General features: G+C 49.2%; 1 protein-coding gene across 1 annotated transcript; it reads right to left on the bottom strand.

Annotated features, from left to right (window-relative positions):
* Nucleotides 1-34,196: 34,196 nt before the first annotated feature.
* On the bottom strand, nt 34,197-35,129 carry LOC134420475 (olfactory receptor 14C36-like). Its single transcript, XM_063160642.1, has one exon. The coding sequence runs from the start codon at nt 35,127-35,129 to the stop codon at nt 34,197-34,199; it is 933 nt and encodes a 310-aa protein (XP_063016712.1).
* Between the last annotated feature and the right edge of the window lie 36,464 nt (nt 35,130-71,593).

The following is a 71,593-nucleotide window of genomic DNA, read 5'->3' as shown; positions in this document are numbered from 1 at the left end:
GCACAAAATTCCTCCGCAAGAGTCACTCTGCTCCTGGCTGGACACTTCAGGCACAGCAAGGAAACAAAGCAACGACAAAACCAAACCAAATCCAGGCAATCAAACCAGAAATCATCCCTAGAGAACTGTCCCTATGTGTGTGTGTGTGTGTGAGACTTAAGGACAGCAAGGGCAAGGATAAAAGGAACACGGCCTGAAAGCTTAACAGAGCTCAAACTTAACAGGACTTTACTTATACATTAACCTTAATTGATACTTTCAACCTCACAATTTAGCAAAAGAGCAGAGCGTAACAGCATGTAACCTATGACTTCGCAATTTAACAGAGGAATAACACTTAACAATACTGAACTTAACATATAACTTATATTAAAGGTAACCACTTAGCAAAAGAAAAACTCTCAGCAGCATTTAATTTGAGATAGGCCTTGTGATTTAACCTTCCCTACAGGCCTGACTGACTCAGCTATCCAAGGCACTCCAACCCCTCAGAGAGCAGCATTTCTGCCACATTTCCCCAGCACAGGCACTCCTGTGTGCACACAGGCACCAAGAGTCAGCGCAAGGCACCTGTGAGCAATTCCCCTGAGGGCAGGAAATGCTCCCTGTGGATCCTTTGCCATCTCCCCAGAGGGCAAAGGGCCGAGCCTGGAGGAGTGTGGGGATCGGCCCAGGCTCCATCATTGTTCGGGATCCCCGAGTGCAGCAAACGGGAGAGTTCTCGGCTGGGAGAGGCCCCACTCAGAGGGAGTCGCTGGCCCAGGAGAGCTCCAAGGGCTCCTTTTGGAGCGCTGTTTGCAGGGCCCCAAGAGAGGGGCTGCAGTCCCAGAAATGGCTCATCCTGGCCGCACTTGGCACCAACAGCTTCCTTTGGCAGTGTGAGAACAGGGATCTTGTGCCACTGAGGGAACAATAACAGTTCCCAGGGATGCTGCCAAAGGAACCAGGAGCTGTTTGGGCAGCAGCAGTGCCTGGAGCAGACAGTGTTTGTGATGAGCTGCAGAGGGGCTGAGCCCAGGGGCTGCTGGCTAAGGCCGCGGCCCAAGGAGCATTTCTCAGCTGGCAGGGCGGCCTGAGAAGGGGAGGGGGGAATGCAGCAGCACAGGGCCATGGAACCAAGGGACCATTGTGACACAGTGTGGCCCTGTGAGACCAAGGGACCATTGTGACACTGTGAGGCCTTGTGACACCAAGGGACCATTGTGACACTGTGAGGCCTCATGGAGTCATGGAGAGAGCACTGTGACATTGCTGGGCCTCATGGAACCAAGGCGACTGTACTGACACTGTGTGGCTCCATGGAATGTAGAGATCATTGTGACACTGAGAGGCCCCATCGAACCAAGGGTCCATTGTGACACCACCGGGCCTCATGGAACCATGGAGACCATTATGACACTTTGTGGTGTCATGGAACCAGGTGGCCATTGTGACACTGAGTGACTCCATGGAACCAAAGGTTCATTGTGACATTGCAAGGCCTCATGGAACCATGAAAAGACAATTAAGACACTTTACAGCCTCATGGAACCAAAGGGCTATTGTGACACTGAGGGGCCCATGGAATCACAGAGACCATTGTGACACTCAGGGGACTCATGGAGACCATTGTGACACTATGAGTCCCCATGGAATAAGCAAAGCATTGTGAGACTGTGAAGCCTCATGGAACCAGTGAGACCATTGTGACCCAGGGAGGACCATTGTGATATTGTGCGGCCTCGTGAAACCAAACGTCCTTTGTGACAGTGCAGGGCTGCATGGAACCAAAGATCCATTGTGACACTGCAGGGGCTCATGTCATCCGTGGTCCATTGTGACGCTGGGCAACCAAAGGAGACCATTGTGACACTTCAGGGCTGCATGGAACCAAAGCTCCAGGGCTACACAGAGTGGCCTCCTGTCATCAATGGTCCATTGTGACACTGTGGAGCCAAAGGAGATCATTGTGACACTGCAAACCCCCAGGGTCCAAAGGCTTATTGTGACATTGCAGGGCTCATGGAACAGAGGAGTCATGGGACACTGTGGGGCCTGGGGAACCGCGGAGACCATTGTGACACTGCAAGGCCCCATGGAATTGTGGGGACCACTGTGACGCTGCAGGGCCTTCTGTTATCTAGGGCCCATTGTGGCATTGTTGGACCCCATGGAAACAAGTAACCATTGTGGCACTGTGGGGTTTCATGGATCTAAGGCACCATTGTGACACTATGGGGCACTACAAAACTAATGGAACATGGAATAGATTTGGCTGTTTTGGCCCCCCAGGGGCCATGTGACTGATCCAGCTGACCATGGCATGTTGAGGGTCTCTTCTCATCTGCTGCTGAAATACTGGGGCTCTGTACTTTCCTTGCTATGGAAAAGATCTGTCCTTCTCCTCCAGGCACCCATGGCCAGAATTGGGATTTCACCTCCAACATTGCCTTTTGTTAGAGGCTGGAGGAGATTGTTGGCTCAAAACATTTCATGTGTGGGGGAGGAAGGGACAGGTACAGCCCTGCCCTGCCCTGGAACCCCAAACCCCCTAGAGCCTCTCTCCCAGCCCAGCAGTGGCTGCCAGTCCCTGGCACAGCACAAGCAATGCTCCACAGCCACCTCTGCAGCCCCCAGCCCAGCTCCTGAGGGACCAAATGAGCCCAAGGCCCACCTGGGAGAAGGGCCCAGGAAGACCAAGGGGTATTTGAGGCTGACCACAAGGCAAGCACACATCTTGACCCTGCCTCCTCTTGGAATTTCCATCTGAATACTGCTGGAATCCAGGAGTTGGCAGCTGTGTGTGCTTCTCTGTATCTTTTTTGTCTTTCTTGCTTTCTATGTCTTTTTCTTCAGTTTTTATGCTACTGCAAATTTTGATTAACAATAAATTGAACAGGCATAGACTTTGTGAGGTTGAATGGGCCAAGTCAGCACTTTGAGAAGTGTTTTTTGTTGACTGTCTGTCATCGTTTGACATGAGAAGAATTTTAAAAAGTAATACAAAACTTTTTGTGTAACTGACAATCTATTAAACCACTAAGATACTGAACACGCCTCTGTGAAACACAAATGTTAAAGATGAAAAAGCCCTGGAACCTCCTCTTTCTTTTCCAGTCAACAAAGAAGCAGCAAGCTCCAGCCTCCATTTCAACCAAACCAAACCAAACCGAACCAAACCAAACCAAGCAACCCTGCCATGGACTGAGCCCCTTCCCTCCTCCCCAGGCTGCCCTGCTCCCCATCAGCTCCACTCTAACCAAACCAAACCCCAACAACTACCAAACAGGAAAACAAAAGAGGCTACAAAACCCCAACCAGAACAAACCCAGGCACAGCTATTAAAATCTTACCACCAAGTCCCCTCCCCCCAAAACAACTAAAACACAAACCCCTACAACCTACAACCTGTAAAAAATAACCCAACAACTAAAATTAAACACAAAAACCCCCAAAATTATCAATAAAACCAATTCTAACACAACCCAACCACAATTTCCACCAGAAGTTACTGGCAGGTCAGGTGTTAACCCTTTCTATACTTCAATCCTCTCTCAAGTAAAAGGAAAAGATAATACAAGCATTTCAAAAAGCAACATAAAATCATGAAAGTCAATAGAGGAGAAATGAACTTCCCAAATAAAAAAACAAAGAAAAAATACCTTAATCTTAAAACTAAAATCCTCTTATAAACTATAAGGAAAAAAATATTTTTCATTATAACACATAAAACTATTAAGATATAAAAAAATTGAAATTAATATAATACAAAACCCTCCATACTGAAATAAACAAATGTTAAAATAACTGTAATTTCATCGGAAGTTCATACAGAAATTAAAATGTAATCCAGTACTGCCAAGAGAAGGTCTCTATTCCCAGAGATTAAAAAAAATTAAAATTGTTTTAAAAATTTTTTACCTTTAAAGAATTAATCTTTAAAACAATACCCCATAAGTCAACATGGCCCATCAACTACCTGTAAAAAAGCTTCTGGCAATAAAAACAACTTCACAATGTTTTGTTAGCCCAATTATCCCATCGTAAAAAAACCAAACAATATTAACAGTAGTAGCAATTTTAATTGAATAGTTAAAATAAAAAAAAATAAAATTGGATACAATATAATTTGATTAAAATAAGGGGTAATTTGGTTCCAATAATAGCGCATAAGCAAAAGATAACCGTGGAGTACGGAGGGCAGGGTTTTGGGACCCTTGCCACATCATGTACAAGCTTGCCAAGTGGAAATCACCCCTTATATGCCATGTGTCAATGCCATCTTCTCCTATTTTCGGTTCGTCATATCTCTATCTCCGCCTTCATTACCACCTTTACCATGCATGCGCCGCCACTTGGTTTGGTGGTCACACAAGTCTTTGGGGTCGTCACTGATGAAGGCCCTTCAGTCTTCTTCGTTGTCCTTTAATTCACCTTTGGGTTACACATGCGCACCAAGCCAGTACAATGTAAGCCAAGACTAACATATCACTGCATCTACATATCAAGGTGATAAATCCCTTATAATTAGCATTTTCTGGGACCCAACTAGATTTTGCTTCCTTTCTGCTCATTTTTAGCAACTGTATCTTCAGCTTCTTTCCTCCTGTCCTTGTGAACATCTGCTGGGAGAGGGGGGTGGTGGGGCCCCTCCTCTCCCCTCTTCTTTGGCATTACTACTTTTAACTGTTTTAATATTCCCAGATATTAATTACTGTATCAATACTGATTACTGTTTCAGTTTTTATCAGCACGAATCATACCTATTTATCACAACAATAACAAAGTCCTCCAGACCACTGTTATCCATGACAAAATTAATAACCACAAAACCGCTATTTTTTCCTCTTGTAAAAGAATCTCCATAACCTTAAAGAGAAAAACTTCTCTCTCAAAGTAAACTAAAACAAGACTATTTCAAAAATAGTAAATAACTAGAAATTTTAGGTTTCGTTTCTTTACATTGCCAGTAAAAATAACGTTGTAAAAAACAGCTGTTCTAAGAGTTTATTTTAATTCTTACTACCTTTTTCCTTTTAGTTACTTTTAATAAAATTTTCTTCCTACCCTTTAAATGTTTTAAGCCTACTGTACCTTTCTCGCATTCCTATCTCACAAACATAAATAATTAATTGACAATAAAACCCACCACATTCATCAATACGTTAATTAAGAAATCTCAAGATTAGAAAAATCTTGAATTAACAAACCAAAACCACTACAGTGTCATAATAAACCTTTTGCCAAAGTTTCTCTGATTTTTCAAAGTTGCCAGCAAATTCTGTTTTGTTGTTTTGAGCTCCTGAGAATCTCTTGCTGGTATTTCTCCAGTGAGTCGAACTCAGAGTACACAAAAAATTGTAACTCCTTTTAAATGTCTCCTTGAGAGAGTTTTTTGGGGAATGGGAGTCAGGGCTTGTGTGTCCTGCTTGGCCCAGCCCAGGCAGGGCTTTCCCAGCCACATTCCACACTCCATTTCCCAGCTGGAGCTGCTGCTGCCTCTGAGTTGTGCTGCCCCAGCCCCAGGGACGCTCTCCTTGTCTGCCCATTCCCCCACGGTCTCTGGGCAGGGATGGCCTCAGTGGGGGCTGCTGACATCCTCAGCACCTTGGAGGCTGCTGCTGAATTTTCCTGCTGCAGAGGCTTGTTCAGCCTTTAGCTCTTCGGTGCAGCAATTCAGTGTCCCAGGGCTCATTAACATTCAGAACACCTAAACAAGCCAAGACTCTGGGGGTAAGTTGATTTAATTTTCAAATCTTTTGTGGTTAATTAGACGAATTCCAGTAGTGTATTCAAGTTGAATAGATTCTATTTAAAGAGACAGTGAGAAAAGATTTCCTAGGTCCAATTTAGGTTTCTTCTTCCTATTAATTTATTGATACTTGCAATCTCCAGCTGACACTGAATCCAAGTACCCCCTCATGCAGTTTGAATAGATATGAAAGTCAAGACCCTTCATGGCTGACAATCAATTTGACTCTGACCCTACTCCCACCCCACCATTTCCCCCATCCCAGCCCTGGCACTCAGAGCAGCCTTGTGCAAATCTGAGCTCCCTCCAGCCCAGGCTGCACCTGCAGCTTTCAGCTCCTTGGCTCCAACTCCCACCTGCTTTCCTTGGAGAAGGAGCTGCCTGAGACACAGAGGGATGTTCATTTCTTGTCAGCCAACAGAGCCAAAGGAAGGCACAGATCCATCAAATGCAAAAGTCATTCCTCTGCTGGATATTAAATCCACTTTCCACAGCAGACATTCTCAGAGCAATGGAAAACACTTTCTCTGTGCCCAGCACAGATCCCAAGGTCCCCCCAAACCCTCCCTGCCCCAATTCTGCCCAGATTTGCTATTTGCACCTAGGAGTCACAGGCTAAAGTCAGGAGCTTCCTCCATGCCCAGAGGGAGGAAAAGAGAGAAAGGGGATGAAGAGCTCTCCTGTGCAGAGCCAAGGTCCAAGTGCCCCTGCAGTGGGAACCACAACTCATCAGGTTTGTGTCCTTTGGCCTCAGGGCCTGGTGACACTCAGAGGCACAGGAAGATTCCTTGCCAACAAACACAAGTTGAACATTTGAACAGTTTAATAACCATCACAGCTCTTACTTTAGCTCTTTGTGATGTCCCAGCAGCATTTCACATGTCCACCATCCCCAGGGGATCTCTCTTCTGGAACAGTTTTAGACAGAGACATAAGAAAATGTAATTCTGTGATAGATATAATGACAATTAGGTTGTTGTCTAATGTGATATATATTTGAACATCAGAATGTCTGGACAACTCCCTGAAGTTCAAAGCATGAAGCCATTCAGTTGAGAGGCGCTTGAATGACCAGAGAGTATCTGAAGAAGGAAATCTGGGATCAATGGGAAGGTCATAGATCAGGCTGGTCGAGTGAAGAGATGTCCTTACACATGGCCATTTAAACATGAGAACTGGAAACACTGGAAGGAAGAGGATCATGAAATATTAGACTAAGTGTTGGTGACTAACATAGAGAAGAAGACTGATATTTTATCCTGGAATCAGTACAAGAATCCAGTAGATCCAGAAAATTCCTGTTCCTTGTGAAAAAATATGCCATCTCCTAAAAGTACTCAAGTGAGTCGGGTAATAAAGATTTGCTTGTATATTAGGAAAGTAATAGGTATTAAAACCTGTGCCCCTTTCCAGGCAGACATCAGCTGTGTGTCCATGAACACGCAGCGCCACTTGTGCCCTGAGGTGCCCAGCTGGGATTAGATCTCTCAGAGAGCACCTGAAGGAGAGCAGAGCACTTTGCAAGCTGCTGGTCCCTGACAGCCCCGCAGGGCTCCTGTCCCATCAACATCTGCTCTGCTCCAGTCTGAAACAGGGCCCAGCATGGTGCCGGGATCATCAGAGAGCTGAGGTGTGTGCTGGAATTCAATGTCCTCCCCATCGCGCAGCAGCCCTGCATTTCCCTGCTGCAGCCTTGGTCTCCAGCACAGCCATGGAGGCTCTTTGGGCTCTGGACTGTTGCTGCAGCCCCAAGGGCAGCTGAGCTCTGCCTTTGGCACAGTCAGGCCTGGCCAGCACAGGCCATGCTCAGCAATTGCTTGTGTGTGCCTGGCCCTGCTGTCAGCCCCGGCAGCGGCTGCGTGGCCCCTTTGTGGCCCTGTGTTGGCCCAGCCATGGTGGCCCAGCCCCTGTGCAGGCCCAGCCCAGGCCAGGAGCATTGCGGCTGGGAACGGCCCCTGTGCCGTGGTGCCCACAGCAGCCCTGGGGCTCTGTGCCCTATGGCCTCCCTGCTGGGCAGCCTCTGCCAGCTCCTGCAGAGCCCGTGGCACCTGTGGGGCTGCACAGACAGCCCTGCCCCGGGCTCTGCCGGCCTCTGGGCCAGCAGAGAGGCAGCCAGGGCTGGCCATGGCCAGGAACAGGCTCTGAGCCCTGCAGGAGGATGGAGCTGGGCCACAGCCAAACTCAGCCCAGGCCAAAGCTGGGCTCAGCAGCCAGGGCTGCCAAGGGCTGGGCACAGAGGTTTGTGCTGACAAATGTCCTGGGCCTCCTCCCTGCCCTGTCCATGCCACCAAGGGCACAGAGCAGCCTCCTCTTTGGGACACTTGCCTGTTTGCAATGCCTTGCACAGGCACTGGCCCTGCCCCACAAGGCCTGGCTTGAGTCTTGCCCCTGCACGCTCAGCCAGGTTGAGATGGACACTGATGGTTTCTGGGCCAGGCTCTCTGAGCCCGGCCCAGCTCCCTGCAAGCTCTGCCAGCTGCCCTGAGCTCTGGGCAGCACCAAGGGCCTCTCCCCAGCCCAGCCCATCCCAGCCGGCTCTGGCCTTACAGCTCTGCTCAGGCCAGGCTGCTCTGGGCACTGGCCCCATGGCCTCAGCCCCTGGCAAGGGCACAGCAGCAGCTGCAGCTGCCACAGGACTCAGCCCCACCATGGGGGAAGGTGCTTGGCCAAGGCCAAAGGAGGCTCCCTGGCTGCCCTGCTCCCCACGGGCTGAGGTGCTGAGAGCTCTGCAGCCCCTGCTGCCATCCCATCTGCCCAGGGCAGCACAAGAGTCCCGGCCTTGGGGCCCTCAAGAGCTGCTCCTGCTCCAGGCCCAGGGCCCATGCCAAAGCTGGGGCAGCCACAAAGCTGTGCCCATTTCTGTTCATTGCTGATCTGATGGGGATTGGTTCTCAGCCACTTGGTGTTTGATGATGAATTTTCCTCCTGCAGAGGCCTCTTCTTTCTTGAGCTCTTCAGTTCAGGAATTCATGGGAAAAGGCTCATAAACATTTGTTCAAAACACCTGAACAAGAAAAGCCACAGGGAATACTCCAGGTTTTCAATTCTTTCGTGGTTAATTAGACACATTTCTGAAGTGTATTCAAACTGAATATACTGTATTGAAAACAATGAAGAGAGAACTGATTTATCCTGTTAAGTTTTCTTTTCCTGTTTATAGAGTGATTTCAGCAATGTCCAATTGATATTGACCCCAGCACTTTCTAATGCAGTCTGAATAAATATTAAAATCAAGAGCTTTAAAGCTGACGATCAGTAACGCTTTGTCCCCACCACTTACCCACAATTTCCCTCATCCAAACCCTGAGAATCCTCTGGATCAGGAACAGGTAAGATACCATCCCTGGAAGTGTATAAGGAAAGACTGGATGTGGCACTCAGTGCCATGGTCTGGGTGACAAGGTGGTGTTGGGTTCCAGGTTGGACTTGATGCTCTCCAAGGTCTTTTGCAGCCTGGTTGATTCTCTGATGATTGTGACACTAAGCAAGGCCCTGGGGAAGCAAGGGGCCATTGTGACACTCAGCAAGGGGCCTGGTAGCACTAAGGGGACAATGGTGACACTGTGTGTGATATGGCAGCACAGAGCCAAGGGGCCACTGTGACACTGTGGGGCTGAATGGAAGGAAGGAGTCCATGGTGACAGTCTGGGTCCTGCTGGAACCACAGAGGCCACTGGGACACTGCAGGGCCTTGTGGAACCAAGGGGCCATTGTGCCACTGTGGAACCAAGGAGACCCTTGGGAGAGCGTGGGGACAATGAAATCAAGTGGGCAATGCAGCATTGCAAGGACTCTGGGAACTGAGGGAACAATTGTGATACTGTGGTGCGCCGTGGAACCAAAGGATCCCTGGTGACACGGCAGGATCTTGTGTCACCCGGGCTCCATTGTGACACTGAAGCACCAAGGAATTCATTGTGGCAATCTGAGGCCTCATGGAACCAAGAGGCCACTGTGACCCTGCAGGGCCTTGTGGAACCATGCAGAGCATTGTGACGGAGCTGGACCTGGTGTCATGATGGGGCCATTGTGACACTGCAGGGCCCCATGGAAGCAAGGGGCCAGTGCAGCTCCTCAGAGATTCCTGGAATGAAAGATACATATTTGACACCATGGTGGCCCTTGGGACCAAGAGACCATTGTGACACTGTGGAACCAAGGAGAGCATTGCTGCACTGCCGACCTCGTGGAACCAAGGATTCACTGTGACACTGCAGGGCCTTGGGGGACGACGGCACCATTGTGACACTGCAGGGCCCAAGGATCCAAGGGAGTTTGTGACACCAAGGGGTCCCATGGAACCAAAGGGACATTGTGACACTGGGAGGCCTCATGGAATCATGGAGACCATTGGGACACTCGGGGGCCCAATGGAACCGTGGTGACACCAAGTTGACTGGGAGTGTGGATCAGCTAGATGGTAGGAGGGCTCTGTAAAGGGCCCTGGACAGGCTGGATCCAGGGCCCAAATCCAACAACGTCACGTTTAACAAGACCAAGTGCTGGGTCCTGCACTTTGGCCACAACAACCCCTGCAGTGCTACAGGCTGGGGACAGAGTGGCTGGATGGCAGCCAGGCAGAAAGGGACCTGCAGGGACTGATGGACAGCAGGCTGGACATGAGCCAGCAGAGTGCCCAGGTGGCCAAGAAGGCCAATGGCTCCTGGCCTGGCTCAAGAATGGTGTGGCCAGGAGGAGCAGGGCAGTGATTCTTCACCTGTGCTGGGCACTGGCTGTGCAGCACCTCGAGTGCTGTGTCCAGTTCTGGGTCCCCCAATTTAGGAAGGACATGGAGGGGCTAGAGTGTGTCCAGAGAAGGGCAACAAGGTTGGGGAGGAGTCTGGAACACAAGTCCTGTGAGGAGTGGCTGAGGGAGCAGCTGGGGTTTTTTATCCTGGAGAAGAGGAGGCCCAGGGCAGACAAGGTGGTGTCAGGGCACAGGCTGGACTTGATGATCTCCAAAGACTTTTCCAACCTTGATGATTCTGGGATTCTCTGAAAGCACCCTTGGAGCAGTTGCAGGATGAGCCCTGGGCCTCCTCTGCAGAAGCTCCAGCAGCCCAGGTCCCTCAGCTTCTCCTGCCAGCCCCAAAGCCCATCCTATCAGTCCTGCAGAGCCTCTGCAGCTCCTCCTCACTGCCCAGAACAGGGAGCCCCAGAGGCAGACAGAGCAGCCCAGATGTGCCCCCCTGGCCTGGGGTACCTCTGGCAAGGGAGCAGCACCAGGCAGTGCAGGAGCCTGCAGACAATTCCTGCAGCACTTGTAGGATGATCCTGCTGCCCCAAAGGACATTCCCATGGTGCCAAGTAAGGAACTGCAATGGGAGTGGGGCCAGAGAGGGAAAGGCAAACAGGGATTGACTGTTTGCAGGGCAGGGAATAAGGCTGTGTTATAGGAAGAGATTTGTAGTAGGAAGAGTAAAGAAAGCAAAGGTGAAGGCAAGGAAATGCTGAGGGCAGTTTGGGGGTGGCTGCCAGGCTGCCCTGGCTCTGAGCAACAGCATCTGTAATGGGACAGGAAACTCCTAGCTCATGGGAACAAACTTTCTGGCTGACTGCAGAGGCCAGGACAAAGCTGAGTGGTTTCCCTGGTGTCCCCCAGCCCTTGCTGGCCCCAGGGGCTGATGGCATTTGTGCTCCCTCAGGTTCATGTCCCCACACCAACAGCGTGGGGGTTCTTCCCCTGCTGTGTACAATGCAAAGAGGGGCTGCTGAGCCAGTGCTGCCGTGTCTGTGCCTGCAAGGATGGGGCACGTGTGTGAGCTGGGGGAGAGGCCAGGGCGGCAGAGGGGGGATGTTGTTGGCAGCTCCATGAGGACACTCTCGGCCACTGCCCTGGGCTGTGCAGCGCACTGGGGATGGATCAGCCCCTGCTCTGCTGCTCCTTCCCGTCTGCCCCAGGGCCCTTGCAGAGCCCCAGCCATGCTGTTTGCCCCCAGCTGGCCCATGACCAGCCTGGGGCTTCTTGCATGTCTTTTCTGTGCTGAGCACTGGCCTGGGCATGTTCTTGAGAGAGCCTGGGCAAGGAGCCTGGAGCCCCCAGGCCCTGGGCTGAGGCGTCAGCACTGCCCCAGCAGTGCCCATGGCCTGTCCCTGCTGCAGCCTCGGCACTGACATCCCCAGGGCTGTGCCCAGCCCCGAGAGCACTCAGGCCCTGCAGCAACACCAGGGCCACCAGGGCAGCGGGGCAGGGCCACTGCAGAAGCACTGGCAACACCAAGTGCTTCTGCTGCTGGGCACAGCTGCTGGGCCAGCACTGATCTGCCCCAGCTCTGCACACAGACATTGCTGCTGCAGCTCCAGAGAAGGCAACAAAAGGGGGCATCTCCAGTGAAAACTTTGCTGAGAGATGCTTTACTTTGCTTAAGCCATCAAGAGCAGAGCTCCTCATTGACACAGTCAGGGGCCACTGCAAAATTTGAGAGAAACAAAATTAGAAACGGTAGAAACCATTGTATTTCTTTGTGGGCAATATTAAAAATGTAATACAAAGTGAAAGAAACTCTAAACTAAAACCAACTTAATGTATCAAGGATGACTTTTATTACAATTGATTTGCATAAATTTTCCAGCAGTTTACTGTTTCTGAAATTATCCAGCCATCAGTCTCCACACTGCAGCCTTGAGCTCCTGGTTCCTCAGGCTGTAGATGAGGGGGTTCAGGGCTGGAGGCACCACCGAATACAGAACTGACACTGCCAGATCGAAGGATGGGGAGGACATGGAGGGGGCCTTCAGGTAGGCAAATGTGGCTGTGCTGATAAACAAGGATAGCACACCCAGGTGAGGGAGGCAGGTGGAAAAGGCTTTGTGCCGTCCCTGCTCAGAGGGGATCCTCAGCACAGCCCTGAAGATCTGCACATAGGAGAAAGCAATGAACACAAAACAGCCAAAAGCTAAACAGACAGCAAGCGATGAAATCCAAATTTTTCTGAAGGTGGAGTGTGAGCAAGAAAGCTTGAGGATCTGGGGCACCTCACAGAAGAACTGGCCCAGGGCATTGCCATGGCACAGGGGCAGGGAAAATGTATTGGCTGTGTGCAGCAGAGCATTGAGAAAGGCACTGGCCCAGGCAGCTGCTGCCATGTGGGCACAAGCTCTGCTGCCCAGGAGGGTCCCATAGTGCAGGGGTTTGCAGATGGACACGTAGCGGTCATAGCACATGACGGTCAGGAAGAAATACTCTGCTGAGATGAAGAAAAGAAACAAAAAGAGCTGAGCAGCACATCCTGTGTAGGAGATGTTCCTGGTGTCCCAGAGGGAATTGTGCATGGCTTTGGGGACAGTGGTGAAGATGGAGCCCAGGTCGCTGAGGACCAGGTTGAGCAGGAAGAAGAACATGGGCGTGTGCAGGTGGTGGCCGCAGGCTATGGCGCTGATGATGAGGCCGTTGCCCAGGAGGGCAGCCAGGGAGATGCCCAGCAAGAGGCAGAAGTGCAGGAGCTGCAGCTGCCGCGTGTCTGCCAGTGCCAGCAGGAGGAAGTGCCTGATGGAGCTGCTGTTGGACATTTGCTGATCCTTGGCATGGGGACCTATTCATGGAGAAAAAGACATTGTAGAGATAGAGGAAACACCTGTAAGCAAAATCAAAGCAATTTCCCATACACTCTCCCCTGTAACAGACACAGGCCTCCTTTTGTGTTCAAGAGTTCTGCAGTTTTCTTTTTAAGCTCCCTCCATTCTGTCCTGGTATTCTTGTATATCATAAACCCTCAGTATTTTTGCTGTCCCCAGGGAAAATAGAGTGATTTCTCTGAGACAAAGTGATGAGTGGAGACTAAGGGGTGGTGGTCTGTCATTCTGATCTGTTCAGATTTTCTCAGGGGTTTAAACTTTAGCAGGTGGAGGGTGATCAACTTCCCATGTTTTTTCCCAAAAATGCCTTAAGTACTGCTGAGAGCAGATGGACCCCCCACAGCCCAGCTCCACATTTATGGCCAAGGGCTCTCTTTGCTCATTTCACAAACCCAGCAGCATTTTCAGTGTCACAACACCTCTGCCTTTCCCCACCAATCTTATAACTCAGAGATGCTCTAGGACAGGTTTGAGCCCTGGATTGGAGCTCCCAGCCTGGACTGAAATCTCAGGGACACTTGCAAGGGTCCTTATGCTGGCATTGGATTAAGGGAGATGCAGCTCCTTCCCTGGCTGCACTGACAGCATTGCCCAGAGCTGGGCACTGGGGACAGCGTCACCCTGAGCCAGCTGTGCCCCCTGCCAGAGCCCCCAGGGCCGGGCAGCTGCTCCCAACCATGCGCTCTGTAGAGGGAACTGGGCCTAGGGCTGCAGAGCTGCCCCACAGCTCTGCTGCAGCTCTGCCTGCACAGGAGGGGCTGCACGCCTTGGAGCCCTGGCCCTGAGGGCAGAGACTGGGCTGGGGCACAGGAGGGAGGGGGCTTGTTCAGAGGGAGGGGCTGCACAGGAGGGGATCCTGTGGACATCTCTAAACTCTCCCTGCCACAGCATCTCTGGGTATTGTTTTCTCTCATTGCCTGATCTTCTCTCTGCTTCCTGCAGATTTTCTTCCTGCAGGTGTTTCCCTGTGCCTGATCTCTCCCTGCCAACACTCACAGACCCCAAATATCTGTGCACTCTCCTTGGCCTGACAGAATCCTGCCTGTTTGCAGGGCACTGGCTGGGGCAGGTTCTATTTGCAGCTTGGAGAAAGGACAGCTCAGACTGAGCCTGATGGCTCCATCAAAGGTGGTGCTGGTGCTGTCCATGGGCAGAGTGGCTGCAAGCACATTAGGGATCTCCTGTGAACCTATTGATCACTAAAAGTAACACTTCAGATGTTTCTGGCATTTGTCAGAATTAATAGTAATTCATAAGCAAGCTTTAATATTTATCTCCTCTTGGCTACCATTCTCCAATAGTAGGAAACTGAATGCCTACTTAGTTATTGTATAAATCCTCATTTTTGTTAAATTCATTATTTTGGAAATATTCTATGACTGATCAGAACCCCTCAGCATGCCAGACCTTAATAAGCATTTCACCTCCCCTGCACCAGAAATGCTCAGAGTTGTACTCACAGAGTCTGTAGGCATTGGGTTGTAGCAGCTTCAGGAGATGGCTCCAGGAGCTGCAGCTGCATTGTCCTGCAGCCAGAGGTTCCTGTGCCAAGGGCTGGCAGTGATTCTGCCCCAAGCACTTCTCAGCACATTCCCAGCCCGAACTGATTGAAGCTCTCTGTGCCTCTGTGCTGTGCCCCGGGTGGCTTCAGGCAGTGCCGCAGCCCTGCTGGGCTGGCAGAAGAGCTGCTCATCAAGAGAAATGTGCTTTTGAAGCTCTTCTGGGTTACCAGGAGCTGCCTCTGTGCCAGGAGCCCAGCCCAGCTCAGCAGCACAGACTTAGCACAATGACTCTAATGAGCCTCTGGGGCTTTGTGCTCAGGCTCTGAACATCAGTCCCTGAGAGAGAGCTGAAGAAACGTCTCCAGAACTCCAAGTAAGAATCCAACTCCAAAGTTTCTTGGACTTTTAATGGGTCCCACTGAGGGACACGACTGAGAAAGTGTCCCCAGGCCCCAGGCAGAGCAGAGAATTGGAGGCAGTGCTGACAGGTGGGGACAAAGAGAAGCAAAGTCTTGGTGCCCTGGGGCACAGCAGGCTCTGTGCCAACAAGGGCTGTGAGGAGACACCTTGTGCTGAGGCCCTGGGGCCTCCTGGCACAGCCTCAGCCAGGCTGGGCACTGTCAGCCCCTTGTCCTGCCTTCAGTATCCCCCCCTAGCCCACATCCCAGTGGCCTCAAGGATCTGCTGGAAGGAGTCCCTGGGGAGCTTTGCTCAGGAATGGCCCTGGGGGCTCCTTCATGCTCCCTGCAGGGACTGCAGGTTTTTTAAAGGACTTTGGGTTTGGCTTTTGCCTTGGAGTCTCTGAGAGGTTTGTGCAATCATGGCCTCCAATTCTCTGCTGTAATTAGTCCCTGGAGAGGCTTTGTCAGTAACAACACTCAATGGGGCTCATTAATACTTCAGAGTACTTCATTTACTTTAAGGTACTTGGTGTTTCCCTTTTGATACAGACTCTGTGTGAAGTTTGTGCAATCATGGCCCCAATTATCTGCTTTAACGAGTCCCAGGAGAGCTTTGTACTGACACTCAGTGGGGCCCATTAATGGCTTTAGATACTTAAGGTTTTTAATTTACTTTATTGATTTAAGAATACTTTTAGGGACTTTTAAGGATTTCCTTGCCCACACTGAGTCTCTGAGAAGTTTTTGTGCCATCCTGTCCTCCGATTCTCTTGTCCAAGGAGTCCATGAGGAGCCTGTGTTGGGTATCTTTCCCCTTTCTGTTTTACAACAAAGATGGAACTGAAAGAATTTTGTAAGACTTTCTAAAAGCATTCAGACAATCAGGGGAAAATTAACAATACAAAAACAACCACTAAGAAAATTAGTAGTCCTGTTTTAGCTAGACATTATCCAACCCTTTAGCCCTTTAGTCCGTTGGACTGGAAAAGTTTATTGAACCAGTCTTTTTTTTCCTTGAAGCTTCTTGAACTCTTCATTCAGTACTTGAATGCTCTTGTGGATTGACTCGCTGTGGATGGAGAGGTTCATGCAACACATGCCCTCAGAGTCTACACAGCCATGCCCATGTGCCCAGAGTAAAAACTCTATCGCTGTTCTGGAAGGTGGCATATCTGATGGTCTCTATGTCTGAGAGCAGGCCGCTCAGTTTGAGGAAGGTAGCACTGGTTTGCTTACTTAACAGGCACCCAAGATGGTCTGATTGTCCTAAAGCTTTAGCTGCAGCCACCCAAGGATGTCCAAATTGGGGGTACTACAATGCGATACCTGGATTAAAGCTTTCAAAGCCATCTCTTTGATATCATCCAATACTTCTCTGGGGACACCTGCTGCTTGATCATCTGGTTGGCTTTGCTGTCCTTCTCCAGCTAGATGGTTGATTGTCAATTCCGCCCTTGCCTCATTATTAGCATAGTCTGCTATTAATTGATTTAGTAAACACTTCCATACCCCTTCCCACAGGTTGTATTCTGTAGGAGACAACAATATGGTCATAATACATTTTAAATCATAGGGAGTTATGATGTGCTGTAAACATGGCCTTCATTAGGCCATTAAAACAAAGTAAGTCCTTCCTATGGACTTTAGTTGCCCTACACAGATCCTTGATTTCCCCGTAAACCAATGGCTGATACCTGGGATTCTGCCTCCTTCTTTCATAACATACAGGTGCAATGAGGGGTTTCGAGACTCTTTGCCAGTCTTCTTCCTTAACTGCTTCCTTCCGAATCCTTTCCTAGGGACCTTCTGGGGTTGAGGGGAAAGGTGGCTCTGGGGAATCAAAACTGTCTTCTGGAGAGGAAGAATAACTTGGAGGAGAAACATTTGGATTAGAAATAGTGTGACAGTTGGGCTTAGTATCTGTGACCATGGGGTTATATTATTGCTGGAGGGTGAGGCAAAGGGCACTGCCATTTTGTCATGTGTTGGGGAGGAAGGGCCTAGATTTACGATGGCAGACTTCCAGGGAAGAGTTCTGGAGGCATTGCCCAGGGTGAAAGTGGAATGATTGACAGTAGGGACATGACCCACAGTTGTGGGGATGGAGTCTGGCGGTTTGTTCAGGGCAGAAGAGAAGGTTGTGGTAGCAGGAAGTGGAGGAGCCAAGATGGAGGGAGGATGATCCGGTTCCCAAGCCACATTCAGACTCCTTCCATCTTGAGTCTCCAGGGCATGATGCTCCAAGACCGTGTGGCCATTGCCATCTTGGACCATTGTGGAAGGTCTGAGAAAGGCATGTTTGAGGGGAGGTCCTGAGTTAGGAGTTACCAACGTATTGAGTTTTTGAGACATTGCTTGCTGGTGAAGGGTCTCAGGGATGGTGTGGAAGATGGGGAGCATGTGGGCTGCAATGGGCTCCCTTTTGATCGAAAGGTTGTACAGTTTAAATCCCACTGAGTCCTAAAATTCAGTGGTATGGATTTTGTCAGCAGAGGCATCTGGAAAATTTTTAATGATCCACCTCATGATTGATTTAATTTGTTCTTTGAAAATATTTTGTCATGATCTGTTAGAAATAACTTAAAGCATCCATATATGCTCCTTTCTACTTTGGACATCTAACTGCCCATTTTTCTCCTTCTCCACCTTAGGGGCAACAGCCATCATAGCACACCAAATCAATAATGGGACTTGGGTGCATATTGTGAAAACACAGTGGCAAAATGGGCAATAAATGTCTTGCATTTCCCCAAACCCACCTGCAATCCTATGCAGGTGAAACCGTTTTTGCCCCTACCGATCCCGGGCCGAGGTCCCTCGAAGCAACAATGAATCCACCAGGCCTGCAAATTCCAAAATCCTGGGGAGCACTGACCTGTCCATCAGCTAACCTCAGCTGACGTGACTGACACAGGGAGGCCTGAATGTCATGGTGCCTGTTCGGGTGCCAAATGTCACAATGAGGGTGGCTGCAACAAACCTCTCTGAGTCCCTGACTTCGGCAGGGTGAGGGTGGCAAAAATGAAAAGGAGTGGGTTCGATGGAGTTTCCCAAAAAGAACTTTAATTACAGGGTGAAAAACAATAAACATGGAGAAGTTGAGCACGGTATGAAGGGCAGTATCCTAAAACCTGAGACAAAGAGGAAGACACAACATAGACACTTGGGGGTAGAAAACTAGAACAATAACCATATAGAAGAAACAACTAACCAATAAACCAATACAGGAGTAGAACTTGGACAACTTAGCATAACAACAATAAAGGCTTATGGGAAAAGTCTCAAGCTCACCCTAAGTAAATGGAAAGATTCCTAGAACTTGAAACTCACGCCCAGATCTTCCAGGGTAAAATCTTTCTGACTCTGAGTTACAGCTGGGCTAACTCCCACACCGCTGCTTTGCACTGGCCCTTTGGGACCATGCGGCCAAACAGTGCCACAATGCTGTCCTTGGTTCCACAAGGCTCTGCAGTGTCACAATGGCCCCTTCCTTTCACAAGGCTCTCAAATGTCACATTGGTCTCCATAGGAAGGAAACCACAGAGCCCCCGTGTTTCAGGAGCTGATGAACGGAAGCCATCAGAGGCCAAGGTAAGCCAGACTGGTCTGTCCTGTCAGGTTTGCTTGGAGCAACCCTTGGATATTTTAAATTACGAATGCGGAGTCCTAATTTAGAACATTTGTGCCTGGAAAAGAGGGATTTTTTTTTCCATACAAAGAAAAGCACAGAGCCCTTTCCAGTGTTTGGAAAATAGATGAGTGCTGCCACTCAGGAGTCAATGACCAGCCAGACTTGTCTGTCCTGGCAACTTTAGTCTGGCAGCAATCCTTGAATACACAGATATTTGGAGGTGGAATCGGAATTTTGGCCATGGATGCCTGGAAAAAATGGACAGTTCTTTTCCATAAAAAGAAAAGCCCAGAGTCCCAATGTTTCAGGGGCAGATGGGAATGGCCTTCAGCATTCCAATGTCAGGCAGACCTGTCAGGTGACCCCTGGGAAGCCAAGGCAGCCAGGCCTATTTTATGTTCCCTTGGTTCCGCAGGGCCCTGCAGTGTCACAATGGCTCCTTGCTTCCATGAGGCCCTCAGGTGTCATAACAGTCACTTGATTACACAAGTCCTTAAGGATCTTAATGGTCTCCATGGTTCCACAAGGCCCCACAGTGCCATAATGGTCTATTGGTTCCATGAAGTCCCGCTGTGTCCAATGGCCCCTTGGTTCCATTGGGGCCCAGTAGTGCAACAATGATTCCCTTGGTTCCACAACTTCCCATAGTGTCACAATGGCCCCTTCCTTCCATGAGACCCTGCAGGGTCACAATGGTCTCCCTGATTCCATGGGGCCTTGCAATGCCACAATGCTCTCCATGGATCCACAGTGCCCTGCAGGATCACAATGGCCCTTTGGCTCAACAAGGCCCTGAAATGCAGCAATGGCCTCTTGGCTCCACAAAGCCCTGCTGCTTCACACTGGCCCCTTGGGACTGTGAGGCCCAACTGGGCACATGTTCTTGGTTCGAAGAGAATAGAAAAATATTCTTGGTTCCACCAGGCCCCAGAGTGTCACAGTGGCCCCTGGGATCCATGGTACCCTGCGGGGTCACAATGTTCCTCTTGGTTTCACAAGTCCCTAAGTGTCACCATGGCCCATTGGTTCCACAATGCTCCGCAGTTTCAAAATGGTCTCCATAGGAAGGACACAAGTGAGCCCCAGTTGTGCAGGGGCAGTCACCAGAGAAGCAGTCACCAGAGGTCAAGTTTAGCCCAACTTGTTTCATCCTGGTTTTTTAAGATTTTCTAAGCCTTCTGATATTGACATTCTTGTAGTGAACTTTATCACACACTTTCTGTAAGTAACTCATTGTTTCGCATTCCTTTATGGAGGAGGAGAGAGTTGAAGGGCTGTTGGTTTGATCAGTGTCATTGGAGAGGTGGCACTGTCACCCTCCAATCCGCTGTCACTTTTGGAAAACTATAAATGTTGGAGTCAGAAAATAAACTTCACATTTTTTCTTCACCTTGAGAACAGCCATGTGTGCTTCTGTTCTTTCCTGTCCTCTAGTGACATCAGGGGAGTGCCAAAGTGTACTGCAGCCTAGGCTGAGACAGAGTCCGGATTGACGGTGAGGTTTTATTGTCTCCCCTCTTTGGTGCTTTGCCTACTGTTCTTGGGGTAATGGCAACCACTGTGGGTTTCAAGGAGGATTCCCTCATTTTGGATCTCTGGAGGGGGGGCCCTGGAGTGGAAACAGGTTTCTATTTCCTGGAATGATTTTGAGCGATTGCTTCTGTGGGCCCGAGAGCGAGGGCTGTTTTCAGACTCTGCAAAGCCGTTCTCCAAGGATGAGTGGTCTCTTGTGGGGGTCTGCCTCATGGAGGCCCTCTTTGATGATTGCACCATAGACGTGGGATCACTGCTGGTGCAGTGGAAAAAGTGTGAGGATCTTTGGCGGGGGTCTGGTTCTTGTACCCCTCGGAGTTCCCAGTGGAACCTTTCTGTCTCGGACATGGACAAGGGGAAGTTTGAGTTTCTGTGCAATGTGGAGCTCTCTCCTCACCCTGGGACGGTGTGCTGAGGGACGGGTCCAACCCGGCGGATAGCGATGTTTCCCGCGGGGTGGATTTGGCTGTGCCAGGCTCCCTTGTGCTGCTCTGCAGTGATGCGGCTCCACAGGCTGCACCTCTCTCGGCACCCCTCACCTCCTCCATGTCGGGGACAGGGCCCCACGCTGGTCTCATCCTGTCACAGGCATCTTTTCATTAAAATCCTTCCATTAGGAGTTTTCCTCCCGAAGCTGAGACCTTTCAGCAACAAATTGTAAACAATGGTTATCTGCTGCTGTGGAATGCAACAGGTGGATCCGTGATTAGTCTCCTGTGGATGTTTGGATTTACTGACCACTCACGGCAGAGCTGCTCTTGTTCTCGGACGAGACACAGATCTTTGTTATTCATTCTTTTCGATTCTATTCTTAGCTTAGCCTTCCGAGAAACCTTTTCCTTTATATTACATTTTAGTACAGTTAAAATGTAGTATATATATAATAAAATAATAAATCAAACCTTCTGATCATGGAGTCAACATTCTTGTCTCTCTCTCATCCTGAAAACCCTTGTGACCACCATCACATCGTCCCAGTCCACACTGGGTTTGCAGGCCGTGCTGGCACCTGTGCCCTCCAAGGTGCCCCCTGCCAGGGCTGTGGCACGACAGGGCGCTGAGGTATTTACCTTTAGTGTGAATGCCAACACAGCTGGCGGGAGGCCGGTTGGTGCCCGTGGCCGTGGTGCTTCCTCACCGAATTTGTGGACACTTTCCTCGTGCCAGGTGACCGTGTGTCCGAGGAACCCCGAACGTTTCTGGCAAGAAGCCAAAACCAAGTCTGAGGAGATGTCTGAGCCTGCCTCCTCACAGCATCTGCAGGGTCATGGAGGGGGCTCCTCTGTCTGCAAGGGGTGCAGGGGCGAGTGGTGTTGAGCTGGCTCCCAGTCAATCATCTCCTCTTGTCCCTGTGGGGCCCAAGGGCTGGGACACGGCAGGTGCTGTGGCTTTGTCGGAAGGTCCCCAGGCTTTCCCTATGCTCAGGGGTGTTACTCATAACACCCATGAACTGCTTTTGTATAAGCTGGAGAGGGAAGTCCATGATGCGGTCGCTCAGCATGGTTTGGGGTCTGCTGAGGTTATGCAGACTCTCGGGAGGGTTGTTATGGATGTGCTGACACCTCATGACCTCTGTTGTGTAGCACATTCGCTTTTTGACTCTGTGTAGTTTGATGTTTTTGAGACCAAGTGGGCTCGTTTGGCGGCGCAAGCGGTGGTGCAGAATGCTGCATTGGCGCCACAGGACCCCAGGCGTGTGGATGTCACTGACATGCTGCTGGGCACAGGGCTTTATGAAAATGCTCACGGGCACGTTGGCTTCGATCCCCTTGTGCTTGACCAGTGCCCCACACTGGGCATGGCAGCGATTGTTCAGACCCTGAAAATGGCTGCTCCGAGGCAGCCGTTTGCGACCATTGTCCAGGGGGATGATGAGCCTTTCATGGCATTTGCGGCAAGGCTGACTGCGTCTGTGGAGAGGCAGGTTCCTGATCCTTTGGCAAAGAGGATTGTGATTGCAAACCATGTGAGGTGTAATTGGAATGATGCTTATAGAAGGGTCATAGTGGCTCTGCCTGGTTTTCCTACTGTCTCTCAGATGGCGGAGGCCTGTGCGGACATCATCCCCTCGGGTCAGAAGTTGGCTGCTGAGGCTGCCGCTGTGCAGCCAGTCTGGGCAGCATCGCAGGGCAGGCGGCCACAGCAGGGGACTGCGCAGGCTTGCAAGAAGCAGGGGAAGAAAGCACAGAAGGTCAAATTCCCCATGTTCTTATGAGGTTGGTGTGGTAGGTCGAATCACATGTCCAATATCTGCAAGGGGACTGTTCATGTTAATGGCCAGGCATTACCGTGCTCAGGAAACGTGAAGTGGAGCGCGCAGCAGGGACGTGCCCAGACACAAGCTTCTCTCCAGACCCCGGAGCCGATGGAGGTCTCCTTTGCCGGCTTGCAGCCAGCACCCGCGGATCAGCAGGTGTGGATGTCTGCACCACAGCAACAGTTGTCTTAGAATCTTGTAAAATACACAAGGTTCCCCTGGATTCCTTTGATCTCTTGGGTGGGGGCATGAGTGCTCTTCTGATGGGGAGATCTAGTGCCACCCTTCAGGGCATCATTGTGCCCCTGGGGCTCATTGATGCAGATTTCACAGGGCAGATTTGTGCCATGGTGACCACACCCACGCCCTCCCGTCACGATTCCGAAAGGGACGCGACTTGCTCAACTTGTGCCTTTTAAGTCTTCTGTTGGCAGGAGAGCTTACTGGTTGCTTTTAGCTGGTGGCTTTTGATCCACTGGGCTGCCTCAAGTTTGCTGGACTGCTGTCCTTACCAAGGACCGTCCTGAGATGCTGTGTACCCTGTCTGTTCCTGGTGCGATGCCATCGGAAATCCACCTCTGCCGGCTTCTCGACAGCGGTGCTGACGTCATGGTTCTCTCCCTTGCTGCCTGGCCCCCGGAGTGGCCCCTGGATCCGGTGGGGACGTCTGTCGCAGGTCTGGGAGGGACAGCGCAATGCTACTTGAGCCTGCGGCCCATACTGGTGGCAAACCCAGAGGGACAGACAGCCTGGGTTAGGCCTCATGTAACTTCAGCTCCTCCCAACCTCTGGGGGAGGGATCTTATTCTGTCTGGGGGTGCACATCGGGACGGATTTTTGATGGGGGCCACTGCAGTGAAGGGCACAGAGTGTCTTACGCCTCCTATTCAGTGTCTGGTGGACAAATCTGTCTGGGAGAAGGAGTGGCCCCTCTCTGAAGATAAATTGGTCACCCTTCAGAACCTGGTGCAGGAGTAGTTGGGCCAGGGTGAAGCCAGCAGGGGGGCTTTGTACAAACCACGAGCCAGACAGGGCTGCTGTAGAACGTGCCTCGAGCTGCTCTAATTTTCAGCATCAGTCTCATTACATGGTTATGACAATGGGAAGATGCCAGCAGCTCACATTCCAGGCAGCCGACCAGGAACTTAATGGTACAACTTACTTTATAAGTTTCTTGACCAATCACACAAAACAAAAGCACATTGACAGCAGTTCTACCCAATCACCATAAGCACACGTACCTTTGGTTAAAATAATGCTTTCTTATTTTGAATACAATACCTGCTTGTAAGCCTTAAAACACAATGCACAGAGCTCCATTATTAAGCTTTAATCTTCCTAATATCTTGCTAGATAAACTTTCTGTAGCTTACAGAGCTGTTCTAGACAAGTGTTAATACACAAACCATTGTTCTATTTGCCCTTGCTTTTCTACAGTTTAAATAATTTTTCTTCTGACCTATCCCATGGCTGCTGCATAACTCTGCTCACAGTTCTGCTGTGTCTGAGGCCTGCATCTTGAAGCTTTCCCAAAATCCTCTAATTTTGTTGATTCCCACACAGGGTCATCTGGAGCCTTCTACCAGTCTCTGGAACACTCCTGTCTTCTGCATCAAAAAGAAATCTGCGAAGTAGAGGTTGTTGCAAGACCTCTGAAAGGTTAATGCCGTGATGGAAAGCATGGGGACATTGCAGGCGGGCATGCCATCACCTACCGTGCTTCCCTGAGACAGAGTAAAGATCCATTCTGAATTAGGTGAAGTGTCTGGAAGAGGTGAGGGGTCTGTGAGGCCAGAGCTGAAGGAAAAGTCAGATGCCAGAGACAACAAGGAGACAGAGAAAGTAAAACAGAAATGACCACAAGGTCAATCTGCGCCGGACATAGGAATTCCTTTGATAAAGAAGAACTGGTGCTAAATGTCAGACGGAATGAATATGTATGAACCTATTGTGAAACTGTATGCATATGCATTTGGAAGGGGGATAAAAGAAGACCCGAGGTCTTCAGAGGCACGCATGCCTTGTTGGGGGACTTGCGTCTGGCGCGCGTCGTAATAAAAGCATACCGGGCTTTACAACTTTTACAAAGTTGTGAGGTTTCTTCTTTTCTCCACAAAACATTATGGTGAGCCAGCCAGGAGATCTCTTTATCCGCAGGGGCAGGGGGAATAGACGGACCTCCAAGGCGCGCCCTAGGATTTTCTACTGGTGGGGCTCCGCTCGTCTCACCTTGCCACCTGCGAGGACAGACAACGACCTGCTGGCCTGCGGAGGAAGATACGGTGTGTACTGAAGGGCCCCTGGGGGAGGGAAAGGAGAGCAAGGGAGTAAACCACCCAGAGACATCTGGGTTCAGCTGATAGAGCAGCTGTATTAGAGACAAGGTTCATCATTCTGATGGAGCAGACCGCAAGCGGTTCTGGGGGTGAGCCGGGTGAACCTGTGTATGTGTGTATTGGGGGTTCATTGTTCTGATAGAGCAGAACTGCTGAGCCCATGTGTGTTTTGTTTGTGTGTGTGTGTGTGTGTGTGTGTGTGTGATGTCCGGACACTGTGTTGCTGTATGGTTAATGTGTGCATTGTGTGGTCAGTGCACTGTGTTTTTAATTGTGCAAGTGATAAGTGTATGGTGTATAAAAGAGAGTAAATCTACAGATCTACAGTGCCCTACATTGCGGGGGGGGGTCAGTACTACACGTGTTTGAAGCAGCCGAGTGAGGCCTGAGGCGCCGGCTGCAGCAGGCTGCGGGGTCAGGGACAGAAGTGCCCCGCAGAGAAGCGAGTGGAAGAATGTCAGTGATGGTATTTATCGTGTTTAAATGTAGTGATTTGTGTAGATCTGGTACATTTTAACCATGAGTATGAGTATGAGCTCAGAGAGTTCCTTTGCCTCGGATGTTTGATTTTGATTGTGTCCAAGAAAATTGGTGTGAGTAAATGCTGAATTATGGTATGCTGTGTTGTGTTGAGAAAAGCAAGCACTTTGAGAGATATGCCCTTTCCCAGTGGTTTTGTGTGGTGATTTTCTTCTGCTGCATTGTGGTAATTTGATTCTCAGATTGTATAGTAGTGTTTGTGGAGATTTTAAGATTTTGTTGCAACAAGAGTGGCATTTTACATAGGAGAACTATAGTACGGTGATTTATGTTTAATTACGATAGAGTTAAAGGAATTCCAAGAATTCCCCCCCTCACAGCAATTCAAGCCTTGGCTCTAGCGAATTTGAGATAAAGGGGGGGGGTGCGGGTGCGAGTGTTTCTGTCTGAGGGCATATCAGAGTTTCGGCTGTGACTAGCACAGCCTTTTTGCAAAGCAGTAAAACAAGTAAAAGTAGACACAGGGCTTAATTAGATTGTGCAAGAAGAGAACTAGAAAAGACTGATATTTTGTTTGATCAGAATATAGTGTCTATATCACGTTTTTGATTAGCATGCTGTGTGAGGTGACAGTGGCTGTCCCCTGGGCACAGGGACAGCTCTGGCTGCCCCGTCTCCCCAGGGAACACGGGAATGGCCTGTGGGCAAAAGCTGGATGTGCAGTTATTATTGCAGTGCGGTGTTTATGAGAAACACTGGTATTGCTGTTCTAATAAGTGTCAGGGCACATGTAAATTAGAGGTTTCTGGTCAAGCGGATTCAGAACCCTAAGGTCTTAGAACTTGTGTGTGGGAACCACATCTGATACCTGCCACCTGGAGCTGTGTGTATAGGAGGAAAGTTGAGAAACAACTGTGAAGGTCTGTAAAAAGGTTTGAGTGGAAGCAAGATAGGGCAAGGAGGAATAAATAATGAGAACTGACCAGAGCAAAGAGGTTCCTAAATTAGCCCCTTTTGGGAGGGGCTCACTGGGAGAAGGCTGCCAGTAGGAGCAGCTCAGAAAATAAAAAGATTTATAATACTTCATTGCTGTTAGTACTGTTTTAAAATAGGAGGATAAATGGGATAGAGTTTTGTATGCTGAAATGTCTTTGTGTTTTAAGAAATCACCCAGATTTCTTGAAAAGGGAAAACAAGGCAAAGAGAAAGCAAATCAAACATGTCGTTCAGCATGCAGCATAAGATAGCAACGTATGAAATCAGGCAAGGATTATCGTGCTGAAATGCAAAGCAATCACAGTTCACAAAATGAGTACATATGATTTGCTAAAGGCTCCTCCCAAGGTAAGGGAGGAAGGGTAAAGATGACCTCCCCAAAAGGGAAGAATTTTTGTTGACACAAGGGCCATATATTCAGTTTTAAATAAAACTTTAGTACCTGTGGAGAATGTTTATGTTGCAGTGTGGGGAACAACTGAACAACTGGCCAGTCTGAGAAGGTATCCTGGCATCCTTGTGCAAACCTTTAAAGTAATATGTGTACTATGTGTACCTAAAAGCTTTTGTACAATTTGCTCAATTTGCTAAACATTCTCAAATGAGAAAGGTTACTCTGGAGGCAAATGATATAAAGATGTTAGGCTTAACATTAACAGACACTGAAATTAAGAAAGACATTAGTAAGGAGATATTAGAATAAGTAAACAAGTGTTTTCAAGGGTATGGGCCTCTGCTGTACCAGGGAGAGTGAAAGATGCTCCCCCATGAGCATCAAGCTTAAGGAAAGAACACAACTAGTGAGAGCTGAGTAGTACCCTCAAAAGGAAAATAAGGAAGGAATCAGCCCAATAACTGATAGTACTGGATTAAGGGCTGTCAATAAGATAACACAGAATTTATACCCTGTGGTAGCAAATCCATATACCTTACTGACTTGTTTAACACCTGAGCTAACCTGGTTCACTGTTTTAGGCCTAAGAGATGCCTTCTTTTGCCTCCCTATCCACGAAGCCAGCCAGGAAATTTTTGCATTCAAACTCAAGCTCACATAGTCCATGTGCCTGAAGGCTTCAAGATTCCCCACTCCGATTGGAGAACAGCTTGCAAAGACCCAGAGTCCCGGGAAGCTCCACAAGAGGAAAGGAGGCTGTTGCAGTACGTGGACGATCTTCTAGTAGCCACTCAGACGAGGGAAGCAAGAGAAGCCTGGACGGTAAGCCTTTTGAATTTCCTAGGACTCCAAGGATGCAGAGTCTCAAAGAAAAAGGCACAGGTAGTGAAACAGAAGGTAATCTACCTGGGGTAAGAAGTGAGTGCTGAGCAGCAGATTTTAAGGCAGGGAAGCCATATGCCAAACCTTGAAACTCCAGACAACGAAGGAACACTAACCTTCTTAGGCATGGCAGGGTAGTGCCAGCTGTGGGTTTATAATTATGGACTGTTCTCCAGACCCCTCTATGCTCTTATCGCCAATGGAAACTGAGATCTCCAGTGGACAAGAGACGCCACACGGGCCTTTCACCAGCTAGAGAGAGTGCCCTCATGTTGGCTCCAGCTTTGAAACTTCCAGATGTAAGTAAAGCATTCTTTCTATTTTTCCACGCAAGGAATTGCCCTGGGAATATTGGCTCAAGACTTGGGTCCATACCAGAGGGTAGTTGCTTACTTCTCTAAGCAACTAGATGCAACAGCCAAAGGATGGCCAGGTTGCCTCAGAGCTGTAGCAGCAGTCATGCTGAATATTCAAGAGGCATGCAAGTTTACCCTGGGACAAAAATGACTGTGCTAGTGTCCCACACAGTGTCCGCAGTACTGGAAGTAAAGGGTGGCCACTGGCTTTCACCACAGAGGTTTCTGAAATACCAGGCCATCATGGTAGAGCAAGACGATGTAGAGATAGTGGTGACTAATACTGTCAACCCAGCTTCCTTTCTCAGTGGAATCAAGGAGAAGCAGTACACCATGATTGCCTGGAGTCCATTGAAGCTACCTACTTCAGCCTCCAGCCACCCAGACTTAAAGGACACTCCTCCAGACGATGCAGAGACCTGGTTCACTGACAGGAGAGCGACGTTGCAAAGTTCACAGTGACTACCTGCAGAGAGGTAATAGAGTCTGGACCCTTACCAAGAGGTACCTCTGCGCAGAAGGCTGAGATAATTGCCCTGACCCGTGCCCTGGAAAGGGCAAAAGGGAGGAGAATAACCATCTACACAGACTCAAGGTATGCATTTGGAGTCATATATGCACATGGAGCCATCTGGAAGGAGAGGGGACTGCTGACCTCACAGGGAAAGAAGAGACAATCCAGATGCTGGAAGCAGTTCAGCTACCTGAAAAAGCATATTAAGGCACACCAGAGAGTGAGCTTAAAAATGGAGGAAAGAAATGAGCTGGCGGATGGAGAGGCAAAGAAAGCAGCAAAGGGTGAGGTACAGATTTTCCTCAAAGGTAAGCCATCATACAATAATACTAATCAAAAGAGACGTACAACTGCAAGGGGTGGGCTACCATTGAAAGAGAGCTAGTAATCCCTTCCCATTTTCATGGTTACTAGTGAAGGAAGGGCACTAGAAAACACAATAGGGCCTAACTACTTAGAAGCCTTTTATAGAGAGTGGCTCCTTTCTCAAAATGACCAAGGCTGCGAGTGAATCAGAGTGCATTGAAATGAAGTATTGACTTTGAAGTAGTAATTTCCACAGGCTTTCTAGAACACACATCTGATTGAAACAATCGTTGTATCGTTGTCAGGAATTTATATGCCACTATCACTAAGGTGAGCCAACAGTGTGATCCTTGCCTCCAGACTAACCCCAAAATACCCCCTGGCCAAAACTCGGTCAGACTGGGAGAGGCCATGGGCCTGTACAGCAGTGGCAAATCAACTTTTCAGAACTCCCAAGGAAAGGGGGGTATCAGTATTTACTGGTATTCATAGATACATTTTCAGGGTGGCCAGAAACATTCTCCATCAGAACTGTCAAAACTCAAGAGGTGACCAGATTATTTTTACAAGAAATAATACCATGCTTCAGAGTTCCAGCCATGATATCCTCAGATAAAGAATCACATTTCATTTCCAAAATAGTGCAACAGATTAGTAGCCATCTGGGCATAGATTAGGAACTTCACACCTCATACCACCCCCAATCAAGCGGCCAGGTGGAGAGAATGAATAAGACTGGGGCAAGAAGTTAATCTACCCTAGCCCAAGCTCTTCCACTAGCACTATTGCAAATTCAAACTAAACCTTGAGCTAAAGGAATGCTGAGTCCTTTTGGAATGCCTTATAGAAGACCATATAGAATACAAAGGGAATGTCCAGAATGTCCACCTACATGGTGGCATTAAGCAAGCAGCTCAGAGTACATGTGGCTGGAACTCGGAGCAGGGAGTTAGATAGCCTGGGGATGATGTATGTGTTAAGTCTCTTACAGAGACTTAAGACTTCGGAACCACAGTGGGAGAGACCACTGCAAGTACTTCTCACCACCTTCACTGCAATCAAAATCAAGGAGCAGGACGCCTGGATTCATCACTCTTGGGTGAAGAAGGCCCAGAAACCCCTTGAGGAGTGACGCCAGGAGACAATGAACTGAGACTAAAACTTACTCGGGGAAAATGAGTATATTGCGGTTGGGAGTAGCTCATATTTTAGTTTGTAGAATTGTTTTGTGTGTAATCATAACTGAAGTTTTAGAACTTGAGAGTAGCTCTATTCAAAGCAATGCTGAATGGCCTTGGTCCCTGGCATTTAATCAGTATACTGGATCCATAGGAAAACCTTCTGAGAGAAAAGATTTAAACATATCTACTGTAGTCATCCACGAGAATCAGGTATATGAGGAGCAAGAATGGCAGGAACAGGAACTGTGGACACTTCAAGGAATCAGAGGAGAAGAAATCAAAGTAGGGTGCCAGGTCATCAATAGGACAGCTTATGAGAGACCAGATGTAATTAGTGTCTGAACCTCCCCTGGTGTATATGAACACCAGGAAGTCTGTGATAACCTAAGTGAATCAGACTGTTGGTGTAATTTCACCTTGATACAGCCTGTAGAAGTGACCTGCCTTTGAGCTTGAATTACTATCAGACTTTCATTTGAATTCGAAGTGGACACTGCACTTTTTACCACAGCAGGGCCTTATACACCCCATACTAGTTCAGACTCTACCCAAACTCCAAACTAGAACCTAACGTAGTAAAGAATGTGACTGAACAACAGCTATTATTCAATCCAGAATGGTCTCTCAAATGTGTGGAGTTGATAATGCAAATTAGCATCTCAAAAATCCAACCAGCCTGCTCCTCCTCCCTAAAAACTTCCTTTGAGGGCTGGACAACATGGTTACAAAAACAGGCATATCTCAGGACAAGAAAGGAAGGAGCCAGCTCTCCTGGTGCCTAAAACCAGGAACACCAAGAAATCAGTTTCCCTAGGTCATTTTCCATGCTGGTTGGCTGAACACTCAGGCAATGGCTGGTAAAGGGTGCTGAACTGCAGGTGGTAAATTAACCCAAGCAAGGAAGGTGATTTTCTTTATTTATAGCTATCCCTTTTCCTACTGAGATCTGGATCAGTGATTGTCCCAGTCTGAGGCGGTTGGATTCTGCTTAAAAGAGGTAGAGAGAGACCCCCCCCCCTCAGAGCTCAGCAGCAGGCTGTAGGATTTTGAGCATCACTTTTGTGCTGAGTGTTTCAAGTAGCAGAAACCTGATCCCAGTTTCTTCTGAGGCACTGCAATGAATTTAGGCTCTTCTCTCAGACTTCCCCTTCATTATTTACTTGAGGCTTGGACCTGAAGCTAGGGGCAAGGTGGGTGAGGTTTTGTAGACCAGGAGAGACATTCCTGCTTGCCACACATCTGGGAAATCAGGTGCTTTGGAGGGGAAGGAGATTCCTTGAGGTCTCTACATTTCAGAACAAACATCTGCCTCAAGTATGACCTAAACCTCTGTCAGATACACTTGTGAAGTGTGTCTGAATTTGCAGTGTGAGCCCAGCACATCCCTCTGGCAGGGAGGGATGGTCATGGACAGAAAGCAGTTCCTGTTCCCCATAACAAACATCTAACTGGCATATTAGGGACAAGATTAGGAGTTTTAAATGGAATTGATTCAGAAATACTGGTGAATAAACTGGCCACTGCAACAGGTAGCCTAACAAAATTGAAGCAGCCTTTATAGTAATCTCTATTGGCATTAGGAACTAGCCAGTGACAGATTTCAAAAGTACTGCCAAAGTAAGGAAGTATGAAAAGGCCGGGGACCAAGACCACAAGTTGATAGCAGAAGCACTTAGTATAGTTCAAGATAATGTGTCTTTAGCTTTCAGTTGTATACAAGCACAGTTATGGATACAAGCAACAGCAGCTCTGATCAAATGGGAAAGGGGTGAAGGTAGTTTTCCAGCTGAAATTCAAGAAATTGTGTGGGATAATGCAATTGATATTGAAAGGAAGTTTCAATCCTGGTGGACTACGGTGAATTTCACCTATGATCCTGTTTCTAATGTGGCAACTGCCTTTGTGCTTACCGTACGTAATGCCACTGTTTATGTTATCCATCCCATCGTTGCTCTAGGATTAAACCATGAAAAAACAATACTCTATCCTCCAGAACATAGAGTGTGGGCACGAAAGATGAATGGAAAGTGGCAGACAGTAAACTTGGAATCCTGCATTACTAGAGAACAGATGGGATTAATTTGTGAAAGCAATACTATTAATGCTCAGGATGTGTGTTTGGACACTGAACAGAGTATTTGTCACTTTGAAATTCATCCAGTCACTGACCAGAGAACTGTGCTTGTATATACTGGAAAATGGTGTATGCTTGAGAACTGCTTGTGCTGCTGTACAAATTGATAGCAATGATGTTATTCTGTCTAGTAGAAACCATTCTAATCTCTGTATTTCTAATTTTGTTAAGATTATTGGGTGTGATTTTTCGTATTTGGTACCAGTAATATCCCACCAGCTGATTTAAGGCAATTACACAATGTATCACAGACTACCACCTACCCCTAGTGGGATGAACCTTACATTGGTAAAACCATTAATTAAGCACCAAGACCTATTGGAAGGCTTGAAAGGAATCCAAGGAAGAGGAAAGAAAACTTTAATTACTGTCCAACATGATACAAAGGAGATAACCAGAGTTCTACAAAGAATAAAACAAAATATGAATCGTCACTGGTGAGATGTGATCTTTGGGTGGTCACCAACTGCAAATGGAATCTTTAACTTGTGCCACCCCATTGTAGTTTTACTAATATTAGTTGGGATAAGATTAGGATTATCTATTATATTGTTAATTTGGAACTGGAGAATGCTACAACGAATGGCTGTACTAACCTCTGTGTCAAATGTACATGGTGAAGCACTAAAAGACACTTACTGTCATGAAGGTTTTCATTAAGTAAAAGAATTTACTTATTTCCTAGGAAAGGGGGGGAATGAGACAGAGTAAAGATCCATTCTGAATTAGGTGAAGTGTCTAAGAAAGGTGAAAAGTCTGTGAGGCCAAAGGTGAAGGAAAAACTCGCATGCCGAGACAGCAAGGAGACAGAGAAAGAAAAACAGAAAAGACCACAAGGTTGATTTGCCCCCGACTTAGAAATTCCTATGATAAAGAAGAACTGGTGCTAAATGTCACACGGAATGAATATGTATAAACTTATTGAGAAACTGTATTCATATGCATTTGGAAGGGGGATAAAAGAAGACCCGAAGTCTTCAGAGGTACACATGCCTTTTTGGGGGACTTGCGTCCGGCACCCGTCGTAATAAAAGCATTCCGGGCTTTACAACTTTTACAAAGTTGTGAGGTTTCTTCTTTTCTCTGCAAAACAACCATGGGGCCATTGTGACACTCTGGGGCCCCATGGAACCAAGGGGCCACTGTGATACTGTGGCACCAATGAGAACATTGTGACACTGTGAAGCCCCATGGAACCAAGGAGTCCACTGTCAAATATTGGGGCCCTATGGAACCCAGGAGACCAGTGTGACAGTGCAGGGCCTGGTGTAACAAGGAGGCCATTGTAACAATGAGAGGCCTCATGGAACCAAGGACATCTTTGCAGATGACACCAAGCTGAGTGTGAGTGTTGATTCTGTGGGAGCATAGGAGGGCTCTGCACAGGGACCTGGACAGGTGGATCTAGGGGGTGAATCCAACAAGGTGAGGTTTAGGAAGACCAAGTGCCGAGTCCTGCACTTTGGCCACAACAACACCTGCAGCACTACAGGCTGGGGACAGAATGGCTGGACAGCAGCCAGGCAGAAAGGGACCTGCAGGGACTGATGGACAGCAGGCTGGGCATGAGGCAGCAGAGTGCCCAGGTGGCCAAGAAGGCAAATGGCTCCTGGCCTGGATCAGGAATGGTGGGGCCAGCAGCAGCAGAGCTGCTGTGCCAACACTGATCTGCCCACAGCTCTGCACACAGACATTGCTGCTGCAGCTCCAGAGAAGGCAACAAAAGGCCATCTCTGCAAAACAACTTGGCTGGGAGATCCTTTAGTTCCTTTAAAGCCATAAGTCCGCGGCCCCTCATTGACACAGTCTCTGGCCACAGGGAAGTTGGAGAGAAACAAAATGAGAAATGGCAAAAACAATGACATTTCTTTGTGGACAATATGAAAAACTAATACAAAGGAAAAAAAAGAACAAACCACAACCAAAGCAACAAGAAGTATGAAAGATGTCTTTTAGTAGAAGTGATTGGCAGAAATTGGCCAGCGTTTTAATGTTCCTGAATACATCCAGCCATCAGTCTCCACACTGCAGCCTTGAGCTCCTGGTTCCTCAGGCTGTAGATGAGGGGGTTAAGGGCTGGAGGCACCACCGAGTACAGAAATGACAGGGCCAGATCCAGGGATGGAGACAAGACTGAGGGGGGCTTCAGGTGAGCAAAGACAATAGTGCTGAGGAACATGGAGATCACAGCCAGGTGAGGGAGGCAGGTGGAAAAGGCTTTGTGCCGTCCCTGCTCAGAGGGGATCCTCAGCACAACCCTGAAGATCTGCACATAGGAGAAAACAATGAACACAAAACAACCCAAACCTAAACAGGAACTACCAACAATGAGCCCCAGTTTCCTCAGTTTAGACTGTGAGCAGGAGAGCTTGAGGATCTGTGGGATTTCACAGAAGAACTGGCCCAGGGCATTGCCATGGCACAGGGGCAGGGAAAATGTATTGGCCATGAGTAGCAGAGCGTTGAGAAAGGCACTGGCCCAGGCAGCTGCTGCCATGTGGGCACAAGCTCTGCTGCCCAGGAGGGTCCCGTAGTGCAGGGGTTTGCAGATGGACACGTAGCGGTCATAGCACATGATGGTCAGGAGGAAAAACTCTGCTGAGATGAAGAACAGAAAAAAAAAGAGCTGTGCAGCACATCCAGTGTAGGAGATGTCCCTGGTGTCCCAGAGGGAATTATGCAGGGCTTTGGGGACAGTGGTGCAGATGCAGCCCAGGTCGCTGAGGGCCAGGTTGAGCAGGAAGAAGAACATGGGCGTGTGCAGGTGGTGGCCCCAGGCTACGGTGCTGATGATGAGGCCGTTGCCCAGGAGGGCAGCCAGGGAGATGCCCAGCAAGAGGCAGAAGTGCAGGAGCTGCAGCTGCCGCGTGTCTGCCAATGCCAGCAGGAGGAAAAGCCTGATGGAGCTGCTGTTCGACATTTTCTGGGGCTGCACATGGGGACCTGTTCATGGAGAAAGGACAGGGATAAGTCAGGAGAGGCTGCTTGGAGCCAAACCTGGGCCATTCCCTGCAGACTGTCCCACTCGGACTCACCCACCCTTGTTCCTGCTCTGGGAAATCCTTCACCCAGGTCCCTGCCTGGGCTCCAGTTGTGCTGGCTGAGTGTGCCAGGAGCAGCCAGGCTTGTGCATGGGGGCTTTTGAGGAGCCATCTCTGCCCTGCTGCCCTGGGTTTGTGGCCATGTGGCAGAGGGATAAGGATGGATATTCAGGATTAGTCAGGGGAATCACTCCTAATGTTGACAGGCTTGGTAGCATCTGCACTCCTACTTCTATAGGACATGGATGGCAGGAGCTGGTTTTAGGAATTATTTCCCTACCCACACATCTTTCCTGGCTCTCTGAGTAAGAAATCCCCAGCATTTCTGCTGCACTCTGAGTTTGCCACTGCGAGATGAGAGACAAAGGATTCCCTGTGGCTGTGGGTGAGGGACTGGATGGGCTTGTTCCCAGCTGCTCTGGCTTTGCACCTTTGGCTGCATTCGGAGCACAATCACATTCCTGGGTCTCCCTGGGATAAACCAGACCCTGCCCAGAGCAGAGGGATCCCTGAATGTCTCACCCTCTCTAAAGGTCTCTGGGCAAGGTCTCAGCACCCCCTTGTGCCAAGGACACTCACGGCTCCCTTGGCAAACCCAACAGCATTTCCTCAGCTCTGGCAGCTCTGCCCTTCCCCGTGGGACATTCAGGAAAATCCCAGAGGCTCTGGCACAGATTTGCACCCTTGAGGGCAGCTCAGAGCTTGGAAGGGCACAGCAAGGAGATCCCTGGCTGTGCCCATAATGGGATCTCAGGGAGGGGGCTCAGCTCATTCCCCTTTCCCATAGACTGCTTTGCCCACAGCCCCACAGGTGCCAGGGAAGCTTGGACACCCCATTCCCATGGACAGCCCTGCCTGGCAGGAATGCCAAGGGCAGTGCCTGACTCAGCTGCTGCAAATGCCAGAGCCTCCCTGAGAGCAGCAGATAACAGGGACAATATCAGGGCAGGGCAGAACCAAGAGAAGATGTTGTGGTGCTGTGCCTGAGAGGGCAGGGCAGAGACAGCCGGGCGCTCAGGACAGTGTTCCCATGCCCACCTGTGCCCAGTACCTCCCACACACCAACAGTGCCCTCATCCTGCCCCCAGCACTGCTCTCTTCAGCCCCCTCTCCTTCCCTGAGCATCTCCCTGGGCCTGGACATTCCCTCCTGAGAGGAGCCTTGTCCCTGCCAGCGCTCACAGAGCCCATCCCAGCCTGCGTGCCCTGGCCGGGGCCCTACAGAAAACTGCCTGTGTGCAGGGCCCTGGCTGGGGCAGGCTCTGTGTGCAGCTGGGCAAGGGCAGCTCAGGAGAGCCCTGCTGGGCCCTGCAGAGGTGATGCTGCTGCTGTCCAGGGCTGAGGAGTGGCTGAGGGCCTTTGGGAGGCTCCCAGCAGAGAGACTGACCAGCTTAAGTCACAGTTCTGGAGTCTGTGTAAATGTTCAAACATTCCTTTGATGATCCTCTGTGTCCCTTTCAACTCAGAATGTTCTGTGATTCTGGGATTACAATTCCTGTTCTGCTTCTCTCATCCCCCTGTTGTCTATAATCCAAAGAGAAAAAAAAAAAAAAAACCCTTGCAGCAGTGTTAGAACAGTAAAGTAAAGTAAAAGCCAGACACTTATTGGAAGCTTCCAGGTGTCCCAGTGGGAAAGGGCACACCAACCTCCCGATTTCAACAATTTATTAAGGTTGATAAATAGGATATTTAACAGGAGCATCCAAAAGGAGATTCAGTTTCCCTAGTTACACACCCCTGGGTCAGCCCATTGGAGTAGGTCCAAAGGCTTCTTTGCCTTCATTTTTTATAATGACTGCTCATATTCTGCTCATTCTCAAAACCCAAAATGCTCCTATATGTCCAGTTCCTAGAAGACTATATAGCATTTCAGGACTATATAAAAGAATAGGACTATACAGCATTTTAGGAATATATTTAGACAGTCAGGTTATTAAGAGAAAGGTAAGGAAACATACTAGATTTAATTCAGGATTAAAGCTATATGGGAATATAATAGTGGTTTAATACAGTTAAGAGTTTAATAGAGTTAAGTAAGGATTATAGTATTGTAACTATATAATAGTAATTTAGAGAGCTATGAATATATAAAAATGTAAAAAGCACAAAAAACTTTTTGTCACCACCCCAACATTCCCATCTTTCTCTAAGTAGGAAATTGAAACACTCTCAGGAAAGCTCCTGATCTTTACAGCAATCCCTGGCTTACCTTCTTTGGGAAGTGTCCTCCGGAGCTGCGCCCAGGCTGGTCTGGAGCTGGGAGCAGCCCTGCCCCACCCAGCCCCTCTCAGCAGCAGCCCCTGCCCAGCTCAGGGTGGCTCCTTCCCCCCACAGCTTACCCCCTGTGCCGGGAGCAGCTCCCCGGGCTGGCTGAGAGCTGTCCCTGGCAGGCAGCAGAGTCCCTGCCCCAGCACAGCGCCCTGGGCTGCAGGACCCTGCTCTGCAGGGCAGCCCTGGGCACCCCTGGCTGCAGCCCCGGCTGCTCAGCCCTGCAGCAGAGCCTGGCAACAGGAGCTGCCTTGGGCTGTGCCTGGGCTCGGGCAGCAGGGAAAGCCAGCCCTGCCTTAGGGCCACAGCCCTGCCCTGGAGCAGCTCTGAGAGTTCTCCTGAAAGGTCCTAAAAGCTGTGGGATGTGCCAGCTCCAGGAGATCCCTGCAGGAATGGCAGCTTCTCTTCCCAAAGCCAGGGAATGACTGTTTCAAAGCTGGGATGATTTTTGCTCTAGTGAGCCCTGAGTGAGCTCTGCTCGGTGCTCCCAGCCCAGGCTGAGTTTAACCCCTCTGTGCCCCTGTGCTGTGCCCGGCGTGGCTGCAGGCAGTGCCCCAGCCCTGCTGGGCTGTGCACAGGAGCTGCTCCTGGCCAGAGCTGTCTCTCTGCAGCGCTGCCCTTGCCAGGAGCTGCCTCTGTGCCAGGAGCCTCTGTGCAGGTTTTTCAAAGGACTTTGGGTTTGACTTTTGCCTTGGAGTCTCTGAGAGGTTTGTGCAATCATGGCCTCCAATTACTGCTGTACTTAGTCCCTGGAGAGGCTTTGTCAGTAACAACACTCAGTGGGGCTCATTAATGCTTCAGGGTGCTTGAGTTTTTTCAAAGTACTTGATGTTTCCCTTTTGATACAGACTCTGTGAGAGGTTTGTGCAATCATGGCCCCAATTATCTGCTTTAACAAGTCCCTTGAGAGCTTTGTACTGAAACTTAGCAGGCCTCATTAATGCTTTGAGATACTCAAGGTTTTTAAGGTACTTTATGGATTTAAGAGTACTTTTAGGTACTTTTAAGGATTTCCCTTCCCTCACTGAGTCTCTGAGAGGATTTTGTGCCATCCTGGCCTCCAATTCTCTCTTCCAAGGAGTCCGTGAGGAGCCTGTGTTGGGTATCTTCCTCCTTTCTGTTTTACAACAAAGATGAAACTGAAAGAATTTTGAAAGACTTTCTAAAAGCATTCCAACAAACATGGGACAATTAACAATACAACAACAACCACTAAGAAAATTAATAGTCCTGTTTCAGTAGACATCATCCAACCCTTTAGTCCCTTGGATTGGAAGAGTTTATTGAACCAGTCATTGTTTTCCACTTGAAGCTTCTTTAACCCTTCCTTCAGTACTTGAATGCTCTTGTGGATTGACTCGCTGTGGCTGGAGAGGTTCATGTACACATGCCCTCAGAGTCTACACAGCCATGCCCATGTGCCGAGAGTAAAAACGCCATTGCTGTTCTGCACGGTGGCATGTTTGATGGTCTCTGTCTCTGAGAGCAGGCCACTCAGTGTGAGGGAGGTAGCACTGGTTTGCTTACTTAACAGGCACTCAAGATGGTTTAATTGTCCTAAAGCTTTAGCTGCAGGCACCCAAGGTAGTCCGAACTGGGGGTGCTACCATCCAATACCTGGATTAAAGCTTTCAAAGCCATCTCTTTGATATCATCAAATACTTCTTTGGAGATAGCTGCTGCATGATCGTCTGGTAGGCTGTGTTGTCCTTCTCCAACTAGATGGTTGATTGTCAATTCTGTCCTTGCCTCATTATTAGCATAGTCTGCAATTAATTGATTTAGTAAACACTTCCATCCCCCTTCCCACAGGGTGTATTCTGTAGGTGACAACAACATGGTCATAATATATTTTAAATCATAGGGGGTTAAGACATGTAAACATGGCCCTCATTAGACCATTAAAACAAGATAAGTCCTTCCTATGATCTTTAGCTGCCCTGCACAGATCATTTTTTTCTCCGTAAACCAATGGCTGATACCTGGGATTCTGCTCCCTTCTTTCATAAGGGGGCAAAGAGGTGTTTCAAGGTTATTTGCCAGTCTCCTTCCTTAACTGGAGGCATGGCCCAGGGTGGAGAGGATGATTGACAGTTGGGGCATTACCCACAGTTGTAGGGGTGGAGTCTGGAGATTTTTTCGGGGTGTAAGAGGAGGTTGTGGTAGTAGGAAGTGGAGGACCCAAGATGGAGGGAGGATGATTGGGATCCTGAGCCACATTCAGGCTCCTTCCATCTTGAGTCTCCAGGGCAGGATGCTCCAAGACCGTGTTGCCATTGCCGTTCAGGACCATCGTGGAAGGTCTGAAAAAAGGCAGATTTGAGGGGAGATACCAAATTAGGAGTGACCAACAGATTGAGTTTTTGACACACTGCTTGCTGGTGAAGGATCTCAAGGATGGTGTGGAAGATGGGGAGCATGTGGGCTGCAATGGGCTCCCTTTTGATCAAAAGGTTGCACAATTTAAATCCCTCTGAGTCCCAAAATTCAGTGGTATGGATTTCACCAGCAGAGGCATCTGGAAAATTTTTAACAATCCATCACATGATTGATTTTAATTCATTCTTTGAAAATATTATGTCATGATCAGTGACAATTAAAGCATCCATTTATGCTCCTTTCTACTTTGGACATCTGGCTGCCCATTTTTCTCTTGTTTTGCCTGATGTGAGAGGGCCACTGGAACACCCCAAATCAATTATGGGATGTGGGGGCATATTGTAAAAACACAGTGGCAAAATAGGCAATAAATGTCTTGCATTTCCCCAAACCCACCTGCAATCCTATGCAGGTGAAACCGTTGTTGTCCCTGCTGATCCTGGGCAAGGTCCCTTGAAGAAATGATGAATCCGCCGGGCCCGGCACAATGCAAAATCCCAGGGAGCACTGGCCTATCCATCAGCTAACCCCAGCTGATGTGACTGACACAGGCAGCCCTTGATGTCATGGTCCCTGTTTGGGTGCTAAATGTCACAATGAAGGTGGCTGCAACAAACCTCTCTGGTTCCCTGACTTCAGGACGAGGGTGGCGAAAGTGTAAAGGATCAGGATCAACGGAGTTGTTTAAAAGGAACTTTAACAACAGAGTGAAAAACAATAAACACGGAGAAGTCGAGAACAGTATGAGGGGCAGGATCCAAAGACCTGAGACAAAGGAGAAGACACAACATGTACACTTGGGGGTAGAACACTCTAGAACAATAACCATATAGGGAAGCAAGCAACCAATAGGGGAATAGAACTTGGACAAGTTAGCACAGCAACACTAAAGGCTTATGGGAGAACTCTCAAGCTCACCCTAAGTTAAACAAATAATTCCCAGGGCTTGAAACTCACACCCAGTTCTTTTGGGGTAAAATCTGTCTGACTCTGAGTTACAGCCGGGCTAACTCTCAAAACGCTGCTTTGTACTGGTCCCTTGGGACCATGTGGCCCAACAGAGCTACAATGATGTCCTTGGTTCCATGAGGCTCTGCAGGGTCACAATGGTCCCTTGGATTGATGGTGCTCTGCAGTGTCACAATGGCCCCTTCATTTCACAAGGCTCCCAAATGTCACATCGGTCTCCATAGGAAGGAAGGCACAGACCCCCATGTTTCAGCAGCTGATGAACGGCAACCATCAGAGGCCAAGACAAGCCTGACCTGTCTGTCCGGGAAGGTTTGCTTGGACCAACCCTTGGATATCCAAAATTAGGAATGTGGAATCCAAAATGTCAGACATTTGTGCCTGGAGAAGGATGATTTTTTCCATACAAAGAAAAGCACAGAGCTGTTTCCAGTCCTTGGAAAACAGGTGAGTTCTGGCACTCAGGAGTTAAAGACCAGCCAGACCTGTCTCTCCTGGCAGCTTTTGTCTGGCAGCAATCCTTGGATATAGGAAATTTGGAGGTAGAATCCAAATTTTGTCCATGGCTATCTGGAAAAGATGGACAGTTCTTTTCCATACAAAGGAAAGCCCAGAGCCCCAATGTTTCAGGGGCAGATGGGAGTGGCCTTCCACATTCCAAGGCCAGCCAGACCTGTCAGATGACCACTGGGAGACCAAGGCAGCCACACCTATTTGGTGTTCCCTTGCTTCCACAGGGCCCTGCAGTGTCACAATGGCTCCTTGCTTCCATGAGGCCTTGCAGTGCCACAATGGTTCTCTTGCTTCCATGATGCCCTCAGGTGTCATAATGGATCCTTGGTTACACAAGTCATTAGGGATCTTAATGGTCTCCATGGTTCCACAAGGCCCCACAGTGTCACAATGGTCTATTGGTTCCATGAAGCCTTGCTGTGTCCAGTGGCCTCTTGGTTCCATTGGAGCCCAGTAGTGCAACAATGATCCCCTTGGTTCCACAAGTTCCCATAGTGTCACAATGGCCCCCTTGCTTCCATGAGGCCCTGCAGGGTCACAATGGCCCTTTGGTTCCGTGGGGCCCCACAGAGTCACAATGGTCTCCATGATTCCATGGGGCCTTGCAATGCCACAGTGCTCTCCATGGATCCATGGTGCCCTGCAGGATCGCAACGGCCCTTTGGCTCCACGGGGCCCTGAAATGCAGCAATGGCCTCTTGGTTCTACAAAGCCCTGCTGCTTCATACTGGCCCCTTGTGATCATGCGGCCCAACAGACCCACAAGCGTTTCCTTGGTTCCGTGAGGCCCCACAGTGTCACAGTGGCCCTTGGATCCATGATACCCTGCAGGGTCACAATGTTCCCCTTGGTTCCACAAGGGCCTGCAGTGTCACCATGGGCCATTGGTTCCACAATGCCCTGCAGTGTTAAATGGTCTCCATAGGAAGGAAACAAGTGAGCCCCAGTGGTGCAGAGGCAGATGAGAGGCAGCTGCCAGAGGCCAAGTCTAGCCAGACTTGACTGTATGGGCAGATTTTGTCTGGGAGTAACCCTTGGATATAGAGAATTTTAGATGCAGAATCCCAGTTTTTGCCATGGGTGCCTAGACAAGAAACACCGTTCTTTCCTATAGGAATAAAAGCACAGAGCCCCAGTGCTTCACAGTCAGATGGGAAGTAGCCCTTGACATGTCAAATTTAGTGGGACCTGTCAGACAGCCCCCAGGAGGCCAAACCAGGTCGACTTGTTCCATATTCCATTGACTTCATGGGTCCTCACACTGTCACAGTGGTCTCCTTGATTCTATGAGGTCTGGCAATGTCACAATGGCTTCTTGGTTTCATGAGCCCCAACAGAGTCACAAAGGTCCATTGGCCCCACTCAGCCCTGCTGTGAAACAATGGCTCCTTGTTTCTATTTTAAATTAATCACAATCAAACCACAGTTTGATCATTGATCCTTGCTTCCATAGGGCCCATGATTTGCACAATGGTCTCCTTGATTCCATGATTCCTAGATTTCACAGTCTCACCATAGTTTCCTTGGATCTCCATTGTCACAAATGACCCATGGTTCCATGAGGTTCTATACTGTCACCATGGCTGCTGTCAGAGGCTGGATGAGATCGATTTCCCAAGAAACCTTGGGATACTCAAATGCCGTGTAGGGCCAGGGCTGGGTCAGGCCTTGGTTTGTGGTGGATCAGAGCCCCGCCCCCCTGGCCTGGCAGAGCTGTCAATCACACATCAGGGGGTGATGTTAACCCAGCTCTGATTAGCCCAGCTGTTAATCAATCAATCAGACACCAGCAGCTGGTGCTACCCTAGATCTGATTGGACAAGCAACTGGCAGTCCCACCCCAGGGATGGGCTCATGAAGGCCCAGGGGGTTAAAGCCAGAGCACAAGGCCAGCCCAGGGTCTGGATCCTGCCTTCTCCTTGGGTTCCTCTGTTGGCGATTCTGGAACCCCAGCAATTGGTACCTATGTGTGTGTCTTTCTATGGATCTTCTTTCTGTTGTTCTCTATTTCTTCTCCTTCTAATCCTACTTACCTGGAACATTTTTGGCTAACTATACATGTTAAGGGTTAAAGGATTTTATGTTAAATGTGTGGGAATCCAAGGCACAGGGAATATTTCTCTGTCTGCTCTGAGGCATCCTGCCTCCCAGAGAAACACTGTCTTTCACATTTGCCCATGGAGAGGACTTCCAAGTCTTTGACTTAGATTACAATTTACCAAAGTGTGAAATAGATAATAAGAATGGTATAGTATTTCACTTGGGTGAGAAATTTAGGTTTTGTGATTTTTAGTATGGTGTAGATATGAAGCAAGATGGAGGAATTGGGGTGTAGTCCCTGTCTTCTTCATCTACTCCATTTTCTGCAGTGTTGGTGGCAGAGGGTGATTGGTCAAGGAAAGCACAGCGCACATGTTATATGGAGAGTCAAGGGATGAAGTATTGTTCGATAAGTAGAAATAACATAGGTTTTAAGAGTTAATTGGATGAGACAATTTTAAAAGAGCTTGAAACGGTACGTTTTGGGGCCATTTTGCAGTGCTTTTCCAGTGCACTGAGCCTGGTGTGGACAGCAATGCAAAACTTCATATAAGATGACAATAAACAAGAAGCTGAAGACTGAAAAAATCCCGTACATCTCTTTTTACTTGGCACGGAACTGCTACAGGAGGGTTTCCCCCATCCAGGGCGCCCCCAGAAAGCCCAACATAAAAGAAACATCAATAAATGGTGTTATCCGAGTGGATTTTTGAAGAAACACTTGGCTGACAACGTTTGGAATAAGTTGGCTTTTTTCCAAATAATTGTTTACTGAAAGGTGTTGTCTTAATTGGCCAATCATGTGAAATGTGTGGATTAAAGGACCAGTGAGGTCCACCTGTAGCAAAGCAAGGTATAAAAGAAGAGGATTGAAAAGGCAGCCCTTTAGCTGTTTTTTAGCCCTTAGCCTTTTGATCTGAGTCTATGTCATCTGTGATTCAACAGTGACATTTGGGGATCTCTGGGGGCTATTGGGAATCCCTTCTGCACCCTGTGACCCAACAGGAGATTCTGTAATAAATTGTGCCTGAAGGTCCCACTGTGCCCATGACAGGAACCTCTGTGAGTGTCTGGGACATCCCGGCTCTTTGGCAGCCTGGGGACTCCTGGGATGTCACCGTGGAGCCCCCGTGAGTGCCTGTGACAGATCGGTGCCTTTGCAGCCCAAGGTCCCCTGGGATGTCACCATGGGATGTCTGTGACTGCCTCTGACCACAGGGCTCTTTACCATCCCCAGAAAGCCCTGGGAAATCTCCATGGAGCCCCTGTCTCTGCCTGTGACATTCCAGCTCTGGAAGAGCCTGGAGACTCTTGGAAAGTCCCCAAGGAACCCCTCTGAGGGCCTGTGACAAATCTGACCCTTAGCGGGCAAGCATCACCAGGACCCTGTTGCTATGGTCAGTTTCCATGGCAACCCATGTTGCTATGGTCAATTTCCATGGCAACCATCACCAGTCCCCTGTTGCTATGGTCAGTCCCTTGGCAGCTCCATGGATACCCCATGCCAGGGATGGTTGCCATGGACACCAGCTCAGGTCTGCAGCCAGAGCCTGTTTCCACGGCAACCATTGGCAGCCCCATCCCCAGGCTCATGGGATCCCAGAACCACAGAATTGGCTGAGCTGGGAGGGACCCATCAGGATCCTCCAGTCCAACTGCTGGCCCTGCACAGGACACCCCAACAATGCCAGCCTGGGCCTGGCAGCACTGTCCAAACGCTGCTGCAGCTCAGAGAGCCCTGGAGCTGGGACCCTTCCCTGGGGAGCCTGGGCAGGGCCCCAGCAGCCTCTGGGCAAAAACCTTTTCCTGACATCCAACCTGAGCCTGCCCCGACTCAGCTGCAGCCGTTCCCTCCACTCCTGTCCCTGGGCACCAGAGGGAAGAGGTTCCCACAGCCCCAGCCAGGGATCTGCTCCCAAGGCTGTTGCCATGGCCACCAGGGCTGGGACCAGCTGGGATGCTCGGTTTCCACGGGCCGGGGTTCAGGAATGGGATTCCCCAATTTCCTGCTCCCGCTAAAACCACACTGCCCTCGCTGCCCTCCCACCTCTTGTGGAAAGAACAAAAGGCAAAGATCCCAGGCTGGGATAAGAACAATTTATTGGGAACACCAACGAGATAAGAAACATACAGAACAGAAACAATATTGATAACAGAAGGGATAAATAAAACTTTACAGGGAAAACTAAAACACAACTTATTGGGTCTCCCTGGCCACAATTTCCCCCTGCCTGGAAAGGGCACTCCTCTCCTCAGGGAAAGAGACATAGAGAGTTCCTTTCCTGCCCCTGGCAATAACCTGAGGTGGGAGTGAATGTAATGACAGGGCCATGGCCAGACCCTCATGTTCTTCAATCCCACATCATGTCAAGGGCAGGGGCAGGATGACAGGCAGGTGTCTTCCCAGCATGGATCACAGGGAAAATGGATCACAAGGGCTCTTCTCAATGTGGGTTCTCCTATGGGTGATGAAGATAGAGCAGTGCATGAAGCTGTTCCTGCAGCTGGGGCATTTGCAGGGCCTCCCTTACTGGTGGCTCTGTTGGTGTCTTGTCAAGTGAGAGCTCTGGGTGAAGCTCTTCCCACACTGGGGACACTCAAAGGGCCTCTCCCCAGTGTGGATGCGCCGGTGCCTGATAAGGGTGAAGTTGTGCTTGAAGCCCTTCCCACAGTCGGGACAGCAAAATGGCCTCTCATCAGTGTGAATCCGCTCATGCAGGAGGAGATGGGAGCTGGTGTGAAACCTCTTCCCACATGTGGCGCACTGGTAGGGCCTCTCCCCTGTGTGGATGCGCTGGTGCCTGATGAGGTGGGAGCTGTGGTTGAAGCCCTTCCCACAGTCAGGAAAGCAGAAGGGCCTCTCCTCCGAGTGAATCTGTGGGTGCTGGAGGAGCCTGGAGCTGGTGTGAAACCTCTTCTGACACTGGGGACACCCATAGGGTCTCTCCCCAGTGTGGATGCCTTGGTGGGTCACAAGGGTGGATCTGTAGCTGAAGCCCGTCCCACATTGCCCACACTCGTAGGCCCATTCCCCGGTGTGGATCATGTGGTGGCTGACCAGGTGCTTGCTCTGTTTGAAGCTCTTCCCACACTGCAAGCACCTGTGGGGTTCTCCCCATCATGAAGCTGCTCATGAACCACCATCTCTGAGCTCTGCCTAAAGCTCTGTCCCCCTTCCTGGCTCTGGGTGGTTCTTTCTTCATCAGAGAATCCTGGGCTGGCTTTGGAGCCCCTCCTCCTGTGGGATCTCTGTGGCATTTCCTCCATGTTGGATTCCTCTGCACTAGAGTTTCTCAAAATGGCCTCTTTCACAAGGTTCTGATGTGGAGATTTTTCCTCCCTGGTCTCCATCCTCAGCTCCTTACCTGGGGAAGGAAGGAGAAAGAGAGGATGGGATTTGCCTCCGTGCCAGAGGGAAGGCGAAGGAGATCCCCGCAGTGCATCACTGGCAGGATGGCATTGGCACCAGGGTTGTCCTGCAGCTGGGGGCCGACCTGGGCTGGAAGATGGAGCAGGAGACAGGGGGAAAGGAGCACTGACTTCCTCCTCACCTGCCTGGGTGTCCCAGGGCATCTTCCTCTTCCTCGCAGCTTTCTCCTCCATCAGGTGAAGGTTTGGGAATGGGAAATTTTATTTTGGGAGGAAAACAAGGGATGAGCACATTGAGTTTTGTACTGGTTTGACGGCAAACATGAGGGAAAGTCTATGTCAGAATTACAATTTAATAAGAAAATTAGGACCAAGACAATGATACAGAAACACTGCCTTAAACTGACAGAATCAGGATATAACCTGACACCCTGTTGGTCAGGGTGGTGGCAGCAGTCCCATTAAATGGTGGGTGCAGTCCTGTTGGAGTGATAAACGTGATTCTGTCAAAGCAGTGATCCTGTAGAAGGGTCTGGTCTTCCTCTGAAGGTCCAGTGCTGGTTATGGAGATCTTGTCCTCTGGGAATCCAGTAGGCAAGCAGCTCCTGGTCTTTCATACCTCAGCTTATATCCAGGTAGGAATGCTTGGATCCTCCCCCTGGGCGGAGCATCCCACAATGGGATGATGGAATTTTATCAGTCCTGCAGTGACACTCAATGGCCCATTCACAGAAGATATCTCCCCTGGAGAGCGTTATCAGGGGTGAGTCATGGAAGAGATAAAGAACACTGCCCCACCTGTTTATACCAGTTGATGAAGATGGGGATTGAAAACATGCATTTAGTTACATCTTACATTGCAACCTGAAGGAGTGGGGTAATCCCTGCTCAGGGGGTGAACACCACCCCCCTTACCCAAACTGGCTCAGCTGTAAACCCCCACCGTGGGATGGCAACACACACACAGGGGACAATGTCACACTTGCCCTGCTCCAGGGGAGGTCTCTGTCCCTGTCACTCCCTTGCTCTCCCCTCCTTTTCCCTTTTTTCGATATCTCTCTCTACCTCACATTTACTGTTTAATAAAATCTACTTTGGATTTGGTCTCGTTAGTACCTTAATTGGGGCAGAGGCATCTCTCTACCAGTATTCTTAACCATATTGCAACAATATTTTGGCACAGTGAGTTCAGGCACTGTTCTTTGACCCCAAGTGCCTTTGACAACAGCATGGTTCCTTCCTCTGAGGAGATTGTGGTTCTTTCTGGAAGAACTCTTGGAAACTTGGACACAGTCCCTCCTTCATCCTGGGGAACTTATGGGAGAACTTATGAGGAAAATGGCTTTTGTGGATGGCCAGGGAAAAAGAAAATATTTTCTTGTCCTTCCTTGAAAAGTTTGTTAAAATCACTGGAGGAAAGGGAGCAAATGATACCAGCAAGACTGACAAGGTTCATTCACTCCAAGGTGAGGAACACAAGGCTGCTGAAAGTCCCAGAAGAAGCCCAGCTCAAGTAGCTAAATTTCCAAATAACTCCAGCTAGGGGTCTCCAGGAGGATTTTTTTGGTGAGTGTTCAGAGCCAGCAGAACCCGGACTCGAGCCCCAGATATCTCCAGGCTCCCTAAGAGGAGCTTTTCTGGGGCGAGAGGAGCCACGATCACCCCTCAGGAAGGTCCTGGCGGGTCCACGTGGGGATGGCCCGGTACAAACGGGGCGGGACATTGGTTTTGGGGATCCCCTTGAGAGCCGAGGCTGTGGAACGGGGGACCCCTGGGGCGGGGAGAGGGGAAGAGGCGATACTGGAGCTGGGGGACACCCGGCAGCCCGGAGATGAGGAGGGGACGGAACCCCCTGACCCTGACAGGGGCGTGTCCTGGGGTGGATTCATGATGCTCATACCTCATCAGTCAGTTTTGCCCAGAAATGAGTTCTGCACCTTGAAGGCTGGCTCTGAGAGTGAAGGGCAGGAGGAAGAAGCTGCAGTTTGTTTTCATACACTGCACTCACTCCTCCACATTCCGGCTCCTGGAGTGTTGTGATGCCTTAAGGAGCTGGAATAGAGGCCAGACGGAGTTAAGTGGAGTAAATTAGATATTTATTGTAGTGCCTTCAAAGGTCACACCCTGGGAGTACTGGAGGCACAGATGTGGCTCTGCCTGGATGGCTCTGAGATGGGAGCAAAAGAGGGCTTGGGTCACGAGATCTCACATTTTTGTAAATTTTAGTACATTTATATATAGGAGTTAACTGCCCAATTAATAGCTTCAATAGCTTCAAATTATGAAGTTTTGTCTTCCTTGCTTGCTTGCCTGTTTTCCTCTTTTCGTGTTGTTTATGCTTTGGGCCTGAAGTTTGAAGAGATTGTCCTTGAGTCTCCAGCTAGAACAGGATTGTTTTGTCTTCACCACTCTGTGAAAAGATATTAGTAACACTTAATATACAGCTAAAATCTGCACACCAAGACACAATAGAAAAACTTAAAACCTAAGGTATCAATTGTCTGCTGACAGACAGACAGCAGGAAAGAGCTCTCCTTTGCTTTTAGTTAGTTTTTAGATCACTTGAGGCAGAGAAGTTCCCTGGACTGTGGTTTTTCTTTTTCTTTGGAGTTGTTTAAACCTGCTCTGCACTGAACACCCCGACCGCACCAGCAGCTTGCACCTGCGGCCCACTAGGCTGAGCCTGGGCTGTGGCATTTCCAGCACTGGAGGGACTGATAAGAGACTGATAAGAGACTGAGTGAGCTGAGCTACTGCCCACAGAATGACTTTCTGAGTTTGTCATCTCTTTTGTAGCGGCAAGAGGTTTTATTGTTTAATATTGTTCATTTTTTGTGCTGGTGAATGCTTTGCCTGTTAAATAAACAGGTTTTTTTTTCCCGTTTTCTCCGAGGAAATCTTTTCCTGGTCTGGTTGGGGGAGTGGCTGCTTGAATTTGCTTTTTAGAGAAAACCCTTTTGGAGGTTTTCTCCCAAATTTGCCCAAATCCAGGACAGGGTGGTGGGAAGACAGAGGACCCCCAAGTGGCTGGAGTGGGGGGACGCTGGAGAGGGGGACCCTGAAATTCCCCCAGCATCCCTAAGCAGGACCCTGGAGAGAGGGATCCCCAGGACCCATGGGATTACCAGCATCCCTGAGGAGGGGAACCACCAGAAACCCAGAGGGATGAGACTGGAAATGGGACACTCCTGGTGGCTTTTTTTTTTCTTGATTTTTGGAAGTTTTTATGGACACCAAATGACTTCTGGAGATGGATTTGGTTGGGAGGAATTCCCAATCCAAGGGATTCACACCTTGTTTTTCCCAAACCAGGATTTCCCATTCCCAAACCTTGGCTGAATGGAGGAGGAGAAGGCTACAAGGAAGAGGAAGATGCCCTGGGACACCCAGGCAGGTGAGGAGGAAGTCAGTGCCCCTTTCCCCCTCTCTCCTGCTCCATCTCCCAGCCCAACATAGCCCCCGGCTGCAGGACAACCCTGCTGCCAACGCCGTCCTGCTGGGGATGCACTGGGGGGATCTCCTTCGCCTTCCCTGTGGCATGGAGGCAAATCCATTCCTCTCCTTGTCCTTCCTACCCCAGAGAAGGAGCTGAGGATGGAGACCAGGGAGGGCAAATCCCTGCACCAGAACCTCGTGGAAGAGGCTGTTTTGAGCAGTGCCACAGTGCAGAATTCCAATGGGGAGGAAAAGTTCCAGAGATCCCACAGGAGGATGGGCTCCAAACCCAGCCCAGGGTTCTCTGGGAAGGAAAGACCCACCCTGAGCCAGGAAGGTGGACAGAGCTTCAGCCAGAGCTCAGAGCTGGTGGCCCATGAGCAGCTTCAAAATGGGGAGAAGCCCTACAAGTGCTTGGAGTGTGGGAAGAGCTTCATGCAGAGCAACCACCTCATCAGCCACCAGATGATCCACACCAGGGAATGGCCCTACAGGTTTGGGGAGTGTGGGAAGGGCTTCAGCTGCAGCTCTGTCCTCATCACCCACCAACGCACCCACACTGGAGAGAGGCCCTATGAGTGTCCCTAGTGTCAGAAGAGGTTTCAAACCAGCTCCAATCTCCTCCTGCACCAGCGCATTCACACAGAGGAGAGGCCTTTCCACTGCCCTGACTGCAGGAAGGGCTTCAAGCACAACTTTACCCTCATCAGGAACCAGCGCATCCACAACAGGGAGAGGCCCTACGAGTGTCCCCAGTGTGGGAAGAGCTTCTCAGACCGCTCGTTCTTTACCTGACACCAACAGAGTCACCAGTAAGGGCAGCCCTGTGAGTGCCCCAACTGCAGGAGGAGCTTCATGCACTGCTCCAGCTTCATCCCCCATGGGAGGACCCACAATGGTCAGAACCCTGGCGATCCACATTCCCTGTGATCCATGTTGGGAAGACACTGGGCTGGTTATTCTTTTATTTTGGCCCTAATTTTCTTTGGATTCATCTTCATCCCTTTAAACCAGAGGAAATTGGGGTAAAAATCAATAAATTCATCAAAGGCATCTAAAGCCTCACTTTTTACTTGTGTTTCAGGGGAATCTGAGATTCAGGGAAATAATTGGGAGAATTTGGGGTTTTGGGGGGTATTTGGTGTACTCGTTTCCCTTTTATTGGCACTCAAATAGACAAGAGGGGATGTTGGGAATTTAGCTGCTAGAAACTGGAACAGTACAAAGCCGTGGTTAATTCAAAGTCCTGACCTGTGAGATAGCGTGTCCTTGGGCCTAGCTGTAGTATAATAACAAATAGTGAAAGAGACATGAGAAAAGACAGATGTAACCCCTAAGAAATGAGGAAGAGTTCATGGTATAGTTTAACCAATAGATTGCTTGGCTTGCAGAATATTCATAAGTTTATTATTTGATGTATAAGTGTTTGATGCTTTCTTCAATAAATGGGACCTGTGATGAACCACCTGGTGTCCGGGTCCCCTTCCTTCGACAATCTGTTCAATCTGTCACCTCAATGCCACTGAAAACTACTCAATCCCACCCCAAAATTCCTTGATTCCACTGCTCTTTGGTGTGGAATGGGGTTGGAAGGGGATTGAGCAAAGATGGCTTCAAATCAGGAGGGTTGAGATGGGCATTGGGTGGGGCAGGATGGGTGGGATGGGGTTTGGGAGGTGGAAAATGGGGCAAATATGGCTTGGGAAGGGGGTGTTGATGTCCAGGAGTGGTGGGATGAGTTGGGGTTGGGATTGGGGAGGTGGGTTGGGGTCTGAAATGAGACAGCCAAAGTTTGGGTATGATGAAGGGATGGGGAGCCCATTACTGAGTGAGTTTTTTAATAATCCACATTCCTGAAGAGATTTTGAGGTATCTCACATTTCTGAGGCAGTTTTGGGGCACTCCCCAGCTTATGGGAGTTTTCTGAGAGCAGCTCCACGGACCCCCATTGCCAGGGGTGGTTGCCTTGGGCACGAGCTCAGAGTTGTAGCCAGAGTCCGTTGCCTTGGTGCTGGAGAGCAGAGAAATGATGAATGGCCCCAGACATCTCCAGTCTGTGTTTGGGGCAGGGAGAGTTCTGCAAAGATGGGGTGGTCACTGCCCCACCCCAGCCACTGCAGTCTCTGGCCCAGCCCCAAAGTGGCTGCCAAGCCCCTGGCACCCCGAAAACCCCACCTGGAAGAGGGACAAGAGCAGGTCAGGCTGTGACAGGGGTGTGACACTGACATGTCCCACGGCCCCAGAGCTCACAGCAGCTGAGATCCAAGGCTGACTGTGGATCTTTCTCTCCCTCTCTCTCTTCTCCTGACTTCCTCTTCTCAAAATCTGGTTAACTTGCAATTGGACAGGTTAGAGTTTGCTAAGTCAGTGCTATATGAAGTGCTTTACTATAATTCAATGCTGTTTAAGATTTCCCAAGTACCTCATTCTCTGAAGTTTGCAACTACAAGTTTGTTCTCCACCTTCCTGAGAAGTTTGTTGTTTTCTCCCCTTGGCCATCTGTCCTGCAGGCTGTGCCCCCTGGGCGTGCTGCTCCTCTGCCCTGGCTGGCTGCACTCGCCCATCTCTCTGTGCCCCAGCATTTCTCACCCAGCGTTTCTGTGCCCTCCCTGGACTCCCTGCACCCAGCACTGCCGGCTCCTGGCACACAGAGCCAGGGCAGGAGCCCACCCTGCCAAGGGGCTCTGGGGCAGGGCGGGGGCTGCGATGGCTTCTGAGCTCAGCAGCTGCTCCTGGCATGGTTCCATGGAGACCGAGCACAGCAACGCTGCTGAGCATTGTCCCTGCTGAGGGTCACACACTGCCGGGGCACATTCCCTGCCTGCAGGATTGCTGAGCACTGTCCCTGCTGAGGGTCACACACTGCCGGGGCACATTCCCTGCCTGCAGGATTGCTGAGCATTGTCCCTGCTGAGGGTCACACACTGCTGGAGCACATTCCCTGCCTGCAGGATTGCTGAGCATTGTCCCTGCTGAGGGTCACACACTGCCGGGGCACATTCCCTGCCTGCAGGATTGCTGAGCACTGTCCCTGCTGAGGGTCACACACTGCCGGGGCACATTCCCTGCCTGCAGGATTGCTGAGCATTGTCCCTGCTGAGGGTCACACACTGCCGGGGCACATTCCCTGCCTCCAGGATTGCTGAGCATTGTCCCTGCTGAGGGTCACACACTGCTGGAGCACATTCCCTGCCTCCAGGATTGCTGAGCATTGTCCCTGCTGAGGGTCAAGCACTGCCGGGGCACATTCCCTTCCTGCAGGATTGCTGAGCATTGTCCCTGCTGAGGGTCAAGCACTGCCGGGGCACATTCCCCTCCTGCAGGATTGCTGAGCATTGGACCTGCTGAGGGTCACACACTGCCGGGGCACATTCCCTGCCTGCAGGATTCGTGCCCGACCCAAGCACTGCACTGATGGCTCCAGCATTGCTTTCCAACAAAAACAGGGGAAGGCAAACTGTGTGCAACTCATGGTATTTTAGAGTGTCTAAAAGTCACTATGTCATCGATCTGTGAGGTGAGATCCATTTGGAACTCATGGCATGGAGAAGTAGTGCAAGATGGAAAAGGGGAGCATAGAAATAAATAGAGAAAAACATTTCAGATGGATTCTTTCCATTTTCATTTCACTTCTGGAAAGCTGGTTCAGTTTTCCAGGAATCTTCTCCACAGTCCTGTCTGCCCTTTCCAAGAACCTTTCCTGGAGAATGAGGTCAAGCTCCTGTCAAGATGTGCCACCACCTGCAGCTTATCTTAGCTTTCCACAATGTGCCTGCAGCAGGACTGTTGCAGCAAAGCAGGACAAATGTTTGGAGAACTGGACAACTTGTCCTTCCTTTTCCTGGTGGACTGGGGAGTTGTCCCATTGGTGAGGTTTTCATTGTGACTATTCCAACCTTGGAAAACAGGAGGTGGTACCAGGACTCATTGGGGAATGCAACCCTGACTGAATTCAGAGAAAGAATCTCCAGAAGTTGCAGCCAGAAATGGAGAGTTGTGTGATAATCATTCACACGTCTCCATAGGCACCTGGAAAGTGATCTAGAACATGAAAATTGGTTGCCAGAGGCAGTTTCTTTCTGTTTTCAGTTTAGATGATTCTACATCTCTTGTGCTGGTATAAATCAAGAGCATGAAAACAATCAGTTCATGATAAGCAGCAGAACAAGCTGCATCTCCCAGAGTAGAAGACTGAAAGAATCTGGAAAGGAGAAATGCAGGGAATGACTTGATGAAATTTGCCTGTAAGAAGGGTAATTTTTTCTAAGAATTTCTAATCCATTTCTTCTTCTTTTCTCCATCTTAATATGGCCATTTCCATGCCAAATTCCTCATGAAATGAGAAGCCTGAGCTTGCAGAAGTGCATGAAAGATGGCCTGTTCCTCTGCAGGGACAGTCAGGGTGGAACAGGAAGCAGTTTTGAAATAATTGTGATATAGATGAGTAATGCGATTGTTGAGTCTCACAATTAAAAGGCACATATTATGGATATCCTAAGACAAGTTTCATAGTTTTATAGTTATGTTTTACTCCCCCATTGTTTTGTTGTTTCCTGGTAGTTGGGGTATTTGGGAGGGTTGGCTTTTTACTATGGCAACACCTGACCCCCAATCAAGATGTAAGGAAATGACTTCTACCACTGGACAGTGAAGAAAGACTTGATTAGCAAGCTTTTGAGAGGGGCTAAAGGGTTAAAAGGCGAAACATCCATTGTGTGGACAAGCACATGGTTGAAAAAAATCCTTTGCTCCCTGTGCCGTAATATTTTCTGTGTTCAGTCTTCTGTTGTACTTTTTGATAAGGTTTTAATAATCCTTTTAAATTTTTGGAAGTGAGCATCATTTCTCACAAATGGGGACTCGTCTGGGAAATACACCTGGTGTCCTTAGGAGTTTTCAAAAGGGTCACCCCCTACCACAGATTTGGCAGAGTCTATCGGACTCTCCCAGTTCCACCAATGGTTGCAGGTTGGAAGCCCAAAGACACCAGGAGACTTTGGGATAAAGAAAAGAGGGGAAGGGGGGTGAGCACCACCCACATATCTATTTTTGGCCAGATTGTGACTCTGTAATTCCAGTGTATGAAAGTAAGCTTCACATTAGTAATATACTGGATCCATCCTGGTCCCTTGAAGTGTCAGGATATTGGATGGTAGAGAGGAAAAAAGAACAGTGGAACGCATGGCGGGGGAGGAGAGCAGGGATCCCATAGACAAGGACCCCATGGCCGGTGGGACATGTAGGATTGAAGGGTTTGTGGGGACTTGGGAGCTGGGTTCACCCATCAGGGAAACCCTGTTTGTGCCAGGACGGGGACCCAGGGTGGGATTCCCGTCCGGCACACACCAAGGGAGCTGGTGAGCTCCACATGTCACAGTGGCTCGTGCATCACTCAGAGCGGGGGCAGCCTCTGGGGCGCAGCCAGTGCTGTAATTAACAGGGCCAACCGGAGCCGGGCTGGAGTGGGGTGGCCACCAAGGGGTTTGCTGCAGGGCGTCACCCAGGAGCCGGTGCAGCAGTTCATGTGCTGCTGAGCCAAGGGGGTCGGGGCAGTCCGGCGACCAAGCCAAGTCACGTCAGGGTGGAGCTGCTGAACCGAGGGGTCAGGCTGTGCCGGCTGCTGAGCCGAACAAAATCGGGGCAGGCTGAGCTGCTGAGGCTGAGCTGAGTCAGGCCAGGGGCAGGACTGCAGCCGCCTAGCCAAATTGGGGCGGGCTGAGCCTCCGAGTTGAATTGGGGTGGGCAAAGCCACTGAAGCCGAACCAAGTTGGGTCAGAAGAGGGATGGAAGCTGCTGAGTTGAATCGGGGCCTGCGGAGCTGCCGAAGCTGAGCCAGGTTGGTCCAGGGGTGGGACTGCAGCTGCCAAGGATAATTGGGCCAGGGGCAGGCCACAGCCGAGCTGAGCCAGGCAGGAGAGGGAGCAGAGTGCGACCGTGTGACAAGAGCATTGAACCGAGGAGGAGAGGAAGGGCAGGGACCAATCCGGTGATACGGAAGCCCTTGGATCGTGAGGTTTTATATTTTTACTTTTCAAAGGAGAAGTACAGTTTTTTGGGTTTTTTTCTCTCTCTTCCCTTTCCTTCTCTTTCCTTGTTTCTTTTTTTCCCACTCCCCCTTTCCTTTTCCCTTCTGAGAGAGGCAGGCTCTGTCCAGAGGGCCTGTGGTTGGAAAGGTGGGCTCTGTCAGAGGAGGGCCTGTGATCGGCTGGTCAGGATGGGACTGTGGGCAAATAGGGAATCCCCAAGGGGAGGAGTAGAAATTGAAGAGGTACCAATAGTTATACCCCCAGATGGGCCACTGGGAAGGAAACTAGCCCGGTGGAAATATGACCCAAATACCAGAGATAAGGATGAGCTCAAAATGATTCACTAGTGCATGGTAGAATGGACCAGAAGGGAAATTAGGAGCAATCATGTATACTGGCTGAGGTATGGGTCAGATGAAGGATGGATGTGTCAGGCATTAAACATCCATGTAAGAGCTAAGAAACGATTCAATCAGGAAGAGAGTGACTACTCTGCCTGCTGTGGGAGGGAGAGTTCACCCTCAAAGGTGAGCATGTTTAAGGTATCAGAAAATAAAGAATGGGACCCAGTAGAACACTTACCCCCTCCACCTCCAATAGCCCCAGATGCACTTCCCCTACCCCCTGATGGGCCTAGTCAAAACACCACAAACAGGGTGGCACAATGAGAGGAAAGCAGATCAGTGTATGGGAACCAAGCAGTGGGATTTTATCCTCTGAGGGAAGTACCACTGTGTGAGGTGCAGGGAGGAATTACATTTGTAACCGTGCCTCTCAGTTCTTCTGATGTGAGAATGTTCAAGAAATAATTGAAGGGATTACTAGAGAACCTCATTGGATTAGTGGAAAAGTTAGATCAGTTTCTGGGACCCAATATTTATACATGGGAAGAGATGCAATCAATAATGACCATTCACACCAGAAGAAAGACAGATGATCTATGCAGCTGAGATATGGATATGGGAAAGGGAGCATGTGCAAGGACCTCCTGGGGATCTGAAAATGCCCATAGTGCACCCCAGCAGCGACCACAACAGCACTGGGGGAAGGCAAGACATGGAGGAATGCAGAACATTGATTGCAAAAGGCATCAAAGAGGCGGCTCCATGTAATCAAAATGCCCAAAAGGCTTTCGATGAGCAGAAAAAGAGGGAAGAAACCCCAACAGAGTGGTTAGAAAGGTTGAGGAAAAATATGAGGCAATATTCAGGAGTTGACCCTGACACGGTGGCCGGACAGATTTTACTAAAGATAAATTTTGTCACTCATGCCTGGCCAGCTATATGGAGAAGTTAGAAAAGCTCGATGGTTGGCAAGAAAGGAGATTAGAGGATCTTTTAAGAGAAGCACAGAAGGAGTATGTAAAGAGGGACTAAGAGAAGGCCAAGGCAAAAGCCAAGGTAACGGTAACTGCCATTAGGGAAGGAAACCAGAACATAAAGTACTACCCAGGTAAGGGAGGGGGATTCCAATTGTGGGAAGATAGATGGAGGGGGGGTGCAGCTCCTTGGGACTGGGCACAAAAAGGAGAATTTGGGAAATAAGGGAACCCAGGACCAGTTTGATTTTACTGTAAAGAGAGAGGGCATATCAGAAAGAATTTCCCCTAGAGGGAAAAGGAGCTGGGGATCTACGAGACTGAGCAAAAAGGAGAAGCGGAAGATTAGGGGTGGCAGGGGCTCTACCTCCTGGGGACAGGATACCATCAGGAGCCCTTGATAACTTTAAAAATAGATCCCCAGGAGGAAGCATTTGAATTCTTAGTAGACACAGGGGCTGAAAGAACTTGCGTTTGTAGAATCCCAAAGAAGTGCAAAAAAGGTCAAGATACTGTGCAAGTAGTAGGTGCTAAAGGGGAAGGGTTCAAAGCCTCAGTTATAAAGCAAATAAAGTTTGAAGGAACAAACAAAATAGGAATTGGGGATATTCAGTTAATTCCAGAAGCAGGGTGAAATTTATCAGGACAGGATTTACAGGTGCAGTTTGACATTGGAGTGCTTCCAGAGGAAGGGAAAATGGTAGTTAGGCTTCTCCAATTAAGGGAAGAAGATGAGGACAAAATTCATGAGATGAATTCTGGGCAAAACCAAAAGAACGAGGTAAATTGAACATGAAACCTATAGTAATAGAATAGTTGATGAGAACCATCCAGTTCGGTTATGACAATATCCACTCTCCCTGGAAGGGAGATGAGCGCTACAGCCACTGATCCAAGACTTAGTTGAGGACAGGACCTTAGAACCATGGATGTCCCCCCATACTACACCCATATTACCAGTAAAGAAGTCAGATGGGACTTACAGGCTTGTTCAAGATTTGAGAGAAGTGAACAAAAGAACAGTGAATTGGTACCCAGTAGTGCCTAACCCCTCTACAGTTCTGCGTAACATCCCAGTGGTTTAGTGTGATAGACCTAAAAAATGCTTTTTGGGTGTGCTCACCGGCAGAGGAAAGTGGGATATATTTACCTTTGAATGGAAGGACCCCAATTCTGGGAGGATGCAAGAGGTTTGGTGGACAAGTTTACCCCAAGGGGTTTCTGAATTCCCAAACCTCTTCAGTCAAGCCTTGAGAGAAGAACTACAACTCTTTTCCATTAAACCTGAGTTAAAGCTCATCCAATATGTAAATTATTTGCTTTGCTCAGGACAGGAAGAAAAAAAAAATTGGGAATCCACTATAGTATTGTTAAATTTTCTGGGGGATCAAGGACTTTGGGTATCAAAAGGGAAACTACAATTTGTAGAGTAGGAAGTAAAATTCCTAGGACATGTGATTTGTCAAGGGAGCTGGCAGCTGAACCCTGAGAGAATTACGGGGATAGTCTCACTCCCATGACCAAAAACTAAGAGGGAAGTCAGAAGGTTTTTAGGCCTGTTGGGATATTGTAGGCTATGGATTGAAGGAGACATGCAGGCCATCCAGTTCTTGTATGAAAAGTTAGTTGAAGAAGAGATTAGGTGGGGAAAAGGTGATGAACAAAAGTTTGAAGCTTTAAAGCAAAAATTAGTCAGTGCACAAGCACTGAGTCTTCCTGCCTCAGACAAACCCTTCTATTGTTTGTGGCTATAGAAAAAGGGGTAGCACGTGGAATATTAGCCCAGGACTGGGGGGGATCCAGGAAACCAGTGGCTTGTTTATCAGAATTACTAGACCCTGTCAGCCAGGGGTGGCCGAGCTGCATTCAGGCTGTGGCAGTAACTGCCCTACTCATAGCAGAAAGCAAAAAAATTACACTTTTGGGGGAAAATTGAAGATATATATCCCAAACTCAGTAAGGAGTATCCTGAGCCAAAAGGCTGAGAAATCGCTCACTGGTTCCCGAGTGCTAAAGTATGAAGGCACCTTAATACAAAATGGTTTAGAGCTAATTGTGAGTAACCAACTCAACTCTGCCCAGATTCTGGATGGAGAAACAGATGAGAAACTAATACATAATTGCCTGGAGGTTATAAACCATCAAACTAGAGTAGAAGAGAACCTAACAGATCAACCACTCCAAGGTGGAAAATGATTGTACCTCGATGGGTCTTCACGGGTAATAAAGGGGCACAGGGTATCGGGGTACGCTATAGTGCATGAAGGGTTAGTGGCCATAGAAAAGAGAAAGTTACCTTCCAACAGGTCAGCCCAAGTGTGTGAGTTCTATGCCCTGAAGTGAGCTCTGAAAAAATTAGCACAGAAAAGGGGAATAATAGATACAGACTGAAAATACACTTTTGGAATAGTGCATACCTTTGGAAAAATTTGAGAAGAGAGGGGGTTATTAAAATCAAGGGGAAAGGAACTGATTCACAAAAAACTTATTTTAGAAGAGTTAGAAACCTTACAATTACCAGAGAAAGTAGGGGTGATATATGTTAAAGGACATCAAAAAGGGGAGTAAGGGAACAATTTAGCTAATTTAGAAGTTAAAAATGCAACTGAATCAATAACAGAATAACTAATAATAGTATTAACAACCATGAGAGAAATGCAAAAATTCCCCATATTAAGTGGGACAGAAGACAAAGAACTCCTTAAAATAGGAGCCAAGAAAGATAACAAAAGGAAGTGGAGATTACCAGATGGGAGGCAAATGTTGAATAAACCCCTGACCAAAAAAATGCTAGAAGGCATACATGGAACAACACATTGGGGTACACAAGTGCTAAGTGATCAATTTCTAAAGGATTTGGGCTGCATAGGAATTTTCAGAATACCTAAGCAAGTAACTGAACAGTGTGTGATATGTCAACAAGTGAATAAGAAAATCGTGAGGAAAACACCCAGAGGAGGGCGAGAACTAGCTTTAAGGCCCTTTCAAAACATCCAAGCTGACTTTACTGAGCTTCCCCAGGTACAACAGTGGAAGTTTTGCAAGTGATAGTGGATCACATGACTCACTGTGTAGAGGTGGTACCCACTGTGAAAGCCAATGCCAATGTTGTGAGTAAACACTTCTAGAATCAATCATTCCCTGATATGGGGTGGCAAACAGGATTGATTCAGAATGGGGAACTCATTTCACATCGAAGCCATTACAGAAAGTTTTTCAAGCCCTGGGAGTGAATGGGAATTACCCACTCCATGGCATCCACAGAGTTCTGGTCAGGTTGAAAGAATGAATCAAACTCTTGAAAGAGCTCTAGTTAAGCTAATGATTGAAACCCAAATGTCATGGATAAAATGTCTCCCTTTGGTCTTATTAAGAATTAGAAGCCAACTCCAGTCAGATCTGGGTGTCTCACCCTATGAAATGATGTTTGGGTTACCCTTCCTGATCTCACCTCAGAAGGTTGCCACCTATGAGGGAGGGGAACCTATGCCAAGAAATGTGATGTCTACAGCACAAACCTTAGAAGGACTAAGACATAAAAGGGCAATTCCTCAAACTACCACCCTCGATTTCAGAATCCATAATATTAATCCTGGGAATTGGGTGATGATTAAGTCATGGAGAGATCAGCCTCTAACGCCTCAGTGGGAAGGTCCCTTTCAGGTACTGCTCACCACCAAATCGGCCGTGAGAACTGCAGAGTGGGGATGGACTCATGCCAACAGAGTCAAAGGCCCAGTAGAAGAACCCAAAGTATGGACTGTAACAACCAGGCTGGGTGAAACAAGATTAACTTTCAAGCAGAGACTGATAGACAACCAGAAAAACACCAAGATGCCCAAAAAGTAGTCAAGCTTTCACCAACCAGCTCGAGAACTGTCTTCCTCTTTTAATGGGTGGGAATTACCAGCATCTGTTGAGGGGAAGTACACAAGGGACTCCAAAATGTAATGGGAAAGCTTCTTTAAGAAAATAAGACAAAGGTAGGAGGGCAAGACCATGTTAGCCCCTTTGTTTGCTACCAAGAAGTCTCCGTAGCACTGCTGTGGGTAGCAACCCCGTAGGCATGGTAAGGTGGGGACAAAAGGCCATACCAGACCTCTATCATTCCTCAGTTGTCTTTTAATTCAACAGAGACCGGAGAGCAGGACCGAGTTGGCCTCTGTACTCACCCCTAAGATACACCAACTATGGGTAGCAGCCACATAGGCACAATAGATGGGAGTCAATGACATACTGGACTTCTGGGATGCCCTTTTGTGCATTCCAAATAAATGTGTCTAAGGAAAACCTGAGATTATTTTCTCCTGTTCACACTGTCCTTGCCGACATCAACAGCTGCTAGTATGACTCATTCAAGAGAGAGAGAAAATTTTTTACCTAATTGTTCGAGCAAAATGACTTAGAGAAAGAGAAAAGGGGGGTTTATTACAGATGAGTAATTCTATGGTTGACCCTCACAATTAAGGGGTGAATATTAAACATGTTAAAAGACGTTTTGTAGATGTATACTTTTTCTTCCCCTCCCCCTTGCATTGTTATCACAGGATGGCCTCAGTAGTCGGGGCATTTGGGAGGGTTGGCTTGTTACTATGGCAGCACCTGACCTCCAATCAAGGTGTTACACAGTGATCTCCACCACTAAACAGTGATAGAAGGAGTCGATTGACAAGACTTTGGGAGGGGCTGGAGGTATAAAAGACAGAACATCTATTTTGTAGATGAGCACATGTTGACTGAATTATTTGCTCGTGATGTGGTATACTTTCTTTATTCAGTCTTCTGTTGTATTTAGATAAGGCCTTAATAAAACATTTATATTTTTGAAAGTGAAAATTGTTTCTCACATGGGGTTGGGCAATGTAGGGCAAGGTTGTCCGCACTGGGTCAGGTCTCAAGGTAAAACATTTGTGACCGGGCCAGACCTCCTTAGGAGACACCCTGGATCAATATCAATTACAGAATGCTGCAATCAGCTCTTGTATAATAAGAATAACAATAAAAGACACCCTTTAAGATAGAAATACATATTTCTTAGAAGCTCTTTGAAATATTTCTCCATAACTTTAAGAGGAAAACTTCCTGATGAACTGCATGAGAGCAGAGGGAAATCAAGGCAGAGCCATGGTTTGTCAGGACTTGCTTGATCCTAATGAGCCCCGTGGTGCATTTGGAGCTGAGCCCTTGAACATCAGGGCCTGAGAGGAGATTGCACAAACCTTTCCAGGAGTCGAAGTCAGAGGAAACACCCCAAGTTTCTCAAGGCATTACTGGGTCCCACTGAGGTCCATCCCCAACACAGGATCCTCATGGACTCCCTGGAGGACAGAATTGGAGACCAGGATGGCAAAAAAACCTCTCAGAGATTCAGAGTGTAGAAAGGAAAATCCAAAGTACCTTAAAAACCTGGAGTATCTCAGAGTATTAATGAGCCCCACTGAGTGTCAGTGCAAAGCTCTCAAGGGATTCATTAAAGCAGATAATTGGAGGCTGTGACTGCACAATCTATCTCACAGAGTCTGTATCAAAAGGGAAACACCAAGTAGCTTAAAATCCTGAAGTACCCTGAAGTATTAATTAGTCCCAATTGATGTTGCAACAGACAGAATCTCAAGGGACTAATTAAAGCAGATAATTCGAGGCCATTCCTCACAGAGGAACCAATTAAAAAGCCAAACCCAAAGTCCTTTGAAAGACCTGCAGTCCCTGCAGGGAGCATTCAGAAGCCCCCAGAGGCATTCCTGAGCAAGGCTCCCCAGAGATTCCTTCCAGCACATCTTGGAGGTCACTGGGATGTGGGCTAGGGGGGGATGCTGAGGGCAGGACAAGGGGCTGTCAGTGCCCAGCCTGGCTGGGGCTGTGCCAGGAGGCCCCAGGGCCTCAGGACAAGGTGTCTCCTCACAGCCCTTGGTGGCACAGACCCTGCTGTGCCCCAGGACCCCTGGACTTGGTTTCTCTCTGTCCCCACCCATCATCAGTGCCTCCAGTTCTCTGCTCTGCCTGGGGCCTGGGGACACTTTCTCTGTCGTGTCCCTCAGTGGGACCCATTAAAAGTCCAAGAAACTTTGGAGTTGGATTCTGACTTGGAGTTCAGGAGAGGTTTCTTCAGCTCCCTCTCAGGGACTGATGTTCAGGGACTGAGCACAAAGCCCCACAGGCTCATTAAAGTTTTTGTGCTGTGTCTGTGCTGCTGAGCTGGGCTGGGTTCCTGGCACAGAGGAAGCTCCTGGTAACCAAGAAGAGCTTCAAAAGCACATTTCTCTTGATGAGCAGCTCTTCTGCCAGCCCAGCAGGGCTGGGGCACTGCCTGCAGCTACGCTGGGCCCAGCACAGAGGCACAGAGAGCTTCAATCAGTCAGGGCCGGGAAGGTGCTGAGAAGCGCCTGGGGCAGAATCATTGCCAGCCCTTGGCACAGGAACTTCTGGCTGCAGGACAATGCAGCTGCAGCTCCTGGAGCCATCTCCTAAAGCTGGAACATCCCAATGCCTACAGACTCTGTGAGTACAATTCTGAGTATTTTTGGTGCAGCGGAGGTGAAATCCTCATGAAGCTCTGACATGCTGAGGGACTCTGATCAGTCATGGAATATTTCAGAGACAAGGATTTCAACAAAAATTAGGAATTTTTTTAAGATTTTGCATTATGTTTCCTACTATAATAGAATGGCAGAGAGGGGGAATAAATATTAAGGGTTGCTTAATAATTATTATTATTAATTTTGACAAGTATCTGAGGCATCTGAAACTCTTACTTTTAGTAATCAGTATGTTCACAGGAGATCCCTAATGTGCTTTCAGCCGCTCTGCCCATGGACAGCACAAGCATCACCTTTGCTGGACCCATCAGGCTTAGTCTGAGCTGTCTTTTCTCCAAGCTGGAAACCAAACCTGCCCCAGTCAGTGCCCTGCAAACAGACAGGGTTCTGTCAGGCCAAGGAGAGGGCACAGATATTTGGGGTCTGTGAGTGCTGGCATGGAGTGATCAGGCACAGGGAAACAGCTGCAGGAGGAAAATCTCCAGGAAGCAGAGAGAAGATTGGGCAATGAGAGAAAACAATACCCAGCAATGCTGTGGCAGGGAGAGTTTAGAGATGCCCACAGGATCCCCTCCAGTGCAGCCCCTCCCTCTGAACAAGCCCCCTCCCTCCTGTCCCCCAGCCCAGCCTCTGCGCTCAGGGCTGGGGCTCCAAGGCGTGCAGCCCCTCCTGTGCAGGCAGAGCTGCAGCAGAGCCGTGGGGCAGCTCTGCAGCCCCGGGCCCAGTTCCCTCTGCAGAGCACAGGGCTGGGAGCAGCTGCCCGGCCCTGGGGGCTCTGGCTGGGGGCACAGCTGGCTCAGGGTGACGCTGTCCCCAGGGCCCGGCTCTGGGCAATGCTGTCAGTGCAGCCAGGGAAGGAGCTGCACCTCCCTCAATCCAATGCCATCATAAGGACACTTGGAAGTCTCCCTGAGATTTCAGTCCAAGCTGGGAGCTTCCATCCAGGGAGCAAACCTGTTCTAGATCATCTCTTGAGTTATAAGATTGATGGGGAAATGCAGAAGTGTTGTGACGCTGAAAATGTTTTTGGGTTGCTGAAATGAGCAATGTGAGTCCTTGGCTACAGATGTGGAGCTGGACTGTGGTGGATCCACCTGCTCTCAGCAGTACCTGGTGACATTTTAGGGGAAGCACAGAGAGATGATCACCCTCGACCTGAGCAACATTAAAGCCCAAAGAAACTCTGAACAGGTACAAAAAACAGACTATCTCCCCTCACTCTCCACTCATCATCTGGCCTCAGGGAACTCACTCTGTTCTACCAGAGGACAGCAGAAATGCTGAGGGTTTCTGCATTCCAAGAATACCAGGAGGGACATCGAAGGAGATTAAAATGAAAACCTCAGAAATCTTACACACAAAAGCATGTCCATGTATGTTACAGAGGATGGTAGATAGGAAATGGCTTTGATTTTGGTTACAGGTATCTCCTCAAACACTTCACTGTCTTTCTCCATCAACAGGTCCCCAAGTACAGCCCCAGCAAATGTCCAACAGCAGCTCCATCAGCCACTTCCTCCTGCTGGCATTGGCAGACACGCGGCAGCTGCAGCTCCTGCACTTCTGCCTCTTGCTGGGCATCTCCCTGGCTGCCCTCCTGGCCAACGGCCTCATCATCAGCGCCGTAGCCTGCGGCCACCACCTGCACACGCCCATGTTCTTCTTCCTGCTCAACCTGGCCCTCAGCGACCTGGGCTCCATCTGCACAACTGTCCCCAAAGCCATGCACAATTCCCTCTGGGACATCAGGGACATCTCCTACACTGGATGTGCTGCTCAGACCTTTTTCTTTCTGTTCTTCATTGGAGCTGCATACTATCTCCTGACTGTCATGTGCTATGACCGCTACGTTTCCATCTGCAAACCCCTGCACTACAGGACCCTCCTGGGCAGCAGAACTTGTGCCCACATGGCAGCAGCTGCCTGGGCCAGTGCTGTTCTCCATGCTCTCATGCACACGGCCAATACATTTTCCCTGCCCCTGTGCCATGGCAATGCCCTGAGGCAGTTTTTCTGTGAAATCCCCCAGATCCTCAAGCTCTCCTGCTCCAAATCCTACTTTAGGGAACAGGGCCTTCTTGCTGTTAGTGCCTGTCTGGGACTTGGCTGTTTTGTGTTCATTGTTTTCTCCTATGTGCAGATCTTCAGGGCTGTGCTGAGGATACCCTCTGAGCAGGGACAGCACAAAGCCTTTTCCACCTGCCTCCCTCACCTTGCCGTGGTCTCCTTCTTCCTCAGCACTGTCGTGTTTGCCCACTTGAAGCCCCCCTCCATGTCCTCCCCATCCCTGGATCTGGCCCTGTCAGTTCTGTACTCGGTGGTGCCTCCTGCCCTGAACCCCCTCATCTACAGCCTGAGGAACCAGGAGCTCAAGGCTGCAGTGTGGACACTGATGACTGGATGCTTTCAGAAACATTAAACTGCTGGCAAATTTCTTCAAATCACTTGTAATAAAAATCACCTTTCATACTTCTTGTTTGATTGGTTGTGGGTGTTTTCTTTACTTTCACTCTTTTCATGTTGTCCACACAGAAATGTCATTCTTTGTGCCATTTCTCCACCTTCCCTATGGTCACAAACTGTGTAAATGACAGGCTGGTTTCCTTGAGGCTTTACAGGAACTGAAGGATCTCCCAGCAGAGTTTTCTGCAGAGATGCCCCCTTTTGTTGCCTTCTCTGGAGCTGCAGCAGCAATGTCTGTGTGCAGAGCTGGGGCAGATCAGTGCTGGCCCAGCAGCTGTGCCCAGCCACAGCAGCACTTGGTGTTGCCAGTGCTGCTGCCGTGGCCCTGCCCTGCTGCCCTGGTGGCCCTGGTGTTGCTGCAAGGCCTGAGTGCTCTCGGGGCTGGGCACAGCCCTGGGGGTGGCAGTGCCAGGGCTGCAGCAGGGACAGGCCATGGGCACTGCTGGGGCAGCGCTGACGCCTTAGCCCAGGGCCTGGGGGCTCCAGGCTGCTTGCCCAGGCTCTCTCAAGAACACAGCCAGGCCAATGCTCAGAACAGAAAAGCCCCGTGAGCAGCCCCAGGGTGGCCATGGGCAGGCTGGGGGCAAACAGCATGGCTGAGGCTCTGCAAGGGCCCTGGGGCAGACGGGAAGGAGCAGCAGAGCAGGGGCTGATCCATCCCCACTGCTGCACAGCCCAGGGCAGCATCTCAGAGTGTCTTCATGGACCTGCCAACAACATCCCCCCTCTGCAGCCCTGGCCTCTCCCCCATCTCACACAGGTGCCCCATCCTTGCAGGCACAGACACGGCAGCACTGGCTCAGCAGCCCCTGTTTGCATTGCACAGAGCAGGGGGAGCACTCCCATGCTGTAGCTGTGGGGACATGAACCTGAGGGAGCACAAATGCCATCAGCCCCTAGGGCCAGCAAGGCCTGGGGGACAGCAGGGAAACCACTCAGCTTTGTCCTGGCCTCTGCAGTCAGCCAGAAAGTTTGTTCCCATCAGCTGGGACTTTCCTGTGCCACTGCAGACTCTGTTGCTCAGAGCCAGGGCTGCGTGGCAGCCACCCCCAAACTGCCCTGAGCATTTCCTTGGCTTCACTTTCCTTTACTTTCTTTACTCTTTGCTTTCTTTACTCTTCCTGCTACAAATTTCTTTGCGTTCTTTACGCTTCCTGCTACACATTTCTTCTTTTTTTCCACCCCTGTTCCCTGCCCTGCAAACAGCCCATCCCTGTTCACCCTTTCCTCTCTGGCCCCACTCCCCATTGCAGTTCCTGACTTGGCAGCATGGGAAGGTCCCTTGGGCAGCAGGATCATCCTACAAGTGCTGCAGGAATTGTCTGCAGGCTCCTGCAGTGCCTGGTGCTGCTCCCTTGCCAGAGGCACCCCAGGCCAGGGGGGCACATCTGAGTCTTCCTCTGGGGCTCCCTGTTCTGGGCAGTGAGGAGGGGCTGCAGAGGCTCTGCAGGACTGACAGGATGGGCTTTGGGGCTGGCAGGAGAAGCTGAGGGACCTGGGCTGCTTGAGTTTCTGAAGAGGAGGCCCAGGGCTCCTCCTGCAACTGCTCCAAGGGTGGTTTCAGAGAGTCACAGAATCAGAAAGGTTGGATAAGACCTTGGAGATCATCAAGTCCAGCCTGTGCCCTGACACTGCCTTGTCTCCCCTGAGCCTCCTTTTACCCAGGATAAACAACTGCAGGTCCCTCAGCTGCTCTTCACAGGAGTTGGTAGTTTGTGTTCCAGACGCCTTCCCAGCCCTGTTGCCCTTCTCTGGACACGCTCCAGCCCCAGCCCTGTTGCCCTTCTCTGGACACGCTCCAGCCCCTCCATGTCCTTCCTAAATTGGGGGGCCCACGACTGAACACAGCACTCAGGGTGCTGCCCAAGCAGTGCTGAGCACAGGGGAAGAATCCCTGCCCTGCTCCTGCTGGCCACACCATTCCTGATCCAGCCCAGGAGCCATTGGCCTTCTTGCCCACCTGGGCACTCTGCTGCCTCATGCCCAGCCTGCTGTCCATCAGTCCCTGCAGGTCCCTTTCTGCCTGGCTGCTGTCCAGCCACTCTGTCCCCAGCCTGTAGCGCTGCAGGGGTTGTTGTGGCCAACATGCAGGGCCCAGCACTTGGACTTGTTAAACCTCACCTTGTTGGATTTGGTTCCTGGATCCAGCCTGTCCAGGGCCCTCTGCAGAGCCCACCTACCCTCCAGCAGATCCACACTCACACCCAGCTTGGTGTCATCTGCAAATTTGCTGATGCTGGACTCAGTCCCCTCATGCAGATCATCAGTGCAGACATTGGAATCCACGCTGGCTGGCTCTGATCCCTTGGCCATCCTGTGGGTGCCCTGTGATGGCACTCAAGGTGATCTGTTCCATAACCTTGCTGGGCACCCAGGTCAGGCTGATAGGCCTGGAGTTCCCCAGATCCTCCTTCCAGCCCTTCTTGGGGATGGGCTCACACTGCCACCTCCAGTCCTCTGGGCCCTCCCTGCTGAGCCAGCACTGATGGTGAATGATGGAGAGCAGCTTGGGGAGCTCATCCACCAGCTCGCCCACCCCCTTAGGATGGATCCCATCTAGTCCCGGAGACACCTGTGAGCATCTGAGAGGATCAGCACGTCAACAATTTCTTCCTCAGGGATTACAGGGACTGTTCTGCTCCCTGTGCCCATCTATCAGCTCAGGAGAACACTTGTCCTGAGGAAAACCTGTGCTAATATCGAAAATTGAGAGAAACAAGGTGTTAAGTAGCTTAGCCTTTTTTCTTTAATTACTGTATTCTCCACTGCATCCAAAAAAGGAGTAGATGTTCTCCTCATCCCATGTTTTGCTATTAGTATTTTTGTAATAACATTTTTTATTATTTTTTACAGAAGTGGTCAGGTAATGCTCTAATTGAGCTTTGGCTTCTCAACTTTTCTTTCTGCATCACCAAATAACATTCTTAAACACTTCCTAAGTTTCATGACCTTCTGTCAAAAGTTGCGTCCTTTTTTTCCCCCTGAGTTCCCATAAAAGCTCCACAGCCAGCCAGGCCAGTCATTTTCCTCACCAGCTCATCTTCTGCCACACTGGGACAGGCTGCTCCTTCCCCCTTAAGATTACTTCCTTGAAATGTGTCCATCCTTCCTGGACCCCTTTGTTTTTAAGGGATGTTTTCCTTAAAAAAAATCAGTGCATGATTCAGTACTCCCCAAATCAGCATCCTAAATAGGCCAAAGTCTGCCCTTCCTAATTCCAGTGTAGAAGTTTTTTTTCCTGTCCCTCCTTCTTTCACAGAACATTGAACACTTGATTATTTCATGGTCACTGTGCCCCAGGCAACCTCAAAGCCCCACATCTGCCACCAGCCCTTCTCTGTTTGTGAACAGCAGTAGCAGACAGAGCTTTCCTTGGCAGTGGAAGTGTTACCAAAAATTCAGCAAAACAGAAAACTCCTTAACCCCAGTATAGCATTAAGAAGCAGCATTCTTTATTCAGCTGGATGCATGGGGGATAGCTCCTCCCAAAGCCCTGCAGGCTGAGTGCAGGAAAGTTTCTGTTTATATTCTGTATATTGCACACATATTCATTGATTTTCCCAGACTAAACATAAATATGATAATAATTTCCCCAAAATCATTAACATATTTCCCCTCCCCTTTTCCTATGTGTTCTTCTGTCCTGGTGTCCCTCTGGTGGTCCCTGGTGGTCGTGGACCACAATGTTCCAGTGGGGCAGGCTGAGCTGGCAGGAGGCTGGTAAACTTTTAGTTCCTCTTCTCACACAATGGGGAATTGTGTGGTTTCCATCTGTGACATCAGAGACCATCTGTGTGACATTAGAGAATGGGCTGTGACATCACAGAGATGCCGCCACTACAGGGGCTATGGTGTGGTGTCCCGGGTCAAGCACGGCTCTGTGGCAGCACCCGTGCCACATGGACCAAGACACGCTGACACCAATGTGGTGGACAGTGAAATGGTGTTTATTAACTGCCAACAGGGGTAATTTGTAACGGGGGTAACGGCAGGGCAACGGTAAAGGGAGAGGGGTTAGGTATAATATCGCGAGATCTCCCAAATAACATGATATATTAAACCCACATTCCCCCCCCCCTTCATGACCTATTAAAAACATAGGAAACGGTAATGTTAAAACTGCCTAGTGGACAGTAACAAACTTGTAATTGCAACAAAACAAACAACTGTAGCAACTTTTAACAAACTTGTGAGTGTAAATATTTAACAACTGAAAAGTTAAACAATGTAACGCACACAAAAAACTAATTACCTCTAACTGGTTCTCTACGAAAAAAAAAATGAACTTATTTAAAACAGAGGGCGATCTGTCAGGGGGCTGATTGAACTGTGACTTCGGGCATTCTTGCAGGACTTGCTCAGCTTATGTGTTGTCATCATAGCACCAAATTTTCCTCCCAGAATCTGTAATCTGTTTGACTTTAAAACCAGGGTGTTTTGGAGAGCCCATGTCTGGACTCATGTTCTCCCCAAAACACCCTTTGGACCCGTTGGCGCAGGAAAAGTTCTGGGTTGACAGGTATTCCATCTAAGTAGAGACAGAACTTGGCCAGAGTTCCAACTCCACTTGGCGGATACTGTTGGGAAATTTAGGAGACTAGAGAATGGAAAATACAAAGCCGTGGCTAATTCCAAGTCCTGCACCTGTAAGATAGCGTGTCCTTGGGCCTAGCTGTAGAAGGATAACAAATAGTGAAAGGGACATGAGAAAAGAGAGATGTAACCCCTAAGGAATGAGGAAGAGTTCATGGTATAGTTTAACCAATAGATTGCTTGGCTTACAGAATATTCATGAGCTTATTATTTGCTGTATAAGTGTTTGATGCTTTCTTCAATAAACTGGACCTGTGATGAACTATCTGGTGTCCTGGTGTCCTTCCTGTGACAAATGGTTGACCCCGAACACTGACCCCCTCATCTCAACTAAAAGAAAAAGGGGGAGAACACGCCACGGTCGAGGAAGTTGGAGTTGGGTCCTGAGCAGCCAGGATGGTGCCAGAATTTTGAAGCACCCTTGGGGTTCACATC

The sequence above is a fragment of the Melospiza melodia genome, chromosome 7 (assembly GCF_035770615.1).
Source record: "Melospiza melodia melodia isolate bMelMel2 chromosome 7, bMelMel2.pri, whole genome shotgun sequence".
Classification (NCBI taxonomy): Eukaryota; Metazoa; Chordata; class Aves; order Passeriformes; family Passerellidae; genus Melospiza; species Melospiza melodia.
This window is presented reverse-complemented; position numbering and strand designations above follow the sequence as displayed.

Coding starts and splice junctions, on each gene's coding strand:
- LOC134420475 (XM_063160642.1), bottom strand. CDS start 35,129: ATGTCGAACAGCAGCTCCATCAGGCTTTTCCTCCTGCTGGCATTGGCA.